At 39.9% G+C, this 72089-nt stretch overlaps 4 protein-coding genes across 6 annotated transcripts in view; 3 read left to right on the forward strand and 1 right to left on the reverse strand.

Annotated features, from left to right (window-relative positions):
- Positions 1-4088, forward strand: part of LOC131243829 (mannose-1-phosphate guanylyltransferase 1-like) — a 5176-nt gene extending 1088 nt beyond the window's left edge. Inside the window, exons 2-6 of one of the 2 annotated variants that reach the window (XM_058243422.1) lie at positions 158-250; positions 1727-1863; positions 2285-2347; positions 2450-2689; positions 3003-4088. In XM_058243422.1, coding sequence (XP_058099405.1) covers positions 1753-1863; positions 2285-2347; positions 2450-2689; positions 3003-3674 — 1086 coding nt within the window. In that variant the 5' untranslated portion in view covers positions 158-250; positions 1727-1752 and the 3' untranslated portion in view covers positions 3675-4088. The remainder of the gene's footprint in view (positions 1-157; positions 251-1726; positions 1864-2284; positions 2348-2449; positions 2690-3002) is intronic. The other variant, XM_058243423.1, reaches the window with a different exon arrangement.
- A 5905-nt stretch (positions 4089-9993) lies between these two features.
- On the forward strand, positions 9994-14536 carry LOC131243830 (uncharacterized protein At2g39795, mitochondrial-like). Its single transcript, XM_058243424.1, has 3 exons — positions 9994-10350; positions 12675-13015; positions 14310-14536. Exons 1-3 carry the CDS (start codon positions 10081-10083, stop codon positions 14467-14469), a joined length of 771 nt encoding a protein of 256 aa, XP_058099407.1. The 5' UTR covers positions 9994-10080; the 3' UTR covers positions 14470-14536.
- A 4439-nt stretch (positions 14537-18975) lies between these two features.
- On the forward strand, positions 18976-26763 carry LOC131243833 (NADPH-dependent aldo-keto reductase, chloroplastic-like). Of its 2 annotated transcripts, none has more exons than XM_058243429.1 (8): positions 18976-19301; positions 19636-19771; positions 22061-22111; positions 23983-24059; positions 24595-24682; positions 25099-25374; positions 25885-26130; positions 26424-26763. In XM_058243429.1, the coding sequence occupies exons 2-8, from the start codon at positions 19649-19651 to the stop codon at positions 26508-26510; spliced, it is 948 nt and encodes a 315-aa protein (XP_058099412.1). In that variant the 5' UTR covers positions 18976-19301; positions 19636-19648; the 3' UTR covers positions 26511-26763. The 2 variants fall into 2 exon arrangements, with proteins under 2 accessions (XP_058099412.1, XP_058099411.1); XM_058243428.1 differs by having other exon boundaries at positions 18977-19301; positions 19646-19771.
- A 122-nt stretch (positions 26764-26885) lies between these two features.
- On the reverse strand, positions 26886-51858 carry LOC131243831 (delta-1-pyrroline-5-carboxylate synthase-like). Its single transcript, XM_058243427.1, has 21 exons — positions 51847-51858; positions 51685-51791; positions 49192-49263; positions 48970-49073; positions 43323-43425; positions 42932-43093; positions 41372-41649; positions 40554-40704; positions 40156-40320; positions 39854-39931; positions 39294-39383; positions 35666-35752; positions 35490-35576; positions 35288-35384; positions 35049-35152; positions 34773-34848; positions 31506-31656; positions 31227-31295; positions 29447-29513; positions 29286-29356; positions 26886-27153 (listed from the first exon to the last, which is right to left on the reverse strand). The coding sequence occupies exons 2-21, from the start codon at positions 51733-51735 to the stop codon at positions 27072-27074; spliced, it is 2145 nt and encodes a 714-aa protein (XP_058099410.1). The 5' UTR covers positions 51736-51791; positions 51847-51858; the 3' UTR covers positions 26886-27071.
- Positions 51859-72089: the final 20231 nt, after the last annotated feature.

Below are 72089 nucleotides of genomic sequence, written 5' to 3' on the forward strand. Positions count from 1 at the left end.
GCTTCAAGCAATTTTTTTTTTTTGAAGTGATGCTGGGTCCATTTCATAAGATTCTTTGATTTTCTCCTTTGCTTGCATCACGAGATTTTGTACTTGTTTCGATTTAGTGGAATTCCTATGTTTCAAGTAGAAGAACTTTCTTGATGGTCTTCTGAAGATTTCTTTGCTGATGGTATCTGAAGAAATCGACTTTCTTAGCATTGCCTGGTCCATTTCAACACCCGCTGGATTCTTTCCAAGCTTCTTTAGGGTAAGAAATTCTAACTTTTGGTTTAATTCCAATCACATCTTCTTTCCGATTTTTAAAAATTAAATTCAATGGACCTGTAAAAATTCATGTTCATTTCTTCTCTCTGTTGAAAAACATCTGTACCTATACAATTCAATCTTTTTTCGGCTGTTTCTTTATCTGCATGAAAGTAAACCTACACATGTATAGGTACTGAAAGGAGTAACTGCTGTGTGGGTTTCCCTCCATTTTTCAAATGTGGCGATTCATCCACCATCCAAACCATGGGGCGCTATTGAGGATGGAGCGTGGCTCTAAAGTTGTACTGATCAGATATCTTAACTATATCCAATATCGGCTGTTGAATTTGGACCCTTAACATCTTCTGTTGAAATCAGACTGTTGGCCATTTTCTTTTCAACTGTCCATTTAATGGCCACCAATTGGATGGGTAACATTGTCTGATTAGTGTGGTCTTCAAGACATTCCGTTATCACAGGGTCCACATGGAATGTCCGCATCCCTTCCATCCCGCCATTTCTTTACTGCCCTTTCCAACCCCAGTTAAAAGATAAAAGCGATGTGCTATATTACTTTCCTAGATGGTAAATCAGGGCATATTCTCATTGTTTCTCACCAGATTCCTGATGTAATCTGCAATTTCCCTTTCTGGTCCTCACTTCCTGTTAAAGGTTTGAAGTGTGGTGGTGGCATTTGTCGTAAATGGACTTCCAATTTTAGGTTACAGGCAAAAGAACTACAACTGATAGTTATAACCATTTGTTTTATTCTAGTCTGTACACTAGTTGGCATTGTATCTTTGTTCTATCTATAGCATGCGGATGTACATTTTTTTTTTCTTTACAATTTAGGGTGCATATAGATGCCTGTTTGAAGTGGATTACACATTTAGATGCCTGCCTGAAATGAATTACAGTCCATCAATTTATCAGAGAGGAAATAACCAAAGTGGGGATGTGGACCATTCATCATAGAGGAAATGGCCAAACCCTGCTAGTGATTCCACACATTTCAGGTTGGACTTGGAATAATACTAAGAATTGTGATTTGGGGGTTTCTCCCCTCATTGTCGATGGATTATTGCGATTGAGTTGAACTATTGCAATTCATTTTGATTAATCATCAAAACACAGCCTTAATATTTTACACTCCTTTGAGGCTCCTAACTCACACCCAGCTTTAAATGTCCTTTGTTTGGTGGATTCTTACCACACTATGTGGTGTTCTCCCCATCCAGCAGCTGGTTGGATTTGAGTCCAGCATGCTTTGACACCCGTCTTTGACGTTGACAACGTTGCTCAGCTCCCTCATGAGCACGAGTTCGTTGTTATCATTTCACTTTACAGGCCTTAAAAAAGGGTTCCATAGATGAGTGTCTTCTCTCTTAGCTGAACGGCTATATATAGGTCCCCTCGCCTTGCATTATATGCTGCACTGCAATAACTTGCTTCTCGGTATTGATTGCTGGATCGGCAGGGTAATCAACCTTCCATTTCTCCACCATGAAGGCCCTCATTCTTGTTGGAGGATTCGGAACCCGCCTGCGGCCATTGACACTCAGTGTCCCAAAACCACTCGTTGAGTTTGCTAATAAGCCCATGATCTTGCATCAGGTGTGCTTCCTCACCCTGTCTCTGTGTTGAAATGGAAGAAGGTAATATGGTTGTAGGCATAGATCTGTTATTATCATTACCATAAATATTTTATCTGTTTTCATGGTTCCAATAGAGGAGTGGGTGGTAAATTACCATCCACCCCATCACACGTGTCACATGTATATTACATCTGAGCCGTGCAAAAGGCAGGTCACACCATGAAGATGACCTGGTGTGAAAATCAGGTGTGTCCACTCACCTAGTGGGCCACATGTCTTTGAACCATGCAGGCGGAAGTCTGATGTAAACCATCCGTCTTCTGTGTGAACTGAGATTTTTCTATATAAACATGGGCTGATCTCATGGTTTTTGGCTCTTTATTTTCCAACTCTTATATATTTTCGGCCTTGATTTTTTAACATCCCTCAATTTTTCTCAGATCGAAGCTCTGAAGGCTATTGGAGTAACTGAAGTCATTTTAGCCATCAACTACCAGCCACAGGTAAATGAAAGAACCGCCCAATTTCATCTTTACATGCCAGGATCCTTGTCTAGACCATCTTGTTTCTGAATTTTCTTTCTTTGGCTGATCCTGTTTTTGCAGGTGATGATCAACTTCTTGAAGGAATATGAGGCTAAGCTTGGGATCAAGATCAGCTGCTCCCAAGAGCCAGAGCCTCTCGGCACAGCAGGCCCCTTGGCACTGGCCAAAGGCAAGCTCAATGATGGATCTGGTGAGCCGTTCTTCGTCCTCAACAGTGATGTTATCTGTGAGTATCCGCTTAGAGAAATGATCGAATTCCACAAATCCCACGGTGGAGAGGCTTCGATAATGGTAACCAAGGTAATTTCAACCCTTTGATCTGTTTCTTGATCATTTGAGATGGCATCAGTGCCCGGCCCACCACAGGTATTGAACTTGAGTTTTTAAGTTCGCTCAGCTTCCCCTGCCCCATCAAGTGGTGATCAAGACCGTTTATCGCCAATCAGAGATCCTCTCTTTCCAAACAAAGTCGAGCTAGAAACACTTCCAGATCTTGACACAGGAACAGATGTGAGGATCTCTTTTGTGGACATCTAAAGTGTGACGTCCTAGATGGGCAGTTTGAATTCCCTCCCTGATATATGTTGTGAGAAAACCTTTACATGTGGGACAGGTTGATGAGCCATCGAAATACGGAGTGGTGGTGATGGATGAGGAATCTGGAAAGGTTGAGAGATTCGTCGAGAAGCCGAAAACATATGTTGGTAACAAGATCAATGCTGGCATCTACCTGATGAACCCGTCCGTTATCCAGCGGGTCCAGCTGAGGCCCACCTCGATTGAGAAGGAAGTCTTCCCTCAGATCGCGGCCGAGCAGAATCTCTACGCCATGGTCTCGAAGGGATTCTGGATGGACATCGGGCAGCCGAGCGACTACATAAAAGGCCTGAGGCTGTACCTGGACTCACTGAGGAAGCGGTCCTCACCCATGCTGGCCACTGGGCCCCACATTGTGGGGAACGTGCTAGTGCATGAGACGGCAGTCATTGGCGAGGGCTGCCTGATCGGGCCCGACGTTGCAATCGGGCCTTCGTGTGTGGTCGAGATAGGGGTGAGGCTCTCGCGGTGCACTGTGATGCGGGCTGTCCGGATCAAGAAGCACGCATGCATCTCCAGCAGCATCATCGGGGCACAGTCAACTATCGGGCAGTGGGCCCGCATTGACAACATGACCGTCCTCGGGGAGGATGTGCAGGTCAGCGACGAGATATACAGCAACGGCGGCGTCGTACTCCCCCACAAGGAGATCAAATCCAGCATCCTGAAGCCCGAAATCGTGATGTGAACCCACCACAGTATGAGGTGCTAGAGTTAGAGTCAGTGTAGAATTATACAGGTTAGATGAATGATACATAATAGTCTCCATGAAATGCTCACCAGCTGTACCTACGGTGCTTGCGTGCAGCAATCAGGACCATTGATTTGGTAGGCCATTGTTTACATGGGCCATCAGCATTCCCTGAAAATGGTGGCCCGCCCGATCAATATTTGTGATCTACAATGCGATCGCCATATGTACGGTGGGGGCAGCATTTCATACACGTTCATGTGCAGGTACGGAGGTATGTTTGTTAGTTAGGTATGCATGTATTGAAGGATGTGGTTATTTAAGTGTCACGTGGGCGTCGGTGTATGTGTATATAAAGTGACTATGATAGTGTTTTGGGCTGTTTGTAATGCATCTGGGATGGCTTTTATATGTTCTGATTTTAAGCATGAGTGGCACCTGCGTTGGCAATCCAGACCGTTGATCCGATGGCTGTATTTGTGGATGGGCGATGCGTAAAAGATCTCCCAAATTGGAAGAGCATGACTCTTTGATCAGCAGCAGGTAGATGGACGGTGAAGGAAAAACGCTAGAAAGGTCCGGGAAAACAGGCAGTGTTGGATCGCTAGAGCGTCCGATATGGATGATTGCTCCGTCCTTGGCTGGCCATAGCCATGGGCCACCCTTTTATGGATGGGGAGCATCAGCACTTAGGCCATAGTATTAGAGCCATTGGATCTGGCCTCATGTTTGGTAATCCAAACGGTTGATCTGAAGTGAGGCACTGCTTATGGTAGCAGCCTGAGAAAATATGAAGTTTGGATTTTAAACATGTTATCAATGGCCCACAAAACACCAATTAGGAGACGTGTATTCAAAGGAAAAGAGTTACTAACACCCTGATCCACCGCTCAAGTGGTAGACTGAGCGAAAGATACCTCGTTTCAGAGGTCTGGGTATCGATCCTTAGTGAGAGTGACTAACGGTGAAGTGTCAACTGACAGTAGGGTGTATTAACAAGCTAACAAAAAAAAGAAAAAGGAAAAGAGTTACATCAAAGGTTGAAATACTCAAGCCCGGGAGCTTATTCGGTGTCCCACATTGTGGTGCGGGCCGTGCGGCCTATCATATGGACGGTTTGGATTATTAAGACATGACACTCTGTCCAACGTATATAGCGGTGATGCACAACCTCTGCACCAAAACTCATTACATAGCAACACAGGGAAGCTGAATTCCTTTTGGGTGATGACTGAATATCTGATGTAGAATGACGAGAGGTGCAATCAAGTATTAATAGGTGGGCCTTTTGATTATGGTTTGTGGTTGAGTGTTTGATAGAGATTTGAATGTGGAGTTAAAGCAAACAACGCTAATGTAGCCTTGATGTCTTATTCATTTCCTATTGAATGCTTAGTTCAATGTGTGCAGCGTCTTTCAAGCAATCCAAAATCTTTCAGCATCTGATGCATTCAAAGCTACCTAACTCTCCCAGCATTTCCTATTCAGAGCCTGCATTCAAAGCTAACTAAATCTCTCAGCGTCTTCAGAGCATTTCATCCTGAGATTCCCTTTCTTCAACATCAATAGAGTAATCTAAATTTTTGGTTGACCGATCTAAACCGTCCCTTAAGTCTGGCACACATTTCATGGTCTACCACGTGAAAATTACATAGTGGTATATAATTCTAAATACCCCATCAATAGCCAACAAAAGGGATGGACCGGATTGTTTATATAAAAAAGGTCTAATATTGACCTGAATCATCTATGTTTCAGGGCCATCATGATTGGTTGTGGTTCACTTAATCCAACAATCCTAAGTCCGAGCCATCCCATCAACAAGTGGGCCACACTTGAACTTTGAATCATCTCAACAGCTATACATTGTCCTCCATATTGTGGCCCACTTGATGAATGGGCCCAACTGATTTTTGCACCCAATGGCACTTGTGGTGGGGTAACCTTTTGGATGGGGTGGATGTTAAACACATGACAGGTTGGTAAGTGACTGATGATTGGATGGTAACTTACTTTCCAAGTTCTGTATACAGGTGATCTTTTATCCTTATTTAAGTATTTGTATTTGAGAAAAGTTACAGTATTTCTAGTTACATGAGGGCTTGTTTGGTAGGTTACTTGATTGATAGTTCTAGTTGCAACAGAACAGTAGGTCGGCGTCTATTAATTGATCTGAACTGTCCATTACTTGCAAAACACAGCATTTCTACTTGCATTAGGAGACCTATTCAGCTTGTATGATCAATCCTGACCGTCCATTGGTTGCAAAATACGGGCAATCATGTAACAATTGCACCGGATGATCCCCATCAATAACTTATCATTATTATCATTATTATAACCATCCAGTTCCCAAGGCATGGACGTATGTTTAGCAAGCTAGCACGTAAAAGAACGGTTATTTCAATCTTAGGGTTCCTTTTCGGCTTACGCTATCCATGGTAAAGGCCCATCATATACACGGTTTGGATCATGGAGACATGACCCAGATCCGACAATATAGTCCCATGTTTAGGAATAAAAAATAAAAAAATCCCATCCACACCACTCTGAACATGGTAAAATCGCAGCCGTCCATCATAGGCAAGCAGAATTTTAGAAATCCATCTAGTGTTCTTTCAAATCTTTTAGTATAGAATCCAAAACAGACATACCATTTCATTTTACCCTACTGAGCACCGTTCCTGCAGTCGCATTGCAAGTGACATGCAACGAGACTATACCTACAAGAGAAGGATAAGAGAGACAGCGAAGCAAGCAAGGAGCAGCTGGCCCACCACGTGAGGAGTGGCCAGAAATGGCAGGTTCTTTATTGTACCAGCAACCTCCTTTCGGAATTCCAAGAGAGCCATCTCACTTCTCTGTCGGCAATGAGTAAGCCAAGGGTATATTGGTAAATGAATTTTCTTTAATATGAAAATTTTACTGTAACAAATAATGCCCTGATAGAAAATTGCAAAAACTCTCTTCTACATGGATTTAATTTGAAAAGTGGTAAAGTCGTGAATTGCGGGACCCATGCAGTATTCCTATGATATCCAATCCGTTGAACATTTGTACCCCGCCATGATGGTCATTTGAGCTAAAATTTTGGTGGATCTGATCATAAACTGGGCCACACCATAAAAAAATACACTAAAAAAAAAAATCCAAATTCACGTGTATCTAATCTGATGATTCAACCGGCCAGATTTTTAGTTCGTGTGATCATCTCAGTGGGTTGCATACGTGGGCCTCACAATTCTCGACTTCACTACTTTCTAAAAACAGAGTGGGAATTTGGCAAAATCCACCCTCATGAAGCAACATGAAGCATCATTTGGTAAAAATCTAAAATCCTTGGGATTTTTGCAGGAAATTCGCTTCTTTTATTTCCATGTGAGTAAGGCCTTTTAACCTTCATTGGCAATTGTAAAGCAATGGGAGAAATCAGAAGCAAATTATAATTAAAACTCTTAGGATTCACAACTTTAGCCAAAACCAGTAAGCTTGACCAAACTGTTCTCCAAATTATTTTAAGCTCTTTTCACACGAATCCAGGGTATTTCACAAATCCGGCTCCTGCAACCCAGTATAGCGGGGTTGGTTGGCTAAAGTAGCTTATTCTACCGTAAATCATATATTTTACACCCGATGACTCATTCTGGAACGTGTGATACGCCCGATGTAAGGTCCGATGGTTCGGATCACTTCTGTCATCAATTGGGCCTTTTCTGATCCATCTTGGCCATGAAACTGTCCGCGACCCGCTCTACATCAATTGGTAAGGTCGGTTCCACCTTGTGGATTCCATTGCCTAAAAAATCAGTAAGGATAGATGAGATCATTAGATGGGCCAGTGTAAGGAAAAAAAATAAATCTATGGCTAAAGGAAGCTTGTATCAACCGTCAATTTATCTTGTGGACTTCTGATCCACCTGATGAGAGCAGTAGACTGCTTTGGGAGGCTTGGACCGTCCAATCATCTGTACGGACTGTTTTCATGGTTTACAATCTGTAAATCAGACCTATTGGATGAACCGATCCATCCATATGCTTGCATTCATATGCTTCCATGCATCACCTAATGAATGGCTTGTATCTCTGAACAAAGTGCCGTCCGTCCACACGAGGGGGCTCTTTGTAACAAGAAAGACTTTGATACTCTGGCAGAGTGTGATAAATGATACGCTGCCACTTAGAGACTGCTAGTCATTCAAATCAAACGTTCCAATTATGGGTCCATTTTACATGTGTCAAGAACAAAAAAAGTGTACATAATCTAACCATCGGATTGGTGGGTCAGAGTCTAGTCGACGTTGGGAAGTTTTTGATGTTGGGGCATTCAGTTACTACTATTTCTTATAGTACGGTCCACCTGAGATGAACGGTGTGGATATAGAATACTTACATCAAGGTGGGCCCACCTAATCCGATCCCATCATCTAGGGTTGGCAATGGGCCATACCTGAGCCCAGAAAAATCAATATGTTGAGTAGGCCCCAAAATCTGCACCCCAACGAGGCCCAGACCGGCCCATTTAGAGCATGGCTCTCCTAGCAGGTGTGAAATTGGAAACTAGGGATTGAAAACGCGGAGAGTTGGATGCGATTCGACCGAGTCACCCCCACTTGGGCTAGTGAGTCTGATTTGTCCTTAGAGCTGGGCAGAATCCGACTCGATCTGGCGAATCTAACTCGATCTGGCGAATCCGACCTAATCCGGTGGATCTGACTCAATCCAAACCGAACGGAAGGCCTGGATTGGTGCAAATCGAGTAGAACCACTCAGATCCAATCGTACATCGGATCAAGTTCGGATCGTGGTCAATCCGGATCAATTCAATCTGAAATCCAAACGAACCCTAACCCCTCTTTCTCTACCCGAATGAAGTGCTGCACCCACCCATCTCTCCTCCTTTTTCTCCCTCTTTCTCTCCCGATTTTCCTCCTCTCCTTCCTTCTCTCCTCCTTTCTTTCCTTCTTTCTCTCCCCGTTTCCCACATTTCTTTCTCTCTCTCCCTCTCTCTCTCCCTCTCTCTTCCTAGACTCAACTCGATCCGGCTTGGTTCAGGTCAGGCTAGTAAGGATTCAGATTGAATCGAGTTAGCCCTGCTGGACTCGGTCTCCGATCGGATCAAGTTCGGGTTAGGTTCTTGAAAAATCGGATCGAGTTTGGCCCGACTCGACTCAATGCCCACCTCTACTTGTCGTTGACTTTGGCGAGCCGCAACTTGACTCGTCTATCGAGTCGGGTCAACTCACCAAGTCTAAATCCATGGCAGAAGCAGGCCCATCTCATGCTTTTTAAAAGCCCATATTTGTATGGACCCGGCCAAGTCAAAATCAGTTGAGGGTCTTTTCAGAGCCCAAATTGGTCATGGCCCATTTAGATTAGGGTTGAAAATGGGCGGGTTTTGGCCAGACCAGCTAAGCCCGGCCACTACGTCCATCAGTTGAGCCCGCACATGTTACGATGGGACCTCAAAAATTCAAGTGGGCCACACCACAAAAAAGTGGGGATTGAACGATCACCATTGAACCCTTCTTATGGCCCACAGAAGTTTTGGATTAGCTGATGTATTTTTTGAGCTTTATCCCATGGGAGACATTTTCAACCGGTTGAATGGCATGCAAACACCACGGTGGGCCCCGGGAAGGTTTCAAGGGTGGGAGTTCCCATCCCCACTGTATCGCGTGGTGCGGTCCACTTGAGTTTTAGATCTATCTCATTTTTTGAAGCGTAGCTTAACACGACCCGGCGAAACTGATGGATGGAGTGGATGTCACAGGACATTGATGTGTTGGTAGATCCCTAGCTGTGGGGCCATCGTGATGTATGTAGCTTACATCCACGCCGTCTATCTGTTGTGACGGCTCATTTTAGTGTATGTTTCCAAAAATGAAGCAGGTCCAAATCTTAAGAGGACTACACGACAGGAAACCGTGGTGATTGAATACCCACCATTAAAACTTCTTGGGAGCAATCGGAATGTTTATTTGTCAGTCGAATCCGTTGATAAGATCACAAAGACCTGGATGAAGGGACTACATAAATATCAGCTTGATCTGAAACTTTCGTTGCCCACAAGAAGGTTTTTAATGTTAAATCAATACTCTTTCCTATGGTGTGGTCCACATGAGATTTGGATATGCTTCTTTCCTGGGATCCTGCCCTTAAAATGATCTTTCAAAACGGATGGACGGCGTGGATGTAAGTCACATACATCATGGTGGGCCCGCAGTCAATGGATCCACCGACTTCAAGCCGCGCCTCTCGGAAAAGCCCGAACACGTGTGCCGAGTGTCATTTTAAACCCGTCGATGCGACACCCTCTCCTTTGACGCCTAAAACCCTAACCAAAACAGCAACCCCTCTCCAAAACCCTAAAACTCCACCCTTTTCTACAATTGCAGCAGCGGCCATGGCCTTCTCCAGCGTCGTTCGCAGGACGGCTTCCCGTGTAGCCCCTCTGGCAATCCGTGCCCTGGAAACTCATAGAAATTACCATCCTGCCATCTTCGCTCCACTCAAGAATAACAGCAGCAGCTTATATCAGGAGTTTTGCAGAAGGGCTGCTCTTTCGACCCTCCATTTCTCTTCGCTCGCCAAGAAGCCCAGCTCCGACGAGAAGCTCGTCCGAGTTATCGAATCCGAGATCAAATGCGCCGAGGAATCGGACGATCACGATCAGGTGAGGCCCCACCGTTCCCCTTTTTGTAATTTTTCTTTTGAAAATGACTTTTTGCTTCTGAGCTATTGCAAGGAACTGATTGAGGGAAATAAAGAAAAGCTTTCTAGTAATAAATAGAAGAGGTGCGCATCTACCGGGCTGTTGTGGGGCCCACGTCAACTGTGCATATGATCCACCCCGTCCATCGTGTTCTACCCCCCATACTCATCGTTGAGACAAAAAATCAGGCCGATTAGAAACTTAGGTGGCCCGCAAAGAAGGGAACAATGTAAAGTCATGCCTAAGACCTTTCAATTCACGTGTTATGGCCCACCTGGGTTTTGGAATGGCTTGATTTTTGGTGTCTCCTTTCATCCTGGTGGAGTGCGTCTGTTAAATGGATTGAGTGGCATATCGACAGCAGGTGGGCCCACAAACAGTGAAGAAGGTCTTATTGATTAGGTGTCCCCTTCCAACTGTTGCTTGTGGTGTGGCCCATCTGATTTTCTTTTCAGGCTGATTTTTGGACCCATGGACTAGCATCAAAGGGCGCATCTAATTGACAGAGTGGATCTGATTCAGACATGGGCCCCACAGCCTGGTGCCATCACAAGATGGTTCTTATTCACAGTTGATGTGGGCCCCACGCCTGATAGCACCACAAGTTGTGGTGGTGCCAGTGACACATGAACGCATCTTTAAATAGAAAGGGAAATGATATTCCCACCTTTAAAATTGATATTTCTACCCTCCTGCAGGGGTGGAGATGTCAGTTTTAGGAATGTCCATGTCGTTTGTGCAAAACAGGGGATGCAATGAATTTTTCCATGCTTGCTGCCTTTAAAAAAACATTCTGCCCATCTCAACTATACACGTAGCATGTGTCTCAGGGGATTAGGACCATCGATGGGCCATTCTAAAAAAAAAAAACTGTTATGGTTGGAGCTTACTAACTCTGCAGTTGGTGCAGTTTGGCTCCTATGGAATAGGACCACCGATCAATTTTCAATTCTCAGTCTAAAAGCACAGGGTTAGTGGTAGTAAGAAAAGAAGACTTGATGACTTACGGTTTTAAGTAACCGAAGGTATGACCCTTGATAGAGTGGAATGGCAAAACAGGATTCATGTAGCCGAACCCAATTAATTAGGATAAGGCTTAGATGATGGTGGTGGTGGTTTAGGGTTTAGGGTAGAGCCTACTTATCTATCCATATATATAGACCGTTTGATGCAATGGCTTAGATCGTTGGATTGGGGTGATTTTAGGCTGAAGGCCGATCTATATGTCAGCCCACTAGATTAGTTGATTCATGTGTCACGTGTATGGTAGAGATGGATGGTGGGGAGTGGAAGACCCAGGTGATTGCTTATGGTGCAAACCTTACTAACATACCTCTTTTTGCCGTAAATTTTATTTTATTTCTTGGGATAGTATTGCTTGCTGTTGGGATGTCAAAATTTTGGCTTTACGCATTGTTGGAAACCTTGAAAAGGTTGCATCTTGGCAGAAAATAGAATTGAAGTTGATCTCATTGGTAGTATTATTGTTTCTAGTTTGGAGACCAAATCCACTACAAAGCTTTGTACGTTAAGATTGAACCACAAGGAGACGTGTGGGGCCCACAGTGATGGGTGCTTTGCATCCAGTCCTTCCATTATGTGTGCCTCATGATCTCCTTTGCTACCAGAAAATCAGGCTGATTCGAAGCTCATGTGGTCACACAACATGGAACGATTGGGATGGGGACGCCCACCATTCAAAGCCTTCCAGATTGTGGGTTAGGCCTGCTGTGTTTTGCATATGCCATCCGATCCATTCAGAGGATGCGCCCCAGTAAATGATTGGAGATCCTGAAAATCAGGCCATTCCAAAAGTCAGGAGGGCCTCACCATGTGATTGTAGATTATTTTTTTTTCAATGATCTACAGGGTGTTTCCCGCCCCTTAGTTTTGGATTGGCCTGAAACCAGACGTAACTGCATAAATCTCAGCCTCCAGTCAGGATTGTATTATGCCCCAAAATTTTGCAAAAAAAATAAAATAAAATAAAAATTGAAGTGATTACCAATTCAACCATTGGGGTTTTCGGTGATTCTGACTTCCCTTTGAAATGCTTATGCAGCTTATTCCGTAATTTGTGAACTTCATTGCTTTTTGAGTTCTTTCATTGATTTACTTAAAGCTTGATGTTTGCTTGTAGCGTCAACTAATTGCGTCTTGAGTATTACCATTTTGTCTTTCGAGTTGCTCTTCTTCTGTCTGCTCTTATTGGGATTTCATAGGTTAGATCACTTTCTTGGGAAAGTCGAGAGCATTTTGATAATTTTCAATCCTTTTCTCTATAGGCAGAAGAGGCCCCAGATGGATTTCCTTTTGAAATCCAAGATAATTCTGGCGAGCAAACCATATCTCTCAAAAGAGAATATAATGGTGAGACTATCAAAGTTGAAGTTCATATGCCCGATCTTGTTACTGGTGAGGACAATGACGACGACAACGATGACGGTGATGATGAAAAGGACAGCCAATCTAGCATCCCTATGGTCATAAGCGTCTCTAAAGGAGACGGGCCTACTTTGGAGTTCAGCTGTACTGCTTACCCAGATGAAATTTCGATTGATGGCATGTCTGTTAGGGAACCCGAAGCTTCCGAAGATGAGATTGCCTATGGAGGACCTGACTTTTCGTAAGACCTCACGACTTTTCAGTGCTTGATATTTTATTTCTTTGTTTTGTTGGAGTTTGTCTAAAAAGCCCAAATCCACCCCTACATGGTAACATGGCATCTGTGGGACATCATCAGGCACGCCTCACTAAGTAGATGATCTGGCCTAAAAATGAGGCCAGTTCAATCGTCACAGGGCTGCATATGTACATTGAATCCGGAATGTGGGCACTGGGCAGTTTTTTCAAACTGTCCATCATACCAGTTTTTTCAGGAGAAAAACTTAATACTCTAGCAGTGTGATATGCAGGCACTTAGAAATAACTAGGAAATTGCATAAATGGCATAGAAAATCGAATTGAACTGTTCAAAAAATTATGGGTCCCAGATTTGATGTATCATGAATCAAAATTTACCACTTGATTATCTGACCATCGGATTGGTGGACATTTGTTGGATAGCTAAAAATAAAAAATATCCAATGCTCCTATTTCAACAAACAAGTGTCCGTGACTCAAAGGTTAGGATTGTTCAGTCAGATATGATTTTGGGTCTATGACTTAGCAACAGTGGGTTCCACAATTTAGCCGGTTTAATTTGCATTGAGGGATGCTACCTGTACAATTTCTGGGTGCCAGTGTATCAAGGCGCTTCCTGAGTATAATTTATAACTCCCCCTTTGTTAAACCACCCATTATACTATGAATGCTAAGGACCTGTTTAGACCTTGGGATTAGGCGGTATGGAATTGCGTTTGGTCCAGTATAAATTTCATCTGGCATTTGGAAACGACAAGAAGGATTGGATTAATCTAGGTAACATATCATCCCATCCCACCAAGAGATGCAGTGGGATTTCTAGTAGATTTCAAAATCCACTACATTCCTAGGCCTCATGTTGATGCATGTGTTTTATACGTGCCATCCATCCATATGCACTCTTTACACGTGACAATCGAGTTGCATATACATATAGGTTGACTGTCATCAGTTGTGAAATCTAGTCCGTTGATTACAATTCCATGGTCCACCAAATGCAGGTTTCACTTAATACAATGTTTTTCCTAAAGGAAGAATTTGATCTTAAGCATGGGATTGGACTGGATGGTCAAGATACCATGGTATTTCCAGACATACAATCATTGTGCAATAATGGTGTTAATTCCACTTAATGCAATTCCATACCATTTAATCCCACGTTCCAAAAAGGCCCTAAATTGGTACTTGCAGCCGCATGTAGAAGTGCATTTGAGGCTTTTATTCTCAGATTCCCATCTAACACTTTATCCTGTGGGTGCCTTTTTTTTTTGGTCAAGGGATTTGGATGAGAATTTGCAGAAAGCTTTCCACAAATACCTTGAAATCAGAGGCATCAATCCCAGCACTACCAATTTCTTGCACGAGTACATGATAAACAAGGATAGCCGAGAGTACTTGTTGTGGCTCAAGAACCTGAAGAAATTCATCGAGAAGTAAAAATCCACAGATTCCAAGCTTTTTCCGGTGAAGTGCATGATTGAATTCTCGTTTATCTTTATCCTTTTTATTTTTATTTTTATTTTTTTTCTTTTAAAAATATTGCTTAGAATGACTCCTTCAATATCATTTACATGCACCGGCATCATGTAGAATAAGACAGGTTTTTGATAATCATGACGAGGAACGAGCAACCTTGAATTGCTCGATAGTGAGCATTGCATGGATGTTGTATCCATAATCATTTTGAGTATTTGTAAGCGGCCTATGAACCCAATTTTGGTAATCTCATCGATATCTACACATGATATTGATTTATTGAAAATTTTGAAAATGGGAGTTGTGGTTGAACTGATAGTAATATCCTGATTTCAATCTGTATGAATCTAATGACCAGGTAGAGACTGTACATGTGGAGATATGGACTCCTTGGTGCCCACGTCACCTATCTGGACTGTTTGTTAGTTTCCGTTCACTCTTCATAGGCTGTCTTGAAGAAATCATGTACATTGGATGATTCAAACCATTCAATCAGCGGCATGTAAGAATGAAGGTACATGATCACTGCAATCCAGACGTCCAAATTGTGGGTCCCACTGGATGGAGCATCTCCCAAAGATTGTGCTGTTCGGAAAATTGTTACCCACCCACTTTGATGCTGTTGAATAATCGCGTGGTTAAAAGGAAAATGATGAGCGGTTCGATTCAATGGCTTATATCAGATGGTTGAAATTGTCCCAGATTAGTCATTATTGAGCATTTGCTCCATCCATAATGGGTCGTGTGATTTGGACAGTCTGGATTGATGTATGTGCATGTCCCACCTATCAATGCCAGGGGCGCTGAACCTATATTATTAGATATAAACACATAATATATGCATATGCTGTGGATCAACTGGATTTGCTTTTTATTTTTATTTTTTAAAAAAAAACATTTTAACTGATTGCTTTGCATATAAGGGGAGGGGAGCAGATTAGGTGCGTCGGACAGTGCAGCCCTTACCAAGGGGCCCACCTTGATGTATTTATTCTATATCCATGCATCCGTTTTGCTTGATTGTTTTAGGGCATGGCCCCAAAATTGAAACAGATCCAAATCTCAGATGGACCATAACATAGGAAATAGTGGTAATTGACCGTTAAAAACTTCTTGTGGGCCCACAAAAGCTTTGGATTAAGCTGATATTTGTTTTTCGCTTTCATCCAGGGTGTGTGTGTGTGTGTGTGTGTGTGTATTATTTTTATCTTATCAACAAGTTCGATGGCAAATACACATTAGGAAAACATTAGTGGGACCTAAGAAGTTTTTAATGGTGGGGCATTCAATCACCATTGTTTCCTATAGCATGGTCCACTTGAGATTGGGATCTTATTCATTTTTGGGTTCATGCCCTAAAATGATTGCAAAATGGATGGACGGCCTGGATGTAGGATACATACATCGAGGTGGCCTCACTGTCTTGGGTAAGGCCGGGCCGCATCTAATCTGCTCCCGCGTATGTACTCCAGGGGGTTGGTTTGATCATCCAGTTTCTTTCTATAGAAATGTAGTGCTCGGGTAGCATCATCCAGTTTCTTTCTATAGAAATGTAGTGCTCGGGTAGCATCGGCACACATACAGGTGGATCGATCAATCTAGACTGTTCATTAGGCCCAAAATGCATTTCGTGGGCTACCATGCAAAAATCTGACCCATCCGCTAATTATTACCATTTGATCATATTAGCCTATACTATGAATGGTGATACTTTATACACACACAGGATCTATCTATTTTTCGGCCATATCTCGGATTGCTTATGATTCTAGATAACTAGATCTTTCAGGCAATCCTAACCATCCATGTCTCAGAAAACAGATGGCTAGAAAAAATAACAAACTAAGGATGGTTAGATGGTCCTAACCATCCATGTGTTCTCTGATTCAATGGACGATTTAGATTGGTTGATCATACCATTGAAGTGTCCAGATGCAACTAGGAGTGCCATACATTCCTCTTTCTTATCCCCACCGTTCCGTTTAGCTGTCCGAGTGTTATATCAGTCCTTGTTGTATTCTTGCAAACATCAGGCCGTCCACGCCACTACAAAACTTTTGATGTTTTGTCCCACTCAGCGGCTGGATCAGCCTCATTCGCATACCATGTGATTCTCATCGTCTGCCTATCTTTTGCACGGATGGGATAACACATGTAGCATGAAAGAAAGAAATGGCTGTATTGGAAGTTGACATGCAGCTGCTGCATGTGTCTACAATCATCTGATTTTGCACGTTCGGGCGGCCCGCAGTCTTATTTTCTTCCATGATTATATGACAGCCGGAAATCGGGCCCACTTCACGAGAGGCTGGGCACACCTGGACAACAATCTGACCGCTCGTGTATGAGGCTCGATCGTGGATGGGCCCTGGAACCGTAAACCATGCCTATTAATGCGACAATGAAAAGCTTTATCCTTCTTGAGAACTGGCGTTTGTTCTGTTGATATGTTTCCATACAAACGATTAGTATTGTAATATGCATGGACGATGCATCCCTTGGGCATGGGACGTGTGATGCACGTGGAGAGGAAATGCTACAAGAAGAGCTGTGGACAGGACGGGCTGGCCTGCAATGGGCCTGTTTGGGCTAGAAGTGGATTGCATGGTGGACCGCACACCACCGACCTTGGTGGTGTGTTGACGTGGCGAAGCTCTGTGGGTCCTACCATAATGTATTTGTTATATCCACACTGTTCATCCATTTTATGAGGTTATTTTAGCGCATCGACCCAAAATGGAGGCAGATCCAATACTCAAGTGAACCACACCAGAGAAAGCAGTGGGGACAATGATGCCCGCGGTTGAAACCTTTCTAGGGCCCACCATGATGTTTATTTTCCATCCAACCTGTTCATAAGGTCACGCAGACCTGGATGAACGGCAAGCACAAATATTTATTTGATCCAAAACTTCTGTGGCCCCCAGTAAGCTTTGGCGTCGAATCCTCGCTGCTTTGTGGTGTGGCCCACTTGAGCTTTGGATCTGGTTCATTTTTGGGATCATGCCCTAAGATGATCTCGAAAAATGGATGGACGGTGTAGATATAACACATCATGGTGATGCTCATGGAACTTTGCCACGTCAACACACGGGCCTGGCCTGCATGGGGCAGGCAGCAGGCTTGGGCTGGACTACCATGGCCGCGGATTGTCTCATGCCCACAACTTCCTGCGGTCGGAAGCTAGGTGGGGCTCCCTGTGATGTTTGTGAGAAATCCACCCCGTCCATCCGTTTTGCCAGCTCACGTTAGAACATGAGCAGATCCGACGGCAAGAAACAATAGGGACAGCGGGTGAAATTAGGCTTTTGAAATTAACTACTGGAAGATTTTTGCCCCTGGATTCTCTCGTTACGTGTGGCGAAGACTAACGGAATTTAATATCATAACAAGATCCGGGCAAAATCAAATCCAACCACAATGGTTAGGATCATCGTATCCGCACGTTTTGGGCTCTAACGTATCATGGAGGGGCCAGACTGATGAACGGTCTGGATATTCAGTCGATTTATTTAGTTTCTGTTGGATCTTGCTTGCCCAATTTCATGCAATTCTTCGGATGGTTAGGATCATCAATTGGTGTGATTTTTGCACTTTGGCCTACCAATAGTGATACATGGAATGAATGGACGGGCCAGATCTGTTATTGGACGTCTCACATGTCAGCTTTTTAAAGTAAATTTGTAGTCTGTCAGCAGGGTATGAGTGAGGCTGTTCGGAACAATCAAGACGTCCATTTTTTCAACGGTTAGGATCACGTTGACTGAAAAAGGACCGTTATCCAGGGTGGGGCTTCCTTTCTGAATTGGGTCTTACTTCGTCCACCTGTCCAACGGCCGAATGGAAGCGGATCGGCAACTCACACTGCCACTAGCCAATATAGCTAGTGGCCGGTGCTCTGTGGGTCCCACCATGATGTGATTGTTTCATCCATGCCGTCCACCCATTCTTCCAGATCATTTTATGGTATGATCCCAAAAACGACGTTGATCCAAGTCTCAAGTGGACCGCACAGTGTTGATTGAACGCTCACCATTAAAAACTTCTTGGGGGCCACAAAAGTTTTGGATCAAGCTGATATATATTTTTTCCCTTCATCCAAGTCTGTATGACCTAATCAACAAGTTAGATGTCAAATAACCATTACAGTGGGCCCTCGGAAGTTTTTAATGGTGGATATTCAATCACAACTGTTTTCCCATGGTGTGGTCCAACTGAGATTTAGATCTACTGATTTTTGGGATCAAGCCCTAAAATTATCTTTCAAAGTATATGGACGGCTTGGATAAAACACATACATCATACTGGGGTTCACATAGCACCGATCACTAGCCAAACCGTCATCATACTGGGGTTCACATAGCACCGATCACTAGCCAAACCGGGTCCCAATGATTATAGATTTCCTTTCAGTAGTTCGCGGAGTATCTTTTCAACACTGGCATGGCTTTTTAGGGTTTCTGTTTTCTTGGAATTGGTGGAATTTCGTAATTTTCTGTCAACCGGAGGGCAATTTGGTTGACTTCCGACAAAGGGCGGTCTTCCGATCTTTTCGAAATTTCTAGGCGTGGCTTTGAAGATCCGCGGCTCATATTATTCACTCGCCGCGGCGGACTTCTCGCGGGAAATTGTCAAAAACTCGGCGAGGAACAGGTCATACGCCGATTTCGAAGCTAAAAAAAGGGTCCCTGCTTGGAGGATTTTCCACATCATAACATCCATTCTCTCTTTCTCTCTCACATGAACGAAGCAATTCTCACGACTCAGGAGAGCCCCAGACACAATAACTTTCGGTAATTTGCTAATCTTCACCACCTTTTTCATTGATCCAAGCCGTCCATTAGGATGGCCACCTCTTCGATATGACATTGCCCAAAACCCAAATCGGAACGTCCACCTCTTAGTACTCTACATAGTCTATTAAACAGATTACATGGTTTGGACGGTCCGATGAATCTTGATTCTTTCCAGTGGTCCATCCAAGAAGTGGCGGCCTGGATCATTGAGCACATTCTCCGATGAGTGCCGACTGATAGATTGAAAGGCAATTTTAAGCAAAGAGGGTTATTTTAGTTATAGTTTTAGCTTTTTAATTATTGTATAAGATTATTTGTTGAGTGGTGCCAGTTTTGTTTAGGCTATGATGGATTTTGGGCCGCATTATTTTGAACTAAACACGGGTGCGAAGATGCCGTCCATCGGATTGGGGACTTGGAAAGCCCCACCGGGTGTGGTTGGTGATGCCGTCATTGCCGCCGTTAAGGTAATTGCATGATTTTGTTTCAATCCATCTAGGGCTCTTTTGGGAGCTTGTAAATGGAGGTAAATGGGAAATGGAATTGGAAGTAAATGAATTGGGAGCAATTGCTTACTCAATTGTGTTTGGATGAGAGTAAATGGAATGCATTTGAAATCCAAATACTCTGTTTAGATGGGAGCAAATAGAAGATTTGGATTTTTCCAATATATTCACAGGAACATATGTGATATCTCGAATCAGCTTTAATATTTTAGTGTATGTATTTGATATTTAAAGGGATGATTGTCATAAGCCCATTGAAATATATACTTTGGCCAAAAAAGAGAAAATTTCGAGCCTCTGGTGGTCCACAAACGCAAGGATCACAAACAAGCAACTGGCCAACATTTTTTAACCATCCATTTAGATGAACAACCTTTGGACAGCTTAGATAATTCTATTAGTGTGATTATAGTTATGTAGCCAATAATTGGATTGTTTCAGAGTATCATTAGCATGCAACGTATATGGTGGACAAATGCATAGTGGCACCTTTGTTTACTGGTGCAACTCTCCAAGGGAGCTAGAAAAGGCATTTCACTCAATTTACTTGTAAATCCTCTCTTTGAGAGAGAGGATTTCATTTATAGGCCCATTTACTCACATTTCATTTCATTTTCATACATTTTACTCCCATTCAAATACTCTTCAAATGCCACATACCTCCATTCACTCCCAATTCCCCCCATTTACCTCCATTTACTCCGATCGAAATGTCCCTTTATGTTTTGCAAATAATGATTAGTTTGATAATAACTGAAATACGGTGTCTATTCAAATTGCATTTTGGTACACCTATTTCCATCCAATTCAATTAGTTTGTTAGTACACCCGGCACACCTTTATTAGATTTGGACTATCCATTTATTTGGGCCTATGTGGATGGGCCATACACCCAAAAAAATATATTTGATGGTCATATGAGCCTAACAAAGTTCACAATTCTTCTTGATTTTCAGAGTAGAACAGGGTGAACAATCCAATGTGGTGCAGGACAATTAACCACTTGCTCTAAAAGCTCGAACCGATAGAGCATGACGAATTAATCCATTTATCTCATAGCCCAGCCCCACATCGCATGGGTTAGGACCTTGGCCGAACCCCCCCCCCCGTGGGCCCCAAATCACATGTGTACCGCCTCACTCGGGCCGCCCACCCTGAGTGTACCCTTGCATCCCACAGGCAACCCCACTCAGAGCTCAATGTGAAAATGCCCTAGCATTAACTATTCACACATTAAGTTTCTACAAATTACTAGGCATACCTTAAGAAATTTCCATGTGCTCCCAATACTTAAGGGCCAATAAAAAGGGGTCATGTGCATATTTAACCCCCACTTATATCAAATAACCAACTCAATATTAACCTCAACTCTAAACAGATCTCTCCTCTATTTCTACCCCCAAAAAGGCCCTTAGGTCCTTTTCCCAAGTTCCCACATTCCCTTCTTCTCTAGACCATAGCTATACCATTCCTTATGAAAAGGACCAAGAATAGGTGGAGATCTACGAACACTGTCAACTTTTCTTATTAGAGTGTAAGTTCCTTCTTCTCTTGCTCATATCTCTAATCAAGGCCCTTCATCGAATCTATAATCTTTCATATGGTAGAGTTGAAGATTTGAGAGATTCGATCTTCTCTATCATAGAGGTGTGTTGAAGTTCTTCCATCTACATCAACAGTTGATCCCACAACATATATTACCATTGCATTGTTATATTTTCCCTTTTATACATCCATGCTTTGGATTTTTATTTTATTACCCTCTCACACAACTCCTACTTGGCGTTTTTAGTTTATTCCTTCATATTTGGTCTTGTATTTTACATTTTCTTTCTATATATTCCTTTCCTTAGTGTTTATTTATTTATTTATCTTGAACTACAATCTATAATCAAGAGCTAACATTTTCATTACACTAAATCCCGTAAAGTAGAGACCGTACACGTGTATGGGTGGAGAAGCATATCTAACACCTCCCGTTTCTGTGTATTGATGCCCTTGCTTGGAATGTGTGGATGTAGACCAGATGAAATTATTCAATCTAAACCATTTATCTTGACCCTTGTAAAGTCATTGTGGTTCTATAGTTTCTACCATGCCGTAGATTCCAAGATTTTGGCTAGTGAAGACTCCAGAATTTGTTCATCTTCTACAGAAATTTGTTGGCAAAAATGTCAGTCTAGTCCATGATGGTGTTATTATTCTATTAAAATTTTGGTAATTTTTCTCAGTGGTTGGATGATTGTGCAGGCTGGTTATAGACACATAGATTGTGCCAGAGTGTATGACAATGAAAAAGAGGTAAAACCTAGTTTTTCTTTTCTTTTTTAATCCATATCTTTACAATTATATAATACTTGGTTGAGCATAGTGGATCATGCTCTAGCACACATTGGCCACACGTTGCATAATATGCAGTAAATCCAGATCATCGAAATTGTGGGCCCTACTATGAATGTGACCCAACCCAAAATCACATACCAACTGGATGAGTATGACCATCACGTCAATAGGCAAATCCCTTCAGTTTTTTTTTTCTTCTTCTTCTTTTAGAACACTGAGTAACATTTTATTTAAAAAGAAAGGCTGCTGCCATAATATACAAATTTACAAGAGCAAATAGAAAAACTACTATAGCTCAAGCCAATTACTGCAAAAATGATCAATAAGCTTCAATGTGATTGACCATTCTTTCACATGCAGCTTTGCCCTGCTGAAGGCCTCTACAACTCGCCTCGCCTGATTCCTAAAACACTAGTTATTTCTTTCCCGCCATAAAAAGCAAATCCCTGCAAGAAGACTTAGGAGTGAAAGTTTGGACCCTGACTTACTTGAGACGCCTCCATGCCACATCCTGAAGATTGATCAATGGAGTTTGGCTGTATCCACATTACTCCAAACAGATTGAAGAAGTTTTCCTGCAGTTGCCGTGCAAATGCACAATGAATGATGAGTGACCACCGTTTCCTCGTTTTGGAAGCACATTACATGTACATTTTTGTAGAATCACATTCCTTTTGCGAAGGTTATCACTTATCAACTGTAAGCACTTTTTTACATCCCACAAACCATGCTAAAGCAGCCACCTTTGGGGTTGCTCCATAGCATCAAACAAAAGTGGACAGACTAACCCCAACACTAGCCCCTTCACCACAGAGCGTCTTGAAAAAAGATTTAACCGAAAAATTTCCCCACTTCTCTTTTAACCACACCATCGAGTCCAATTCTGATAACACTGGCCTCACCTTGGAAAATAACTTCAACACTTCATCATCTAAGTTCCTTTTACAAGGTGGGACCCGAATAACCTCCTTACCTTGTAAAATAAAACAACTTGCAACCAATATTTCCGCACTCATCAACAACCTTGCTAACCTTGGGAAAACTTCACCTAATTTCTGCTCCCCTACCCATATATCATCCTAAAATCTAATCTTTAGTCCATTATCTAGAGAAAAACTAACCCCTTCCCACACCTTGCTTCTTACTTACTGAAGCTACCGATTTCCAAAGCCAAGAAGACCAATACAACAACGAGGATCAAGTCCACCCCCTTCAATACCATACTTCCTACCCACCACCTCCCCCCATAAATTATCCTCTTCCACTCCAAACCATTTTCCCAATGAGACTACATTTACTACTTTCGAACTTCTCAGCCTGGCCCCTTCTTGATCCCATGGCTAACAAACATCCTCCTACTTCATAAGATGAAACTTTACTTTTTCCTCTGCTCCCTTCAAAAGTGAATCATGCCTAATTCTTTCCAATCAGACCAAAACCGAGTCTAGACATTTGAATAATGACATGAAGTAAATCAGTAGATTCGACATTTCTAACTTGAGTAGGGTTAACCTCTCCTCTAATCATAAATGTCTACTCTTTCATTGAGATAAGTTCCTTTCAAATCTCTCAATTACTTTATCCTATAAATGTTTAGCTGCCTAGTCTATACATAGAGAAAAGCCGAGATAAGTAGATGGAAAAACGCCTTCCCTACATCTGAATAGACTAACCTTAATCTTTACTAGTGGGGCCTACAAGTTGGACGGTTGATCTGGCTTACCATTATGCCATTTGTAATGCAGATGCCATGCCATGTTCATAGACTATATGGTCTACTGTAGAGAATTTTCTTGAGGGAAGAAGTTACTGTTTTGGCATTGTTGCAGGTTGGGGCAGCTTTGAAGCAGCTATTTTCTAATGGTGTAGTTAAACGGAGTGAAATGTGGATTACATCCAAGCTGTGGTACCTTTTCTTCTTTCTTTCTTCTTTTAATGAATGAGACAGACAGATGGTGCATGGACCGTCTCATCTCATTCATTTGTTGTCATACATGGGGACTACCTCTTATTATGGTGGTGGGCCATTCTTCATTGGTAAAGCTAATCCTCACGCCTAATTACTGATGATTTTCAGATAGTTAAGAGGGAATGCCCACCCTTTATTCCACCAGAGTCCACCTGAGTTACAATATGGCCTGATTTTTCACTACACCCTTCATCCATCCTAGAATAAGTGGTTGAGTGGCCCAGATTCTGTACACACAGCATGTTGGGCCCCACACAAACCAAGATCAGGCGTCCCCCACCAAACAGTTCCCATTGATGTGGCCCACTTTTGAGACTTGGGGCTAGTGTGATGGGATGCATCTGATGGACAGCTTGGATATCATCCGTATCGATACTGGGCCGCATCGATGGACAGCTTGGATATCATCCGTACAATACTGTACTTGGTAGACCAATTTAAAAAAACCTTGATTGAAATCTTTAAATTGCAGGTGTAGTGACCACTCACCAGAGGATGTCTCAAAGGCACTTAGCAAGACATTAGAAGACTTGCAACTTGACCATGTTGATTTGTATCTAGTGCGTATGCTTTTATTCCACTCCTAGCTAGGGGTGCGTACTGCGCACCATTCATAGTATGATGGTTTCTCTACAGCTGCCCTCTGAAATTCTACAAGTGGCAACTCAATCTAAACCATCCAAATACTGGGACCCACCATAGATAGCTCATAATGACTGGTCGACACCGGTCGATTAAACCGTGCAGTAGATGTATACCAATCAGCCTGTTGAGACATCAGTTCAGCTCAACCTTTGATTTATGACCCATCTAAATCGGGGCCCACAACTTGGACGGGTTGATTTTAGTTACATCTATTCCACGTTCACAGCATCTGAGTGCATGTGTATGAACCATCACACTGTGCTAGAGTATCAAAGTTTATATTCCAAACACATGATATGATACTATGGGAACCATCTCACATGTGGCGCAGATCCATTGGCCATTCAGGTCGAAACCCGGCTCACGAGGGTGGGATCCAGAATCGATGCTCCCCCTATGTCTTCCGGACACGTGGACAGCGATGGAGGGCTTGTTTGCATCGGGACAGGCACGTGCGATCGGTGTGAGCAATTTCTCAACGAAGAAGCTACAGGACATGTTGACATATGCTAAGGTGCCGCCAGCTGTCAATCAGGTGGAATGCCACCCTGGATGGCAGCAACCTGGCCTCCACAACTTTTGCCAATCCACGAACGTCCATCTAACCGTATGTTTACTGCACTCGTCGCCCACTCTCCCTACTTTCTCGAATTTACCAATATGTCCTTCACCTGAAATTGCAAATCTGTAAGACCGTAACATTTTTTTTGTAGTACTTAGCTGTATTTTCCATCAGGTGGGCCACACTATCTGATCTTTCTAGTCTAAAATCGTGCCAATCTAATATAAGGTGGCCCAAGACCGTAGCCTGAAAATTTGTCTTTAACCATCGATTATACAGTGGCCTACCCAGAAGATCCAAGCATTGTTTCCAACCAGATGGAAAGCTCAGATCTGGCACACGAATCCCGTATTGATGTATGGTTAGGGTTCCCCACACGTGTGCTTAGCAAGCCTTTTTATAATAACCCAAAAAATCCAACATAAATTCCTAAAATGCTTCCTACTACTATCTTCCTATGAATTTCTAGAATGAGCATGGTGTTGTTTGTTTTAGTAGAGTATAGAAAGAAAGTAGTCTGTTTACAGTCTCCCACTATTACAAATCATTGGGCAGGCATATTCACCGTTAGGATCTCCAGGATCTTGGATCAAAGGTGAGACATTGAAGGACCCAACCCTAATTGCCGTTGCGAACAAGCTCAACAAGTCACCTGCTCAAGTCGCTCTCCGTTGGGGAATCCAGAGTGGGCACAGCGTCCTCCCGAAGAGCACGACGGAATCTAGAATCAATGAAAACATCAATCTGTTCGACTGGTGCATCCCTCAGGATCTCTTCTCAAGCCTCTCCTCGATACCACAGGTAAAACACCAGCTGATGGATGGACCTTCTCACATGAATGCATGCATACGTAAAGCTAGTCTGTAAACACAGACATGGATGAAATGGGTCTAATCTAGGAGATTCTTGGGACATTCATAATCCCTGATTGTGCCATGAGATTAATGATCTAGATTTTTTCAGACCATGGGACCCACCTGTATGGAATGGGTCCATCAAGACACTTGATGCATGGGGCTACATACTTAGTTACTTAGCATGTATGCTTAGGGGGTAGGAAAAAGCTTTTATCAAAATATTGTTTTGACGTGCAGGCAAGGCTCCTCCGTGGAGAGTTCGCAACCCATGAAACACGTAGTCCTTACAAAAGCCTTGAAGAACTTTGGGACGGTGAGATATGATATGCTACTTCTTCCTCCCTCTCCCTCTCCCTCTCCCTCTCAAAAGGTGATACGGAGTATAATGAAGGTGGATTTGGATTTGTAACAAGTGATTTGTTTTGTTATCCTCCATATAGACAATTCTTTGAAATTAAGAATTTCTCAAGAAACTATTGATCTCTGCCTGCTGGCCTATGTATGTTTTGTTGAATAAATCACACCAAATCAATTATACTAATCATGATTATCATATATTGAGTAGGAAGGTTTGTTACTTGGTCTGTTCAGCCTCTATGATGTGGACTATATTCCAGAAATTTCTGACTGGATGGATAACCCTAGCCAATGGATCAATCCACGTAACCCAACCAAAGCAGTTGCAGACCACACACTTGATGCATGCCATCATAACAATCTTCTTCATTCAAAATCAGTGGTTTTGAGCAGCGTTCATACCACAATCTCTTTCAAGTTATAAATATGCGTGTAACTTAAATAAAAAGGTAATTGAGATTGTTACAGAAATAGATATGAGAAACTAAAAATGGAAGACAACAACATTGGATAGAAATAGAGAAACTCTTATAACTGGAGAGGAATGCTCTTATGGGTGTAGACTACTCCTTTGTCACCATCTACCACTTGCCCGCTCCCTCTCAGAATCCTTTCATATTTTGCAGAGGCATTTGTAAATGATAGTTGCAAAGCTTTCAATATCATCAAGAGAAACTCCACTGCTCACAGAGCACTATCCTATGTGCATCCATCTTACTCGAAAAGTCCAACCGATTCATCAATCTGAACTGTCTATTAAGTTCAGACACATTTCATGGACTAGCGTGCAAAAATCACACTGATCAGATGATCTTATCCATTCTTGATTTCGCTTTATTATCTTAACCATCCTTTTTCAAAGCTCTGAATGGGATGGCTACAATTGTCTAACAAATATGATTCTTTTGAATCATAAGACTGCAACCAATAGATGGATCAAATTCTTTTATTGGACCTATTTTGTGTGAACAGTCTCAACTGTCATATCAAAGACCATTGGTCAGTGGTTAACATTTGTTGGATTGGTATGATGTGTTTGCACAGTAACACATGAAATGTGTGTTGGACATAATGAACAGTCTGGATCAATGACTGGGACTATTACAACTTATAGTGCTCTGAGATAAATTTCTGGAGTATCTCTCTAACATCAACGCAGAAAAATACACAAAGCATTGAAATTGTGTGAGATTGGAAGCTAAATTAGACGTATTGCAATAGGATATGTCAGGACTTCTATACCCAGATTGAGATATTTCAACCTTTTGATTATTCAAAAGTTCAGAAAACCACCCATTATTCAAATGAAAAGAATTAAGTGATCCCCTGGTTAAGATATTCCAATATAGAAGTTTTTGTTGGAATATTTGGTTGAATCAAATAGACTACTAAAACCGAAAACCAAAAAGAAAATTAAAAAAAAAGAGATAAAGGACTTGTAAAATTGAGTCGAGGCGTGTCGTGAGGCACTAGGCTTGAAATCGAATTTGCTTCCCTTGGGTAGGGTCCCAAGTGCAATAGGTTTCCAGAGCAATCAACCTCCGGGATACGACTATAACCCGGTCCCTACGGTGCACTCATCGTACATGGGCTTGAACCACTTGCATTTTAACCAAGAAGTGCTAAGTTGACTCAGCGACGAACTCTGTAACCAAAAACCTTCTTAAAACAGAAATTTTTCTGAGGGAAGAAATGGATTAGATGATTTGCAAAACGGAAAGGGAAGTCTTCATATAGACTACAAAATGGTGCCTTAAGCACCCTTTTGAAAGGGTTTGGTCAATTGGGTTTAAACCCAATAGGTGTGACCAACCGACTAGACATCTCTGTTTCAAAAGGAAAAGACGCAAGTGCGAGTATACTGTCGCACAAAAATAAAGTTCCCGCGAGTACACCTACACCCACAGCTCCGTCCTGTCCCAGCGCGCACGCGGACACAGACTCCACTCGGCTCGACGCGCACGTGTGAGGCTAATGGCATAGATCCCTCCAACCAACTTCACATGCCCCCTAAATGGGGCTCAAGCCCCAAGGCAAAAAGCCTATCTTATATGGAGGAAAAGTTTCTTGGGCAAATCCGATGTGGACTAAACCCACAATACAAAAGCAAATCAAATTTTAAAATTTGGAGGGAAACCAAAATATTTGAAAATTTTATTTTATTTTGAAACAAAATACAACAATTTTTATGTTTACTTACACCTCCATCCAAGCTGTGACCACCATATAACCAGTTTAAATCATTGCAAAATGACTCGGGTCCAAAGGCTAAAGTCCTGATGTATCCTGTTGCAATCAATAGATTGGGATGTATTCTAGCAAACCTCTATGACTAGAGGGTGCATTACAAAGAGAGCACATGCATCACCATAGGGTCCATAGAGAGTTGCACCAAGCTGCTGATCTGATGGCCCCAATATGTATGTGGTAATACTCCAAGGATCTCTTAGATTGGATGATTCAAACCTTTTAATCAGTTGCTCTATTTCTCAACTGTCTTTTCATACGCCACTCTTGGAAGGGTTTGGATCTTCCACTTGGGAGACTTCAGAGGTACTCCCATCATGGTAGGGCCCATCAAACCAACAATCTGGATCACTGAGCGATGTGCCCCACATTTATGGGATCCTGTGCTGCAGCAAACTATGCATATCATGGTCCCACGTTTCCAGAATCCATGGCCATTTGATATAAGGCTCAATCAAGCATATAAACCAATCCACCATTTAGTTTGCAACATACCATCGAGTTGTTAGAAGTCCTTCAACACCCACTGGACCTCGTGCATGAATCCTACTTGTACTTATCCCAACCTGTTAAACCATTGAACAGACCCATAATTCCGTAAGGGCTAGCTATTTGACAATTTTCACATTCAACAGCAGAAATCAAACAAATCATACCTCTGCACCAAGTCCAAAACGGGCGCCATCACAAAATCGTGTGCTTGCATTGTGAAAGACAGCAGCGCTGCCATAATTAAAATAGCAAGCAACAACATAGAGTTATCTTTATATCCAGACAAGCCAATATTTGAGAACCCACTCACAAGATAAGGGGCATGTCACACAGTGCTGGCATAAGGCTGCTATAAGAAACTGAATCACCAACATTCAATTCTATGAAGAGAAAATGATGAAGATGAATGACGTCCCCTGGTATTCATAAGAGGTAAGTAGCGCCAAAATTGCATCAAAAAGACCTACCGAATAGGCAATTGCAATTCGGAGCCTAGTCCCTCGATAAGAATGCCAAGCAGCAAATAACAATTTGATAATTTTCCCTCCTAACTAATAATTGCAATTCAATTCGATGCTATATATAACCCCCCCACAAACAAAAAAAAAAAAAAAAGATGCCAAAACAAAGCTATTCTCCAACTTGAGAACTCAGAGGCTCCACAAAAGGAGGAATACACTGAATTTCTCCCAGAAACCGGCAAGCATATCTAAATTGCAACATATAAAGTGACCATAAACCTGAAACTCCGACCATTCACTTTCCACTAGATACAACATACAATTGACCATATAACTCAATAACTTGATTTACAACCCATGGTGGTTTATCTAAAAATGACACCTCTGACTAGATATTCAAGTGCCCCTTTTCTTCTTCATTTTTTTTTTGGAAAGGTTTTCACTTTTCTTTTGTTTTCTTTTTCTTTTTTGGGAAGGTTCTCGCTGTTCTTCTTCTTTATATCTTTTTTTCTGGTATGCAATTTTAAACTTCTAGATGACTTCATCAAGATCAATAAGAATAAAAGAATCAAAATAAGCAAAAGGTAAAAAAGAGGGTGATCATGAATGAGATAAGAGGGCTAGGAAGAAGAGGTTTCAAGAAAATCAGCAACTTTGGGTGTTCCAAACAAAGTGATGCAACTGGATGCATTGGGAATCAAATCCAGAATTTTGGGATTAGATTCCACTGTTTGGAACTTTGAAACCCTTTTGAATTAAAGTCAAATTCCAGATTCGATAGTAGCCTTCAATGATTCAACAATAAAAGAAACCAATGAATAGATGACAGTAAAAGATCTAGCAACACATGCTAACATCAACCCTAATGCAACTGGATATGAAGGGGAAAATGCCCTTGAAAACTATCGCCTTTGGTTTTAAGTGGTATTTGTCCCTTCCATTTTATCTTAAAACAATAATCACAAACGGATGACTAATATTAGTAGCTTCCCGTGTGTAGATACATGTGAGGAACACGTGTGTACCACATCGGGGCCACTCATGTTCCCACATCCACACGTGTGCTCAAGTGAGGTCCCACATGTAGGGCAGGAGATTTGCTTGCACCACAAATTTAAAAAGAATATTGTCATAAATATAGGGTATTATTGTGATGTTATTTTCGGAGATATTCAAGAATATCTGGATATTGTGGTGAATATATTTTTTATGAAAATTCAGGAAATATTGCTATATTTTCAAAATACCAGAAATATTCATAACTATGCTAATGCTAGCATACTACCCAGAGTTGTGAAGATCTGATCCAGAGGTGAATCATAGACGAATATAGCTATACATTTTCATACATGATCCTGCTTGATGGAGAATAAAATGGGAAGAAAAGCATGCTGGAGAAAAGGGTCAGCTGTAATGTAAATAGAACAAGTACTCGTACTCAATAAATAACAAACATGAAGTGCTTGCAGAAACACATGCCTACCTGTCAACCTGACGAAGGAAGATTTCTGCAACTTCACGATCTTCCGCAATTATGCAATCAGTGTGTGCACTGAAAAATCATCAAGGGTAGAACAATTACAAATTTTCATTTGTTTAAATGCTGTAAACCAAGATATGAAACTTTCTCACATTAATAGCACATTATCAAACACGAGACACTTTGTCTAAAATAGCAGCACAACTTGATGGAAATATTACATTGTCCAACTAATATCACAATCAGAAATCTATAGGTGTTACAGGAGATGTTAGAGCATGCCTTCCATGACGATGTATATGGTCAATGGCAGCAAGCACGTCGTCCACAATTTCTACCGTGCAAGCCATCGAGTTGTACTCATGATGGAATGAATGTACCGCCGGAATATCTAATATAGCACTTGCTCTTGGCCCACCATATAAAGAAACACCTACATTGGATGCACATGAGTTAGTAACTATTAACTATATTTCTTCAATGATTTGGCAATCTAATTACAATAGCGATTTACTAGCAAAACACATTCATGCCTAAACTATAGAATCACTCACCAAAAGCTACAAAAGATTATATGCAGAAAATATTTTTGCCTTGCAGCAAGGAACTCAATTCTAGTTGAAGTAACCACAATTAGGTAACCTGGATGTAGCTATGCATGGAGCCATGGATCATGTCTCTTTTCCTCTCTCTTTTGTTTAAGTTCTGTTTATTATAGGGATTCTAGACCTTAGCCTGATATAGTGATTGGATTATAGAACAACGAAACCAGTGATCAATGAGTTGATCATCTCCAATGAGTTGCTGCTTGAAATGAGATTTTGTGCCCAATAATGGTATATGTGGATTGTGCACAATGATACCTAAAGCTAGTTACAATTTGAATGAAGGTTTAGAACATTTGTATCGTTGTGGACATTCTTTTTTTTTTTTTTGAAAAACTGATGTACATTGCCAATATGGACAATATGTAGGTCCTTTTGGCCTTATTGGTTTTTCGTAAAACCAAAACAATGTGTATTGGCAGAGATGTTTTCAACCATGTTCTTTCTGTTCAAACTCCAACCTAAAATTGGATTAAACCAATGAACCAAGGGATGCTGTTATTTTATACCTAGGAAACCAATACCAACAAAGGGCACAGTAGTTTGAGAATGGAGAGGGAGTAGAAAAGATGAGGAGACTTGAGGGGAAATACATAGTACCATACTAGAATTAGCTTTCTCTTCATTCAGTTGGACAAAAAGACTTTCCCAATTTCGAGTGGAGAATAAACGTTTTTGGGAAATTGATGTCCTAGAGACTCCTGTGGTTTTGGGAAAATCTCATTAACACAAAGGGAAGGGTGATTCACCCATTAGTCAAAAGCATCTGACCTCATTAGCCTCTACCAATGTGGTAAGCAAAATGCAGCCTGGAGGCCAATTCATGGATTTCGAAAAGATCAAAGGTGTTCTAAGGAATGGATTGATGGCTAACAACCCAGATTGCATTCATAGCCCCCTCTAAAACCAATGGACCTGAGAATTTATTAGAGAAGATTCTCAAGCGTTCTCAAAGAGCAGGTATCTCTGCTTATGCCAAGTTGCCTTTTCTGGACCTGAAAAGTCATCAAAGTGATGCCTTTGTCAACCTAATCACTTAAACAATACCACATTGCGCAGGGTTTCCAGGAGAAAACCCGTTTAACTTATACTTGCACCCACCACCACGAGGCCTCCATCTTTGACTATGACGTGAATTCCACACCTTTCAAATTAATCACTTCAGCCCAATGGAAAAGGATCTGAAACAGAACACCCCAGTATTCAGGTCTAATTGAGGCCCATTTGACAATGCTATAGTGACCTTATCAGTGACCATACATATGGAAGATTCAATATTATAAAATCCTTTCCTTCCAAATTTCCTGTCAAAAGGCAAGAGGAAGAATCCGTCATAAGATCCCTCTAATGCTGATATTGGCAATGGTGAACTAACCACATAAATGACACCAACTAGGAACTCATGACGCATCCAAGAAAAACTTGGTTTTCCAAGAAAAGTTGATATATCCAAAGACTCCAGCACTCTGCCAAAACCACAGACTTAGACTACTCTCCTTTTCCCATATTATTAATTATTTTTCTTTAGACAATTAACGAAACTTTCATTGAATTAAAAAAAAAAAAAAAAAACTTTTTTATTGGTAAAATAAGACCACTCATATATTCATCCTAGAGTCCTAGTCATATTGACCAAGTCACGGGTGACAGCTTAGATGCATGTAACTAGGTTTTATAAAACACAACATCGGAGCTTCTTTTTCATTCTTCTTCCAAGGTATTGGGAGTTTCGAGTGGGAGACAAGATGGTTTCCACTTTGGTTTTGAATAGAGAGTGGGGAACTCGAGCAAATATAAGGCCTCAACAATTCAATCTGTAGATGGGACAGCACGTACCATTTTTATTTTTATTTTACTTTCAAACTATCATTAAAACTCAGGTGTCTTTTTCACAATAATGCATGTATTTATGCTATTTATGATTAGAAGTATGTCTGCATGCGCATTTTGTGTACGTGGATTGGTCTTTTATATTATTTCTTGAATAGTGGATTTTTTTTCTGTGAGCATGCATGTTTTTAGCCTGTTCATGATAGAACATGTACCAGGTGTTAAAAATTTTAATCAACATATGTAATTGAGTATTACTAGGTGCCCGTGGGAGTTTTGTGCTCTCATTGCCACTCAGATGAAGGAGAATTGTATCAGGTTGGCAGCCAAGGTGAAACTTTTGCCACAACTTTCACCATGAATCCTGACAAGGAATTGAGCAACAGGATTTGTGTAGCCAACCACAATTAGTTGGGATAAGGCTCAGATGATGCTGAATGTGTTTAGGTGTTGGATACAGTTATTACTTGCTGATTGTCCTGTTTGTGCAGTTTTTCTGTTCTGATTTTGTAAATTTGATATGGTCTAACTGAAGTTATGGCCCTTGATAGAGTGGAATGGTGGAAAAGGATTCATGTAGCCGACCCCAATTAGTTGGGATAAGGCTTAGATGATGATAATAATGATGATGATGATAATTTTGTAAATTTGAATGTGCATAGCCTATTTAAGGCAAAAATGTGCATGCATGATGTAATACTTAATTTCATAGATACTGGAGTGTACATATTTATTTATTTTTTTATTACGATTATTACTTAGTAATGAGTATATTTCATTTGCAGTCAAATTTCTGCCCCTTCGTCGTATTCAATTTTGCAATAATTGGCGCTGCACCCAACCTCTTTGTTACCCTTATGACCCAGATACAGGGTGCAAAATGGGTTACTGATTGGAAGAAATGAACCCATCTTAGAGTGATGCTTGCCATGGGACCACGAATAGATATGTGACTTGACACAAATAACATTTGGAAAGAAAACGATGGGGCATGAAGAGTTGACACTGTCAGCAAATGAAATCCAATAAGAAACTTCACTACTTGAGGTTATGGAGGGGACATAACATTAATCCAAAGCCTGTCAAGTCTAATCTTCAGAAAAGAAAGGCATACCTTCAGTTTTGAGCTCTACAATGAGTTCATTAAGCCCACCAGTCTTCAACAGATGCTCATGCACAAGAAGTGTTTCCTAAGAATCACAAGGAGAATCATATTCAACACCTATGGTATCTCAACAATGGTAAGGTAAGATAACAATCCATGTGTGCATGCATGTGAGCGCCCATGTACATGATTAAAAAAAGTTAGATTTGTAATAATGTAAATCTAACTGAATACAGTATAACTAAGCATGGACGGTCAACCTTAAAGAATGCAATCAGGAATTACCATAGCATTACAGGCTGCCGGATAATCTATCTTCGCATCCGAAACAATGTGCTTTGCCATATCCATATTGGCCGATTTATCCACATAAACATGACAGATTCCATCTGGGCAGCAGAGACTGCAATATTAATGCCAAACTCCCAATTTCATATTCTCGTACAGAAATGTATTATTCCATAGGATTACAGGTCCATGTTATGCAGATATAAAATAAATGTGGCATGATTAATTCATCTTACCAGCATGACCAAGAACAGGAATTTTTGTTGACTCCTTAATTTGAGTAACAAGCTTATTACTGCCCCTTGGAATTACCAGATCTATCACATCATCAAGCTGGAGCAGAGTGATGGTTTAGCACCAACATGTTAGAAAAAGTCAGCACCAACATGTTAGTAAAAGTCAGCATAGTTTCTAGCACCCTCCAACTTCACTACTCACCTTCAGCAGATCAGGAATCTCATCTCTTGAAGTCACGAGTCCAATAAGCTTTTCACCCACGGACTTGGGGATGGCTGAAGTGATAATCTACAGAACAGAAGTTGAAATTGTGGGAGAAAAATGCTAAAATTAAAATCCACACATACAAATTAGAAGCATGGTTCTAACAAATATACCTTATGCAAGATGGCATTAGATCGAGTGGCTTCTTTCCCTCCTTTCAGGAGAAGGCCATTCCCACTTCGGACAGCTAATGAAGCTATCTGTTCCATCATATCAAATACTAAAAGTTACTAAGAGAAGGAAGCATTAAATGTAATACCGGACAAATTATAACAAAAACAATGACAGAATTATATTTCAGCACTTCTTTTACATAGGTTTCTTTCCAATTTCAACGCCTAAAATTACAATCTAAATAGCAAGTTCGAGCTAAAAACCAGTGTAAACTCCCAAATTCAACAAAATTGATCTCTTTCAAGTGATTTACAGTGTGAAGAGAAGTGTCAGTATATTCAGGTGCAACAGGGAAGTGTCTGCTTCAAAATTTTAGTAAACGTAAATGGCTGGGAAGTGGGAGTGGGAGTGGGAGCATGATTCTGAAGTGGCAACTGCATAGAAGGTTCACGTGACTAAAGTCTTACTCCAGTTGATTAGAAGAGGCAGCAGCAACTGCATAGAAGGTGCATGTGACTAAAGTCCTACTCCAGTTGAACACAGAATAAAAACCAAACTGAAGATGAGATCAACCTTGAATTTCAAGCATTGGTTTTCATCTATGCATATCAATAATAGAATGGTGTTCAAGCATAGAAATTGGCATGGAGATGAGATGATATGGGATCTAAAGTGAACAGACACATGTAAAGGGCATAGAAGAATATCATACATGGTTGTTACAAGTAATAAAATTCAACCATCTGCAAAAAAAAGAAAAAAATACCTTCCAGGCCCATGATAAAATAAGGTTGAATCTGCTAATCGCAAAGCCAAAAATTATAGTATGTAATGAGTAATTAATGTATGGCAGGAAAGCCATAGCCACCCATTCCAGATCACATACCACATGTTTGGCATTACCTTGAAGAACTCAATCGCGAAGCATGCCTCAGATAATTTTACCTTGAAACAGTTCCTTAAGTATCAGTATGGATGCATGTATCACACCCTTGGGATACAGAAACATATCAGTATCACATGTATGGGGGAATGTAAAATGATGGAATTTTTCAATGAAACTTTAGGAGATGTTAAAAGGGGCATGGTTACACACTTAGAACCCTCAAAACATTACAAAACCAAGCACGGACAACAAGTTTCCATTGTATAGGGGCCTAAATGATGCAGTTATATATCCAAAATGAGTTCATATCGTTCGAGTATCCTACAATATTAGTAAAAGAATACAAATAATACAACAAGAAAAAAAATGAAAGAGTGTGGCCAAACCGTAGATCAGTGTATACTCATCAAAATATAATTTTTCCAGACACTTTGCATTTTAAAAGGTTGAAAACAGAAAAATTTTGGATTTCCCCAATTTCTTCCATTTTCCACGTTCAAATTCAAAATGTCTTGCCTCAAATCCATGTTAATGAATGAAAGTCATGCATAGATGTAGCTTTGCAACTATTTGCTTCCTAATCCTTACAAAAGAAATGGATTTAAATACATTTCACCGAGTGGGTTCTAGCCAGTTCCCACTCTCGGATGACAATTTCTCCACTAAAATCTTGTTTCAATATAAAACATCTCAAGTTGATATGTCAAAACATACCAACACATTACCCCAAAATTTTGAAGGAAAAAAAAAATATTTATTTTAACAACTTTTACAAATTTCTCTGAACATCACAGGATTTTCGGATATGTATCATCAATACATGCAATACTATCGCATGTATAAATGATAGAGTGCATTTTTATAAAGGGTTTTGAGTGATATATCGTGATATCGATACATATTGCAATATATCAACCAATACATTCAGTATTTATTACAATCATGGGGAATTTTTCAATTGCCCCATTTCTTATATTGCTGACCTGTGATAACGATAGTATCAGCCAATACTATCAATATTCAAAACGCTGCTTTGAAAGGTGAGCCCAATGATCAGCTCTGAGGGCTGCAGCCATAGTGCTCAAAACTGAGAGGAGAAAATTGGGTTTTGGAATTGAGAGTTCAACTGATATCTGCTCTCAATTCTACCAGAGGGAAGGCTTTTCTTCTTCCAATTGAACTCCGCCTGTGGAAACTGAGATCTATATGGATGCCATCAATATGGCACATATTCATCAGAAGCAAACAAAAAATAAAAAAATAAAAAATCACATGAAACATTCTTGAACATAGTGGATAACCTGCAGTGGAAATTTTAACAAATCGGCATGAGTCTTTATTTGTACTGCATGTTTGGTCAATATCATGATGAACCTGATCAATGCACATAGTACTGCCTGAATCTATGCCATTGATATGGCAAATATTCATCAGAAAGAAACCAAAAATAAAAAATAAAAAATCATGTGACACATTCTTGAACATAGTTGATATGCTGCAGTGGAAATTTCGACAGTTCAGAATGAGTCTTTGTTCATACTGCATGGGTTCGGTCAATATTATGATGAACCTGATCAATGCACATAGTACTGCCTGAATCTCCACGCCATTAAGAACATAGGCAGAAGTGATTTTCTGATATAATCAGTGTTTTAAATATCGACGATATCAGCCGATATATCCCACGATATATCTTGTATCCCACCTATGTGATACAAAACACAGTAGTGGGATATATCCCACATGTTTGATCCGTGCACCTTTTTTTTATTTCCGATCATTTTTTTTCTTCTATAAATCATGTTAAATCAGTGTGAAATTGTTACAAATCAATGATTTTTCAGGTTTTGCATGAAAAATCTTGGTTTGGGAGCTTCGATTTCGAGATTTGGATGAAAATGACCGAGTTATGGAAAATTGAAAAAAAATCAAAAATTTTCCAATTTCTCGCAAATCGGTTGCAATCTTTATGTCCAAACATAAAATCAAACATGTATGTAACCTGATCTAGTGATTCTTCTTTTGCTTTTGAATGTATTGCTTGTGTTTCCACACGTCTTCTTACATTTATAAATTATATGAGTAAACTTTGAATATACTTGCATCAATTCAGTTAGACAACGCATAGATTAGGACCCCATACAAAGAAAACCTATTATGTGCACTTGTTTTTTTGTAATGTTTTGATTTCTAAGTGTATATTGATGTCTTTTTTAACAATCACTGAAATTTCGTTGAAAAATTCCACAATTTCCAATGTTTCCCCATGTTTCCAACAACAGCGACACATTACACAATACAACCGATATATCCCATGCGATAACCGATACGTATCTGTATCCCAAGGGTGCAATACGTAACACAATACCGATATTTCGAACACTGGATATAATACGTAGTCAAGATCCAGGACCATAATTTAACTACTGCATACATATATGCTCTAATCCACCTGACCAGTTATTCATCTTATATAAGACAGATCGTCATGACAAAAAGCTCAACTAAAGACAAAATGATCAGCAGGGTCCCTTTTACTTGCTGCATAAATAATCATCCAACTAATATTATTTCAATATAATTAACAGAGATTGGATAACTAATGAATTCTCCTCAATATAGTACTAGAAGCAGCATCCAGTGACCTTCATATGTAATGTTTACAGAAACTAACTAGAAAAGCTGACCAGCTACTTGTTATGTTTAAAAATTGAATACAAGTGAGAACTGCAATAATGTACCTGAACTAGTGCATCTGGCCGGGACTCAAAAACAATCAGGAGAACACCCAAGGGACATGATGTCTTTTCTAAGATAAGCCCATCTGCAAGCTGGATGCCAACTTTACTTCAGAATTCAAACTTCAAGAATAGAGATCAATGCAAAAGGATGTGATGCTAATCCAAATGATTTCATTCCACATGTCCATACAAACACACATGTTGGTGCACGAGATCAATGCAAAAGGGATGCGATGCTAATCTAACTGTTTCATTTTGCACGTGGACACACACACACGCGATCAATGCAAAAGGATGTGATGCTAAAAGAAACACACACACACAAACATTTATCTAAGAGTTTGTAATCATAGAAATTATAAAATAAAGCCCAACATCATTACGGTTACATATACATTGACTTGCTTCTTCCAAAGGTGTAAGGTTGCTTCTTCTTCTTACTTTTTCTTTTTTCCTCTCTTCTTCTTCTTCTTTTTCTTTTTCTTTTTTCGAATGATTCAGAAGTGCAAAAGGTTAACAGTTTAAATAAAGGAAATTCCTTGACAGTTCACTCCCCTTACCTCCGTTCTCTTCAAAACATGACCAATCGGATCATCCATGTCAGCAAGCACACGAATGGATTTTGAAAGACTTGAGATCTGCCAACAATACAGATGTGTTCAAAAAATCAGATGGGATGGAAATACTTTTCATGAAACAAGGAGAATACTACATCCAAGATGGCATCTACCGCATGAACATGACAAATTTTGGAAACAATCTTTTTCAATGCATAGAAAAAGCCAAAGAAGTTACAAAGATCCAAAGCAGGTAATGCAAGTTATCCATCAGAAGCAAATTTCAGTTACTTGTGATGCCTTGCCTTTCCTGGCTTCAAAGTCAGTCGAGATATCAATGACTTTTCATATCCATCCATTTGTGCAGCAACGATGTCAGCATCATTCTCAACTTTGATCAAGTTCTCATTTGCTTCCAGAGCATCAGCAATATCCAGTAAAATTTTCCTTCGATCCTGTGAAGATAGGGTCTGCAATGAAAACCATTCAATACTGTATGGTCAAACAATCAGAATCACTAGTCTTCTGAGGAGAACCAAGAGTGTTTCATCCACTCTTCAAGGAGATTGCACAGAATGGGTACATTAAAACTTCAGTCTCATAAAACTAATCACTGCCGAAAATACACAGCAAAGAAACAAACAAACTACCGCAATACAGAATAATGCAAGCTTTTCCATCACAAGAAGTGATCACTTAGTACCTGAAGTCGCCTAGAACATTCCCTTGCTGCAACAGCCATTTCGCGGGCACCAACTTCTTTGGATGAGACCCATAAATATGCATCCTGATGAAAGAGAGTACCAACACGTACTCCTTGAAGTACTTTTATGATGTTATCAGTTGCAAAACCACTTCAATACAGATGGAAAGTGAGTTAGAGTTCAATTAGATAGATAGCCAGCTAGATCAATCTGTACATGAGAACTTAGCATGCCACCTAGTGTAAGGAAATGATTTACTTTGCGCAACTGCAACTCTATGGAACCAATTCAATATTTTCCACTTGACACTAATCTTTTGCTGATTGCTAGGGAATGAAATGCATTTTTTTTTTTTCAATTTTGGAAGGACTTCCCTACATGCTCAAAGAAGCAAAGGGATGATTGATTCTGATAGATTAAAATTTTTAAACATTTACCTTTAAAATGGCACAGTAAATATCCCAAGTTCCCCAATATCATCCCAAATTTCTTACTTTAGAGTTTAGGCCAAGCAACTAATGTCCTATGTATGACTCAATTAGGAAAAGCTTTTTCATCACTATTGTTGTAGTTGCCATATGTAAGCCTTATCACCCAACTAATTGGGGTTGGCTACATGAATCCTGTTCCCCATTCCACTCTGTCAAGGGCCATAACTTCAGTTAGACCACAGTTTAGCAGCTCCGGGCTCATTTATAGTAGGAATATAGTCAAATAAATAGAATATGACAAATCAAAAGTTGAAATGTGCATCCAAAGTCCCCAAAAGTGACGAGTATATTAAACTTTAACATGAAGCATAAGGTCAGAAAAGTACCTGGTAATAACAACAGGGATACCTGCATAAGCTGCATAAACAGCAGCTTTTACTTTAGCAGTCATACCCCCTCTTCCCACCCTGGATTTGTCTCCAAATGTGATCCCTCCCTGATGCTTTTCTTTTATATATGTATGGATAAGCTTCGAATGTGGTTCTCCAGGTGGGCCACTATACAAGCCATCCACATCACTCAAAAGAATAAGAAGATCAGCTTTCAACTCCAAAGCCAATAAAGCTGCTAAACTGTCATTATCCCAGAAGATACCAGATGAATCCTGTGCATGATGCTCACTATTAGAGAAATTAATTTGAATTAAATAGACAAGCAAATCAGCAAGGATGGAAGTACTCGAAGCTATTCCAGGCATGAACATGAGATATATCGATAAGAACATGACATAAACTGGGTTAAGTAATCACACCATAAAGGGTCCATCACTAACTTGCTGGGATTACCCACCCAAATTATTGAACTCCAATGGACACACTGACGAATTGCCTGTTAAGTATCACATAGTCAATGAACTACCTCAATATTAAGCCTCTTCTGAGTCTTGATAGATCACAAATTTATTTCAAAAAAAAATAAAAATACAACCAATCAAGAGGTCGAGATAGTCCAACACAGAATGGGCAGAACTGCTGCTTTTGCGAAACCATTGGTCACAAATTCCATCTCACAGAAACATGGGGAGATCCTAGCTAAGCAGTACCTATTTTTGTGAGTAATTAGGATTGAATCTAAACCCTCATGGGTGAGACCCCTACCTCAAATCTCAAATGTGCTAAAGAGATCTCTTATTCATCCATTATGTAGCATGTGTGGCCCTGGACCCAAACCATTACAACTATCTCTGAACTGCTTGAAGAAGTGCCAGGTTAGTGCAAGTAGTCTGGGAAAAGAAAACTCATGTTATGATAGGGCAACGCATTTCATCCTCCAATGAAACCAAGTTGTTGATTAAGTTTAATCCTAAGTTCCTAACATCCCAACCACTATTCCCGAGCCCATTCTTACTCGTGATCACTTTTCTTTGCAAATCTCTATCCATTCCATAAGATGATGATTATGTCCCACCAATCTTTATTGACAAGAAGTCTTTAAAATTTCCTTATGTTGAACACAATTGACCTAGGATTTTATAAACATGACATTACAGAATATTACAAGATTATGCCTGTGTTCTTCTTCTTGTTGTTGTTCTTCTTCTTCTACACATGAGTGCCTTACTAATACTCCAAATCTAACACGACATCCCTCTTTGCTTTGCAACTCTCTATCCCTTCCATAAGATGATTATATCCCATCAATCGTACTGCCAAGAAATCTTTAAAATCTCTTTATCTTGAACACCAATGACCTAGGATTCTTCCTCTTCACAAATTTTATTAAAAAATGGAAGGACAAGGTAGAGGGACGGCGGCAGTACAACAAGCAAAAGGCAAAAGCCTTGCCATGAGACAGCTTTTCCTTTTAAATAAAATGTACCCAAATGATAAAGGAACTGAAGTATTCGCATAGTTCAAGCAAAAGGAAAACATGAAAGAGGAACAAACCTCATACGGTGCTCGCCTGGTACTGATTGCATCATTTTCATTAAAAACGGGAATAACCCTGAGAGCTAACAACGAATTCACAGTTTCAGAAAGTTGCATCCTGAACTCTTGATCATGAAATTCACTATCAGTCACAAGAAGCTGGGAAGATGTCACATCCAACTGCATACAAACATAGACACTTATAATATTGGATGAACTCATGAACGTCATTGGAAAATAAGATGAAAATATGAATGAACTGAAAACAGCAACCTGCTACTGCAGCTAAAACAGGTGTTAGACGCAAACAAAAGAAGGAGAACACTTTTTTTTTGGTAATTTCATCACAAGTTCCAGTCCAATTACAAAGATTGAATAGAAAAGGAAGTGGTTTTCTTTTTTTCCTCACCTGACTAAACAAGGCATCATAGAGAGCCATGAGGCCACTCTGTCCAGCAGCTGCACAAGCCTTTCCATCAAGTTCAACTTGTGGTTTCTGGAGATCAGCAAAGCTGCAGAGCAAAAATATAAGGGGACACATTCAAGAAAGAATCACTCCCATTGCATAAGGTGATCCGTAATAAATAACATTGTGTCTTGAAACAAAATCATGTTATGAGAAAAAGTGTGTAAATTATTCTCAAAAGCATGCAACACTACAGAGAAATACTGAGTATTTAGAAAATGAAAAGAAAACAGATTGTTCCATATTTTTTCTTCTTTTTGGTAGGCAAGCAAGTTGATCAAGAGATTAGACCATGAGTTGCTATTACAGACAACTAGAAAACTAATGTCGCATCATTAAGCTTCATTTTTTGTTGAGGTGAAAGAAGTAAAAGAAGCTTTGAGAAAGATGAAGACAGTAGAGGCCCGGCCATATGGTACATCAGTAGAGGTTTGGAAGTGCATAAGAGATATTTGCTTATTTTGCTTGACAAAGTTGTCCAACAAAAATTGTAAGATCGAAGATAATGCTATACGAATGTAAGAACCCATTACAAGAATAAACGAGAGACAGAGGGCTAACTATCATGAATTAAATTTAAGCTTTGGGAGAGTGATTGAGAAAAGATTGAGGCCTGAGACAAATGCATCAGAAAATCAATTTGGATTCATGCCATGAAGGTCAACCATTGAGGCTATTTCCCTACTCAGACAACTGACAGAAAAATATACGGAGAGGAGGAAGGATCTCTTGGTGTTGGGAAAGAAAGGAATCTCCAAAGGATATATTGACATGATTTAGGATATGTATAAAGGAGCAGTAAAAAATGTGAGGACCTTTAGTGGAGAAACAAGTGAGTTTCCAATTACTATAGGATCGGCATTGACCAGTATCTTCTTGCATTGGTTATGGACGAGTTAAGGAGGCAGTTACAGGAATAGATTATGTGGTGTATGTTGTCTACAAAGACAATCAGACGGTTTTGATTGCAGAGATGAGGGAAGGGGTAAACGCAAAGCTAGAAACACTGAGGGATGCTTAAAAGCTGAAGCTTTTAAATCAGTCGAACTAAACATAGTATATGGAATGCAATTCTAGTAACAATAGGAGTGAAAACAAGGTATTAGTTAAGATTGTGGACCAAGGAGTACCGCAGAGGACTTGGGTTGATAATCATATGAGTGGAGAGATAGAGAAAGGTGTTGCTCATAGAATTAAAGCTAAGTGGAGAGGTGCCTCTGGTGTTTATTTGATTTTCACCCACCAATCGTATTGAAGAGGAGATTTCAAATGATGACTCTACGACTAGTCATGTCCAATGTTGGGTAGTCAAGGAACAACATGTTATTAGGATGTGTAGTTGAAAGAAGGATGTTGAGATGGATGAGTGGCAAGAGAAAAGATGGGTAGAGCTGAGGTTGCAGTATTTTTTCGCCATGCATGTTCATGTGTGCAGCACAACATGGCTAGCCGGTGTCGTGTCATGCTATGCATAGATTGATATTGGAAAATGCCAGGTTGGCAGCTCTGTAGACAATGATAAGTGAATCCAGTACTACTGTGAGGGTTGCAAGGGAGGAGAATATGGGAAGCCTAAGCCAAACGCACCATATCTCAACCTCACAACCATGGTATCCTCAACAAAATGTGGGATGCATCCATGGGGAACACATCACAACACACCTCATCCTTATACTTAGATCCAGTAAAGAAGGAAAGTTAACAAGAACTTGTCCCCCTTTCATGAACCAAGGAATTTGGGTATTCTTTAAGTTCTTATTTATTCAATATTTCTTGAGAGACGGTGTCCTCATTACTCCCACATTTATAAGGATCATGGTATTTCCTAATAGTGACGGTGGCCGTAACAGCTACCACCGTTACCTTTACGATATGGGTTGTAACGGCCATTACCCCTTCCGTAACAACCTCTTTTTTTATTGAAAAAAACAAAAACCGGAAAACCAATATTTGCCCCATAACCGACAGTTACGGGGCCATTATGGTCTTTATAGGGGGCATAATGGGTCGCTACAGGGGCCGTAATGGCAATTATGGGTCGTTTTTTCCTTACCTTTACATAACAGCCTTTATGGCCCTATAACAGTCGTTATGGCACACCATGATCAGGATTGTACATATTTTCCCAACAAAATTGCAAGTGGTATGGAAGATGTTAAGTCACAGCCATCGCCCCTTATCAATCACCTAAGATGTCAATACTATAGTCCATTGGATAACTAATAACTCGCCCTATTACCGTACACACATATACCTCCTCTTCCACGGTTCTTAATATCAATATCGGGGGCCATATCAACTCGACCAAAAAAGGATACGATATGGGCATCGTGTATCGATATCGGTCCGTATCAGACCATATTGGCCCGTTTCAGTCAGAAAATTAAGCCAAAGAATTATGGAAAATAGAGAGAGAGAGAGAGAGAGAGAGAGAGAGAGAGAGAGAGAGAGAGATTACATTACAATACAACAAAAAGAAGATTTTAAAAAAAAAAATTAAGAAAAAAAAGTGAAGGCTTACCGCTAACCCTTCTTTCCGATTTTTCCCATAAGATCCACTTCGCTTTAATTTGTCGAATCTCATTCAAATCATTTGTTTTGATCCTAAAATCATGGTGTGTCATAAAGAGAGTTATGGGACAGTAAAGGTTGTTACGTAAAGATAACGGTGGCAACCGTTACACATTATAGGATCGTAAAGGTTGTAACGGCCGTTACGGGAAAAAATGACCCATATAGGCCGTTACGACCCCCATAACGGCCCATAACAATTTGTTAGAAGCCGATACAGGTTTTTCGATTTTTTCCAATAATTAAAAAAGAAACCATAATGGCCATTATGGCGCATGTAACGGCTGTTACACCCCGTATTGTAAAGGTAACGGTGTTGGTTGTTACGGCCACACCATTACAATTACGGAATACCTTGCCCAAAATAGGTCTAAATCTAGCTTAAAATGAGTTTTTAAGCTTCCTTCATGGTTTAAATGAAAAAAAAAAAGGGCTTTTATCATGCTACCCCATTGTTAAGGACAATCCCATTAGGGCACCAAATCATATACATCTTTGAATGCCAATTCATTTCTTATGTCCAGGGGAAGACAATTAAGATATCTTGAAATCTTTTTAGTCTTCATACTCATAAAACCTTACCCGTGGGCTGCAATGTCAATTTATGGAACTTCTTAGTGTATTCATTTACCGATTAACATCTTTGATAAAGCTCACAAGCATAACTCTTGAGTAGGAACTTCCATTTTAACTTCTTTTTCATCTTTTTCAAAGAATTTATTTCTCCTTACCTTGATTGATTCATTCGGCTTGAATATTGTCCACTATGTCAATTGATTGTAGCCAATCAATGTCTCGTATGTCAAACACATGACACGTGCTATCATTACCCATACCATGCATCCTGTGCATTTTCCATTGATTGGCTACTTGCGAAAAATTCCCACATGGGCTATCCTAACAATTTAATAGATGAACTTCTACTCACAAATTTTGAGTTATTTCCGACTTTTTTATTTCAAAGTCATTGATTTTTACATTAGGTGTTGTTCATGGTGGGGACAACCTTGTGGACAGTTTGGAGTCCTACACACATCACACATGGCACATGCTATGATGATCCAAACCATGAATCCAGTGTGTTTGCCACTGATTGCCCACTTGCAAAAAAAAAAACAAAAAAGCCCTCATGGACCATCCTATCTATCTCACAAATGAACTTCTTCTCACCAATTTTGAGTTGTTACTTGACTTTCTTCTATTAGTGTCAACTTGAATGCAAGGTATTAAGTAACAATATCAGCTGGCGCATCGGCCTGGGCAACACAATATGAGACATATTAGCCCTGTAATGGCTTTATAAAATAAAATAATAATAATAATAATAATCTAAAAAATTATTGGTAAAATTTTAGAAAATGTAATGATCCCAAATACGCCATCGTCATCATCTTCTAAACCTTATCCAATTAATTAGGGTCAGCCGAGGATCCCAAACATGTATTCTTTTTTTATTTTCAACATGTATTGATGGTGTAATGGGCCATTATTTGGTAAGAATGTGGTCTGTCAGACAATATCAACTTGACTTGCTGAAAACTCAACCAAAAATATGCCCTAATTGAGCAGAAATTAAGAACGCTTTGGTAGACTAGGGCTCATTACATACAAATACAAAACAGGATGGAAAATGAAAAAAAAAAAAAGAAAAAAGAAAAAAGAAAGTGAAAGTATATCTCTTTCTTACAATATCTCCCAAAATGGTCCATTGCGGTTTGGTTCATCAAATTTCACTCAAATTTTGTGTTTTGATCCTCAAAAGCAGCCTAGATCTAGTTTAAAATTAGTTTCTAGGCTCCCTTCATGGTTAAAATGAATAAAGAAGTGAAAAAATGACAGAAGAAAAAATAAAACTTTCATAATCGTCCTTTATATGGTTGTATCGACCTCTAACAACCATATCAGCCCCAAAATGGTGCCAATACGGGACATATCGGCATGTATCAGCCTGATACGGCCCACTGTTTTTGTAATGGACTGAATCGTGGTGTGCCGTAAAGGCCATTACGTAAAGGTAACGGTGACAACCGTTACACGTAATGGGGTCGTAACGGCCGTAGCAACCATTATGGAAAAAAAAAAAAAGACTCATAATTGCCATTAACGGCACGTTACGTCCTCTATAAAGGCCATAATAGCCCCTTAATGGTCTATTACAGGACAGATACAGGTTTTTCATACTTTTTAATCAACATTACGGGGAAGATACAGGTTTTTCGGGGGTTTTTTCAATAAATAAAAAAATAAAAAAGAGAGACCGTAATAGCCGTTACGGGGCCGTAACAGCCGTTATGCCCCGTATCGTAAAGGTAACGGTGGTGGCTGTTACAGCCGCCATTACCGTTACGGAACACCTTAGGACCGATTCACCGCTGTATTACATAAAACAAACATACCGTTTTTAGTACCATGTTTGTATGGCACAGAAAAAGGGTTAAGATCATGCAAAAAGTGTCATTTTTTGGACAATGGCTCATTCATTATTGGACCTACTGAATGGACAGTTCCTCTCTTCCATGTATGCAACATGTGCAGCAATGACACAGGCATCTACCTTCCATGCTTTTTTAGTACCATGTTTGTATGGCGCAGTAAAAGGGTTAGGATCATGCAAACAGTGTCATTTTTTGGACAATGGCCCATTCATTATGGGACCTACTGAACGAACAGTTCCTCTCTCTTCCATGTATGCAACATGTGCAACAATGACACAGAGGCAATGTACCTCCCATGCTTCTAGAAGCACTGGATCAGCTCTCACAGAATTGTGAAAGGATGTTCTTCCACATGAAATTACATTTGGTGTTTCAGGTTGTGCAGCATCACCATACCTGACACCTCAGCCCAATGTCAGAGACTAATTTGTGGACAGTTATCATACATATCTATGTTAAATTAAGCTTTAGGGAGGCTGCCAAGAAGGAATTGGGAATGGTTTCCCTAGTATGCAAGATCTAAATTACCACTTCAGCACGAGAAAAAAATTAAAACATGGAACAACAAAGAAAGCTATATAAACCTGCTGTTTACTAATCTCCGGTATCTTAGTCGTTGACGGCCAACACCAACAGCACCTGAAGTAACCAAAATAACCTCAAAGCCTTGAGTATTCAATTCTTTAACCTGTACATGTTCCATAGAAGAAAAAAAAACAATATAGACTCCAAAATATGCAGCTGTGATTAGCCAAAGGGAAGGGAAATTTGGTCATGAATAAGCTGGTGTGCCATGTCTAGCATACCTGCTCGCAAAGAGCTCCAAGTCGGCCTAATGCTAATCTTCCATCAGCTCGGGTCACGACAGCAGTTCCAACCTTCATAACCAAGAATTGGCATCAGCACCAGGTTGAAAAAAAGTTAAAGAGTTTTGAGAGGAACTTATGAACTTTCATACAAAAAATAAGTGAATCCAATGGCTTTTTTATGAACAGTGTGACAAAACACTATTCTTCTGGATGGTTGGATGTTCACTAGATATGGAAACCCAATTCCAGAATTTTGTAAAACTGTTGTAGTAATTCCAATAACCAAGATGGTTAAGAAGTCAATGTAGTTTCATACAACAGGGGCAACATTCAGTTAGCTCCTGTCACTAACATAATAGGGGAAATATCAAGAACTGAAGTGAAAAATGAATATGCCTGATAGATGCAAAAGAAACCCTTGAAGGGATTGATAACATGACAATGAACACAGAGTACAGCTAGAAAGATAAAAACAGCAACAACAAAAACAAAAACAAAATAAACAAAATAAAAAACTCTATAGACACCTACTAAAAAACTTAATAAAATAGAAACATTCCCTCCCGAGTGCATCTACAGTGCGGGCTTTGCACATTTTTGGGTCAACAGCATTAGTTCTGAACATGCATATTGATTACTAACAGCATTCTGTTTATAAATCAAAGGGGCATATAAGGGAAATGATATCATACAGGAACGGTATGTGAACTTTCTTATACGGCCTTGACTTTCCCACCAACGCATCCCTTGTTTACGAAAATCGAACGTGTAGATCATCTGGGCAGACAATCAAGCTGGTCCACTCATCCTGGACTCCTGAGTGTCTGAATCAATGTACAAGCTGGCCCATCTAATGAGTGGATTGGCCTGATTTCCGTGGGAGATCTTCATCGTGCAGCCCATCTTTTTGATGGCTCAGATGCACTAGAGAAGTGACATGCAGGTGAGAGAGATGGGGCTGCATGTGAAATTTCGCATACAGTGCCTGTATGTGATTGTTTCTCACTATACAAAGATCTTATACAACTAGTTGTATCATAGGCCTATGTTAAAACTGTTTGCAACGGAAACATGGACAACCCAATCAATGATCTGGACCATGCATTGATTCCAGTTTACCCTTTTCAGGCCATTGGGCAAAGATTACACAATCAGATGGCCTTGACCATCGAACATCGGCCAATTTTCTTATAACCATTTACTTTCCTGGCCAAAGATCCAATGGTAACCATCATTTTACTAAAGTGATTATTAGGAATCATAAGCTAATCCAAGGTGGGTCCACTAAATGGATAATCCAAGCTGATGATGGCACCTATTTTTCTTTACATACTCCCCAATCCATTTTGTATTGTATTGAAGGGATGATTAGAAACATCTGATCTGCCTTTTTTATTCTTTTTTGCAAGATGGTCCTCTGTGTGTGGACATTCCAACGTTGCACGCAAAAAGAAACCAGCAACTGAAGTAACACTAACTAAGCAAAACCCATCTGCAATCAACACAAAAATTGCACTCCTGACAAATTCAAAATCCAAATCCACCAAAAACAAATTCCAAAACTTCTGAAATCTACTGTTACATTTTATAAAACAGCTGCAGCTCCCGTGTGAATTTCCTACACCATACATTAGCTTTAGCAACACATCCACATTGTAAGGTTCCATTGCACACAAATGCTTCAAATCCAAACTGCCCCAATCATGGAACCCATTCTCAACCCCGGATAGTGTAAAACAGTACCATTCGAACTCTGAACTTGGAATGTTGATTATTTTACTTTCTGATCTCCCGTAGGATATCCACAATTTTGACAGATCTGGAAAGACACATATCCACGCTCCATGTGTGACATGTATCTGTTGCTAATACTTCCTTACAAAGTTGCGAACTCATAGCATAATCTATCCCCTAACAAGCATACTAACAACAGAAACATCGAATTTCTGCTGCTTGAATGACTGCATTGCAAGAAACAGGAGGGTTCAAGCATTGTACTACTTCAATTGAAAGTAAGAAACTCGAATCTCGCTGTTTACGCAAGAAAAACAGGAATTTGAATTCTTTCATTGCAAGAGACAGGGTTTGTGAAATCGAAGCCGAAAGCTTCAAATCAAAGTTCAAGAAGAGATCTGCAGGCGAAGAATTGGAGATGGAACAATGGGAAGGCTAACCCATGTGTATGAGATCTAGGCCATCCAGCAGTCAGGCCACTGCCATTCCGTGTATTTGCCCTGGCCTTTAGGCAGGTCAGCTCATCAGGAGTGCCGCACTTTTACTTGGTACCGGACCATTAGTCGTTCTTTTTCTAACAGTCCGTTTAGACGCCTGGCCCACCTGATGAATGGGCCAGAATGACTTCTGGAACCAGGTCACGTACACGATGGGATCCGCTCCGGATCTCTCACAGGTGCATCATGCTGGCACAAGCGTAGGACTCGGGTGCTCGCTCAAGGAGCTCTGTAGGGCTCGTGGAAGAAGCTATCTTACCTTGATGATTACGCGCTTTACGTCTTTGATGAAAGCTCGAGTCGAATCCATGGCGGAGAGCGAAGCTCTCTCACACGATAAATGAGGGAGGTCGAGAGAGAGAGAGCGGCTGCGAACGTTTCTGTTTTTGGCTATCGAGAGGGGGGGAGGGGGGGTTGCGCTGGCTGCTGCGACTTTCGACTTTCGAGCCTTTTTTGGGTATTTATATAAGCGCGGTAGGAGTGGGAATGGTTCGTTATGGTATATCCGAGTCATGCTCCCCTGCGCACCTACGCACGTCTTCATCTTTTCACACGTGACATAAGTGTCTAATCTGAACGGTCCATGTGATGAGGAATCCCATAAAACCTAATGTGAAAAAATTTCACCCTGATATAATATTCTGGTGGGCCATAGAACAGATAAATGCAAATCAAGGGAGGAAATTTTTTTCATTTTTCATGGACCATCAGAGTTTTAGATCAAAGTAAAACTTGGTCCCGGGAGGGTGTCAGGAGGTTCCACTTCACATGAACGGTTCTGATTTTGGATCCACATCACGTATGACGGGTTCTCAAAAAAGTTCGTACGTTGTACGTACGAACTGGTTCGCAGGTGAGCGTTTCCGGGTATATCCCTCGGGCTGGCCTAGCTTTGTAGGCCTACCGTCATGTATGTCTTTTATTCACGCCGTCCATCCGTTTTTCCAGGTCATTTTAGTGTATCATCCCAAACATCATTTAGATCCGCATCTCATGTGGATCACACCATAGAAAATAATGGAGATTGAACGGCCACAATTGAAACTTCCTAAGGCCACCGTAATGTTTTATTTACAATCTAACATGTTCATGATCTTAATCCAAAACTTCTACGCCCCGAGAAGTTTTCAACGATGGCGTACAAAACCCACTTTTTTCTGTGATGCGGTCCACTGGTTCTTTATATCTGCATCATTTTTTGGATCTTACCCTAAAATTATCTGGAAAAACATATGGATGGCGTGGATAAAATAAATACATCACAGTGGACCCCACGTAGCTTAGGTCACGTCGGCACAGGCAATCCGCTTCCTTCGCAAGTTATATGATACTCTGGCTGCGTTTGATACGCCGGCACAAAAAATTGGAAATCTGAAAATAGGTACGTAAATTAAAACAGCAAAGCTCTGGAGACGGACGTGGATTGCGACTGTCTAAGTTACGTGCTAGAATCAGACTGGTTGAACGCTTCTGACTCTGATTTGTGACACGACCGTCCAATAAATGCTTATAAATCTAATATTTAGATAAATCAACTAAGAGTAAATTTTGGTTCATCGAACATCTTAATTGGTTCCATAATTTTGGATGGTTTATTTTTAATTAATTGAATGGAATGTACGCAATTTCTCGGTAATTTGTAACTGCCTGCGTATCATCCATCACACCCTCAAGAGTATCAAAGCATTTCTCCATTGCGATGCAGTGAGACGTGGCATTTCCAAGCCGGGAATTCCTGACTCAACGGTGGCATCATGTGAACAAGAGAAGTACGTGTCAGGCATTTGGCTCGCAACACGTGTTAGAGATCTAGGCCACTCGTCAGGCAAGTAACATGTGAACAGGACATATATTAAAAATCAGGAAACCTGGTTCCTTTGTAACGTTTCTAAAATAGGCTCTTTCTACAATTACCAACGTGGGATCCACCGTAATGTAGGGCCCACATCCACTCCGTCCATACGTCACGCCCCTTAATTGCATGTAGTATCCCAAAAATCAGGGCGATCCCAAACATAGATAGGTCACACCACAAGGAACGGCTGCGATGGAACGCCCACCGTTAAATACTTCCAAATTGACAATGGGCCCACCGTGCTCTATACATGCCATCCAACCCATTCATAAGATGGGCCCAATCAGGACGAATCGATGGACTAAAAATCAGATCGATTCAAAAGCTGGGTGGGCTAAACCGCTTGATTTTAGAGATGTTTTCCATGATTTTACATGGTGTGACTCACCTGGGCGCGGATGAGGGGGTAACAGCTTGGTGGGTGTTACCCTTACCATAGGCCCCACCCTGATGCTATGATGTATATCCACTCCGTCCTTCCATTTTTTTCATCCCATTTTAGTGCATGATCCCAAACATTAAATATATTAAAATCTCAAGTGGACCACACTACAAAAAAAAAAGTGACGACTGAATGCTAACCATTCAAAACTTCTCAGGCTCACTATAAGGAGATCCGTAGTTTTTATTTACCATGCAATCCGTTGATAAGGTCAAATAGATCTGAATGAAGTTAAAACAAAAAGATTACCTTGATCCAAAGCTTTTGTAGCGTACAAAATCTTTTAATGGTTATTCAAACCTTTCCCACTGGTATGGTCCACCATAGACTTGGATCTACTTAATTTTTGAGATAACATACTTAAATGAACTGAAAAAACTGGATGAACGGTATAGATATGAACAATATTCATCAAGATAGTCCTCACATGGTAAGGTTAACACCAACTAAGTTGTTGCCTGGTTACAGCTAATCTGGCCACCGCTCACCGAGGTCTTAGATTGCTCTCATCGAGGATATCTTTTTTACTTTTTATTTTTCTTTCAATTCCCATGTTTCTCGGTGGAATAATCACATGACTCGTTTGCAGACTGCTACGATTTTTGTCATCTTCACTTTCAACCTTTTTCGATGAAAGGAAGCGGATTTCCTGTGACCATGGGTACAGGAACAATCCCGTGCCTGGGGCTGTGAGGGTCCACCGAGATGGGAAGCGGATTCCGTGGTAACTCACTATGTTGTAATGAGTAAACTCTGTGCGGTCCAGCATGATTTACGTATTTAATTGACTTGGTATAGCAATTTTACTAGCTAAGTTTAGTGCTTAATCTAAAAATTTAAGCATAACTTATTGACGTCAAAATCTGGATCACCCAATGCGGTGAACCTTCGACGAACCCTGGTCCTGCACAAGGGGTGAGCACAGGAGACCCCGGCTAAGCGGGAGACCCTCCGATGCCTAAGTCAGGCCAAGGGAATCTGGGTCTAAGTCGAATGTATAGAGAGAATGTGCGAGATGTTGCGTACCTGTAGCAATGAGATCCCCTTGTATTTATACCTACTTATCAAACGGTCTGAGTCCGTTAATCTCGGCACGATTCACTCAATTAGTGGGATACTATGATCGTGGAGATATTGTCCGTAATCCAGAGATTATGTAGCATATCGTGCCTTAGAAGGGCGTATCTGTGGGCGAGATATTCGGTAGTATTTGCTTAAGGCAGTTTCTTAGTTTAGCGCATGGAATGTTCACATCCGGCCTCAGCCTCAGCTTGGGATCTCGGACTAAAGAGGCCCTGACTTCGAGCTTTGGATCTCAACTAGTATACACATGAACTTCTTCCATTGAGTTATTAAGCGAGGACTACGTCCAGAGTCCGAGACGAGCTCCTATCTGGACTCATGGTGGACTCAGTCTTACTTGTCTGTTGTATACCTTTGAGCTTTCCCCTCCGAGCTCCGAGGCGGGTAGCAGGCTTAACTCGTTAAGTTTCCCCGTAATGGGCAACACGCAGATGTGGGTGGTTGAACGATTCGTCTCTGATCGAGTAGTAGTGGGGCGGCCCGAGATCTCGCAAGTAGGCTTCAGTTTGAGCTTCACACTGACTGCCCCGGCCTTAGATTACTCCGAACCGACTGCCTCGGAGCAGGAGCGCGACTGTGGCCGAGCCGAGAATCTTCCTTCCCTTCAGTTGTTTTCACCATTCCAGATAACCTCTTGCGTATCCGATCAGATTAAGATGGCGTCGGACCTCGAAATTGAAGGGACCCGGATCTTCCCATAACATAACCAATATTCAAACATGCCGTATGGGAAACAGTTGAATTGAATTTTCACCTTTGAAAATTTCTTAAGGGCCATAGAAGTTTTGAATCAAAATTTTTGTGTTTTCCTTTCATCCATTTTTAGATAATCTTATAAATAGGTACGACGAGTAAATATCATTGTGGTTTCAACTATAGAAATCATAATCCCCATTGTTTCTAATGGTACAATCTACTTAATTTTTTACCATGCTTCAATTTTTGGCTCAATGCCTTAATTTAGATGCAAAATTGGATAAATGTATAGGATAGACTATATATATTCAAGGTGGACCTAACTGATTTTACTCAATACGATGAGAGCCTTCTGAGTAACTCAGTATACTTTCCAATTTCACGGAGATTTGAGTGACTAAGTCATTATATTCATATGTGCTCTAAAACTTAGGTGGGCCACATCAAAAGAATCAGTGGGAATAAAAATGTTAACTATGATATTTATATGCCATCCAAACCGTTAATAGGGTTATTGTCACTTAGATAAATTGTAAGCACAAATATCATCCTGATGCAAAACTTCTGTGGCCACATTCAATCACCATTTTTTCGCGTGGTATGCCAACGTGAGTTTTGGATCAGCCAGATTTTTAGACTCTTGTATTAATGTGGTCTTGCAAAACAGATGGACTACGTAGATTTTTCACCGACATTTCTTTGGCCCCACACCGCCCCGGTAACAGGAATATGTTTATACCCGGGTTCATGGGCTATTCGCTTCCCCGATGAATGGCCAGGATCTCTGACACGTGTGACGTCTAGTCATATCACTTACGCGTGTTACTGCTTTCATGTGATGGTTTTCCCGTGGAATAACGACTTTTTCCAAAGCGAGTGGATTGAGAGCGTGAATGCGAGCGCGAATTGCCTGTGCTCCTCGAAGAGATGAAGTTATGGAAGCCACGTGGGGCACAGTGAAATGTCCTCGTGAGATCCAGTCCGTCCATCAGATTTTCCAGCTCATGTTAAGCCACGGTTTAAAAAATGAGGCAGATCAAAAACCCAAGTGGGGCATGCCACAAAAAATGGTAGGGATTGACCACACACAGTTGAACTTAGTATCAGGATAGTATTTATCTTTTCAGTTCGTCCCAGTGGAATAATCTTATCAACGGTCCAGATTGCATGTAAACATTAAGGTGGTTAGTAAGGTGTAGGCATTTCTATTCTCATTGTTTCTTGCCCTGTAACATGAGTTTTGGATCTGCCTACTTTTTAACTCATGCCTAATGTAACCAATTGATGGACGGAGTGGATTTCCTGTGGACATCGTGGTGGACCCCACATAGATTCGGCCTTCTAGAATGGGGGCATGGGATGGTGTGTCCGGTGAGTGCAGCGGATTAGATATTAACAGGTTGAGTAGCAAGACTGGCACCTAGTTCTGTGGGTCCCATTATGATATATGTTTTGTATCCACGCCAACCATCCATTCCAAGAGATCATTTAAAGGCATGAGCCAAAGAATAAGTCATATCCAGAGCTCAAGTGAACTCCACCACAGAAAATGTAATGCCCACCATTAAAATCTTTTAAGGGCCACAAAAGTTTTCGATCAAGCTGATACTTGTGTTTTCCCTTATTTAATGTCTTAGTCAACTTATGAACATGTAACGCCCCGAAAATCAGCACTCGAGTACATAAACTCCGGTCCCGAGTTTTCAAGAGTTAACTTAATAAAATGCACATGTGTCCTTATTCATATTCAATTTTATTTCACGCACAGATAATTAGAATTGCACAATTTAACTTAACAGAACCAAAATGAGGCGGAAATAACAAAAATCAATAAATATAAGATTAAGAGTCAAAATACAGTTCCGATAATGATGGTCACCCAAAATGGGGATTATACAAGCCACAATGAACATATAATAAAACTTACACATAAAGCACGACTTTAACATATACATGCACAAAATTAAGTAAACGAAAGGACTTCCAGCTTCGTCCGATGCTCCCAAGGCATCACGACGAAAGTGTAAGCTGATCCAAGCCTATCCGCTGGAGGCCTTGCTAGTATCTGCATCAATAATATTGTATAGTTGGTGTTTTAAAACACCGTCCTAGGTGGGAGTGAGTAGCTAACTCAGTAGTTCCATTAGTACTAAGCTACACATGTTATCGACTCAATCAGTGAAGTTAATGATAAACAAGACATCAAACATTTCCTATATATTCTTGTTAAATGTATGAATGAGATTATGAAATGATGCATGGACCTTTCAATCCAACACTCCCTCACGCGCGACTTTAACGCTTATCTCACAAATGCCAACACTCCCTCATCACGCGACTCCAACGCCAAGTCGCCACATCTTATCTAATATAATGCGATTGATGCGTATGTTAGCCGAGTAATTATTAAGTTACATTCATTCAACATATTGGCGAAGCTAGGATACCGACATTATATCACGAGTCCTTATCCGAATCACGTGGCTTGTTGCCGTATGTAGCGACTCCTTACCAGTGTCCATTGATCCAACTTTAGGTATCACCCGTTTATCTCATCAATCAACAATTTCAAAAGTACAGCATGATACCCAAAGGTATGAGGATCAACCCGGTATAGGTAGTCACCCAAACACCGAGTATGATCACTAGTTCTAAGGTACGGGCTTGTCACATAAAACCAAACCACCACAAAGGAAATGACTCGTCACCCAATTCCATTCATACCCAGGTCGTTCGAACAATACTCTGGTACGGAACAATCGGCCGGATAATTTAACGAGGGTCATTCGAACAACAGTCTTTCACCTTCATTACTGCTCACTGGTCACTGAGGAGAAGCTCGTCACCCCAGCGTAGGCTGACAGCTCATATACGGTGTCTCATACCATCATGCCCGACTCATGAGTCTTAAAGAAATCGTATCGCAGTAACGGTTATGAATAAACTCATCCATTGGGAACGGGATATCCTAGATTCTATTTAGTCGTATCATACATTGTAAACATATATTATCAGTAAGCTAGTGGACTAATTTGATTGACCTGCGAGAACCACGATACAACCGGCATTGGGTGCAAGCATCTCGTGTAGTCCATTTACTGTCGGTCATCCGTGTTCAACCCGGGTCGATCGAACAAGCCTAGGGTGGCCGCCCCAATTTGGGCCACTCCTTTAATTCTGGCGGTTAGCCAACTAAATTATAATTAACCTAAGCATCACTACAAACTTAGCAATTTGTCATGCCATCAATATAGATTTAACTACATAACCACATAGGTATTTTATCAAACATGTGAGCCTCAATAGAGTAATACATTCACTAGAACATTTAATCAAACATGTGAACATCAACAAATCAACACATTCAATCTAGCATTCAATCAAACATGTGAGCATCATTATATTAACACTTTTAATCACATGGATGTTTTATCAAACATATAGGCGTCCATAAACAACAAATGACACATACTGCAATTAAACATGAAATATGAGCATGCTAGCTAGTACAACCCATTCAATATAAGACATCATTAACTGAGACCCTCAAGGGTCGACAAATGAAAACCTAGGCATAATGGTCCACACATTTAAGAAGAAATCTTCGATTTTGAACTCCTAGGGTTAAGAATTTGGGGAAAAATAATTCCTACACTAATTTCAAAGCAACTACAAGAGATTTATGCAATTTAATGTAGACAAGCCTAGGTTGGAAAGTAGGGTTTGTTTCTTACCTCCCGATCGTTAGTAGGATGGATTCGATGTAGAAGAATTATCGAAGTTAGGGCTTGATCGAGGAAAATCCATTAAGAACACCCCAAGATCTCCCTTCTTCTCTCTTTCTCTCTTTATTTCTTTCCTTCTTACACAAAATTCGTATGGAGAGATGGGGTACCCAAATGGAGGCCTTATATAGTTACAGAAGTTATGCAAATGGCCCTAAGGGCTAGGTTTTCATTATACTAACCACATGGGAGGATTTTTCTAACTTCTAGGGCCCACTATGGGGTTGTACATATCGATATACACCATAGGATAGTCAGCCATAATAATGATCTATGTATGGATATGATCAACCCGCCATTTGGATGCGCCGATCGACAGATATAATTAGAAGTTTGTTCAGCGATCACCGATAGTCGATCAGGGCCACGACTATACGGATACGTTTGAGAAAATATCTTTAGGCGATACCCCAACTTTGGTCGTGAATTGACGATCTGAAAGTTACAACTTTGTGAAAGAACAAATAGACTTATTTCACTTAAGTTCCATATTTTCATATAAAATATTCACACAACCCAAGCACTTGACTTGCGAGTACAAGTTAAACAATTCAAAAAATGTAATATCAGCTCGATGTCCCGCGATGGACGTCAAGCCCACTAAGAGAAACATATTTCTATAGCCTCGGGTTTAGTGGCCCACTAATAAGTGGTCTAGAGCTTGTTTGGATAATCAGGGTATTTTTGAAATGAATTAAGTAGCGAGATTTCTCGTGCACAATCATAAGGGTTTGGATTAACTAAGTTCATAGTATGGCCTATTCGCAACTAGCAAAAATAACAATTCGATTATAATCACCATAAACCATCAGTTCTTAGGCTAAAAGGATATAGGATCAGTTTGGTTTGTTAATTAAGATTTAACCACTAGTTATCTCGAATTTTATTAGGTCTTTATTTAGTTGTAATTGTCTTGACTAATTAACGATAGGTCGACTAGATTTAGGCCTTGTGTGAGTAAATCGCCTGGCTAAACTCGGTGTTTAAGTGATCGGCCGGATTCGTTGGCTTCCTATGGTTGATTAATCAGATTTGTGCGGTTCTTTACTAGTACTACCCGTGTATAAACTAGCATTGAGTGTTAATGGTCAGTAAGTGATAATATAAGTTTTTTTTATATATATATATATATATATATATATATATATATATATATAAATTTCAAGGGTTTTTGGAAATTCAAAACAGTGAAAATTCAGAACGTTACAATCTACTCCTATTAAAAACAATTTCATCAGTAAAATTGTCTAATGTTAATAAGTAAAGATATTATAATTTGTACACTTAAGTTTTACTAATTTCGTGTCCATATGTGTGTCAGGGAGTAGGCTAAATACACTAGCATAACTTATTGTAGTCTACCCCCCTTAAAAGTTTTCTCCTTCAGTTTACTTCAAGTTTTCAAAAGAATTATATTTGTGACGACTATTCCCCTCTATCTAAAGTAAAATTTTCAGTTTTTGGTGTTCGGCCAACACGGAGAGACGATTGTAGTGGGTTTGAAACCGATACGTCGATCATCTATCCGACTAGGGTAGAAAGCTCGTTGTATCCCTTCCTAATCCTAGTGGACCCTGGTCTTCTTCTCGGTCAAAGCAGTAAGTCTATTGGTAGTCACCCAGGATTGAGAATTGGGTCAAGCTGCGAATACTTCGCAGGTATATGGTCCCGTGATTTCGTAGTCCGATCAACCTAAATATTTAGAAAAAATCATACATCATTGAAAAGTTAAAATCTCATATTTATAAGGTCATCATTCGGGTCTTGTACAAAGAGAGTTCTCGTCTTAATTAATGTCCAAATTAGTGATGAATAAATCTTTCACTATACATATGATCAAACAACTATCCTAAAAATAATAATTTAAGAGCCTAAAATTGTATCTTTATGTTATCGTCTCGATCCTATGGCTAGTGAGTTATGAGCAAACTATGTTTGGGTTTCGTTAATTTCGAGAGAAAATAAAGAACCGAATGTTCTAAGATATTTCAGAGGTTTGAACGAACGGTGACGCAAGAAAGAGCGCGGAAAAAGATGAGAGGAAGAACATTGTCTCATCAACGTGGCATGAACTTTGAATCCATAAGAGAATAAGAAACTCATAATATTTTAATGAATCCCACCTCGAATACAAACTTATAAAGTCCTAAACAATTAAACTCAACCCTATTCAAGAGTCGTAGTTCAATCATACTAGAAACTACTTGAAATATAAAAATATACTAAAAATAATCTAATTTAATCATATAAGACAATTTCTAACATGGTTAGAAGCAATTCCTAAAAAGAAACAAAATACTAAAACTCCAATATGAAAAAGATACACTTGGTTCATCGGCAACTCGAGGTTGCAGAAATTTTGGGTTTCACATGTCTATTGCTCTTAACATCCTTGCCATTGTTAGAAACTAAATTATTTTTTATAATTTTTTTTGCTAATTCATTACTAGGTCAAATTTTTATATCGTACAAAATTTCATTCTATTTTAATCTTTATAAAAATGTATATTAAAAAAGAAATTCTATAAGTACCAGTCATCCAATACCAATGATTTTTTGTTTGTTTCTAAAATACCTCTATTGCTTATAACGTCTTTCATACTTATAGTAACTAAATTAGTTTTTAAATTTTTATAGTAAGTTATCGGTAAGTTTACTCACATATTACAAAATTTCATCACATTTTGAGTTGTATAAGAATTATTAAAATTCTAGAAGTGATATTTATTTGAAACTAACGATTTTTTTGTATGATTACAAAATGTCTCTATTTCTTGTATTTTTGGTAACTGAATTATTTTTTAAAACTTTATAATGTTTTATCCTTAAGTTTAAAGTCATCCTACAAAATTTCATCTCATTTGGAGTTGTAGATAAATTATTAAAATTCTAAGAGTAACAATTATTCAAAATTAATAATTTTTATATAGTTGACAAAACATCATAAAATTAACTATATTATAATTTTTATTTTTATTTTTACTTTTTATATATATATAATTAGACTCATCAATCTTCAATCTGGCTTTTGAATTACCCCAATCGGAGTTATAATGAAGGAGATATGAATTTTTTAATTCGACCCAAAAAAGTAGAAAATTCCGGTAGTGGCGCGCCGATTTCGCGGTGGCGCCGCCGGATTTTTTATCTAGAATCGGCAGTGGCACACCGCTACTATGGTGGCCACGCGGCCTGCTAGCCAAAATCAGTAAGGTCGCGCCCTTTTGGCAGTGGCTCTGCCACTCTTTATTGGAAATCGCAGTATCTTACAAACCAGAATGAGTTATTTGACGTGTCATATATAATTTTGAGGTAGGAGGAGCCACTTTAGCCAAAAAAACTTGGTTATTTTGTGAGATTTCATCAGGTCAATGGTAAAAAAAAATATTTTATTTACATTTTTACTATTTATAATAAGTTTTAATTTAATTATAGCTCTTCTTCCTTTGAGCTTTAGGAGTTGTGTCTAACATGAAAAGTACTTAGAAAAATTAGTAGAATAACGTGGTTAAGCCAGATAGGACACTATAAATAGCAAATTTACTATATATATATATATACGAATTTTAGGGAGTTTGAGTTGGAATTTGATTCTGAAACTTGTTATAGGGTTTGGTATCACTATTTAAAGGATTGTAAATTCGTTTTTATTATCTACCAATGGAATTTCAAATTTTCTAGAATTTATTTCTATTTTTCTTTTTCTTTTTTCCTCGTGGATTCGAGGTATCTCTCAGAGGAGTCCAGAGAAGCTCTGTGGATTCAGAGTAGTTATCCCCTTGAGAAAGACAGCGATTAAACTCATCACGCCCATTCATTTTCTTTGTTTCTTAGGCCTCCCATTTTTTTAAAGGCTCATTTGAGAGCATGGATTTGGAACCCTCTGGACTTGGAATCCCATGGATTTGAAATCCTCTCATTGTGTATGACACTATAGATTTGGAGTCAACTTTAATCCAAAAGTAGTTATACATGGTACATTTACAAGGGTTTGAATTTAATTACTAAATCAACTTTAATATCTCTAATTAGTGAACGTGTGTAATGTTTGACATAATAGTTGCAATAAGCCCATTAAAACATATACTTTGCTCGAAAATGATGAAATTCCAAGTATCAGATGGGCCACAAGCACAAGATCATGTCCGAGTGACTAACAAACAAATTTTTTTAAACCATTAATTTACATGGACAATGTTTGGATGGCACTGATCATTATATTAAAGTAATTATAGTGATGCAATTGAAAATCTAGTTGTTTTAGGATATCATTAGTGGGTCATGTGCCCAATGGTTTAATAGTCTAGTGACACACATATTACACACGCAACTCTTGGAAGCAATTTAGATGTAATCCAATCTCTCACCGAGGATTTCAAACCTCCTCTTTGAGGGGATTTGAAACTCTCAGTTACCTTATGGTGCCAAACAACCAGGGCGGTCCTAAGTTTCTAATTTCTAAGTTAAAGTTCGAAAACATTACAAAATCGAGAATTTGATCCTATTATTCATCATTTCTAAGTTCAAATTCAAAGTAATCAACAAAATAGGAATCTAATCCTAGACTCCAATTTCTGAGTTTTGAATTTCAAACCATAGCAAACTAGGGAGTTTAGTACCAAGGTTCATACTAAGGTTCATCATCTCTAATTTATTAGATTTTCTACACTAACAAATACTCCTAAAATCAGGAAGATCCCCCATAGGACTAACCTCTAATCCTAAGTGTCTCAACCTTAGTTATCGTGGTTTTTACAATCCGCATTCCCAAGGTCCTGGTTATCTCAATACTTCGCTTTGATACTAACTTGTAACGCCCCGAAAATCGGCACCCAAGTACATAAACTCCGTCCCCGAGTTCACATGAGCTAACTAAATAAAATAGACGTGTGTTCTCGTCGAAATTCAAATTTATTTCACACACAGATAATCAGAGTTACACAATTTAACTTACCAGAACCAAAGCAAGGCGGAGATAACAAAAATCAATAAATATAGGGTTAAGAGTCAAAACACAGTTTCGTTAGTGATGGTCACCCAAAATGAAGATTATACAAGCCACAATGAATATACAATAAAACTTACACATAAAACACGACTTTAACATATACATGCACAAAATTAAGTAAACGAAAAGACTTCCAGTTTCGTCCGATGCTCCTAAGGCATCACGACGAAAGTGTAAGCCGATCCAAGCCTATCCGCTAAAGGCCTTGCTAGTATCTGCATCAATAATATTGTCTAGTTGGTATTTTAAAACACCGTCCTAGGTGGGAGTGAGTAATTAACCCAGTGGTTCCATCAGTACTAAGCTACACATGTTATCGACTCAATCAGTGAAGTTAATGATAAACAAAATATCAAGCATTTCCTAAATATTCTTGTTAAATATATGAATGAGATTATGAAATTATGCATGGACCTTTCAATCCAACACTCCCTCACGTGTGACTTCAACGCCTATTTCGCAAATGCCAACACTCCCTCATCACGTGACTTCAACGCCAAACTGCCACATCCTATGTAATGTAATGCGATTGATGCGTATGTTAGCTGAGTAATTATTAAGTTCCATTCATCCAGCATATTGGCGAAGCTAGGATACTGACGTTATATCACAAGTCCTTATCCGAATCACGTGGCTCGTTGCCGCATATAGCGACTCCTTGCCAGTATCCCTTTATCTAACTTTAGGTATCACTAGTTTATCTCACCAATCAACCATTTTAAAAGTACGGCATGATATCCAAAGGTACGAAGATCAACCCAGTATGGGTCGTCACCTAAACACCGAGGATAATCACTCAATTTTGAGGTGCAGACTTGTCACATAAAACCAAACTGCCACAAAAGAAATGACTCGTCACTCAATTTCATTTATGCCCAGGTCGTTCGAACAATACTTTGGCATGGAACAATCTGCTGGATAATTTGACGAGGATCATTCGAACAACAATCTTTCACCTTCATTACTACTCATTGGTCACTACGGGGAGGCTCGTCATCCCAACGTAAGTCGACAGCTCGGGCACGGTGTTCCATACTACCATGTCCGGCTCATGAGTCTCAGGAAAATCGTATCACAGTAACGGTTATGAATCGACTTATCCATTGGGAATGGGGTATCTTAGATTCTATTTAGTCGTATCATATATTATGAACATATATTATCAGTCGGTTAGTAAACTAATTTGATTGACCCGTGAGAACCACAATACAACTGGCATTTGGTGCAAGCATCCAGTGTAGTCCATCTACTGTCGGTCGTCCGTGTTCAACACGGGTCGATTGGACAAGCCTAGGGTGGCCACCCCAATTCGGACCACTCCTTTAATTCTGGTGGTTAGCCAACTGACCTAACATTATAAGTAATCTAAGCAACACTTCAAACTTAGCAATTCGTCATGCCATCAATATAAATTCAACTACACAACCACATAGGCATTTTATCAAACATGTGAAACTCAATAAAGTAATATATTCACTAGAACATTTAATCAAACATGTTAACATCAACAAATCAACACATTCAATCGAACATTTAATAAAACATATGAGCATCATTAGATTAATACTTTTAATCACATAGGCATTTTATCAAACATATAGGCATCCATAAACAACCAATGACACATAATACAATCAAACATAAAATATGAACATGCTAGCTATTATAATTTATTCAACATAAGACATCATTAACTAAAACCCTTAAAGGTCGATAAATGAAAACCTAGGCATAATGGTCCGCACCTTTAAAAAAGAAAACTCCGATTTTGAGCTCCTAGAGTTAGGAGTTTGGGGAAAAAAATTCATACACCAATTTCAAAACAACTAAGTGAGATTTATGCAATTCAATGTAGACAAGCCTAGGTTAAGAAATAAGGTTTGTTTCTTACCTCTCGATCGTTAGTGGGATGAATTCGATGTAGAAGAACGATCGAAGCTAGGGCTTGATTGAAAAGGAATCCATCAAGAACACCCTAATATCTCCCTTCTTCTCTCTTTCTCTCTCTCTTTCTTTCCTTCTTGGGTAAAATTCGTATGGAGAGATGGGGTGCCCAAATGGAGGCCTTATATAGTTACAGAAGTTATGCAAATGGCCCTAAGGGCTACGTTTTCATTATACTAGCCATATATGAGGGTTTTTCTAACCTTTAGAGCCCACTATGGGATGTACATATCAATATACACCGTAGTATAATTATCATTAATAATGATCTACGTATGGATATGATGGACCCGCCATTTGGATGCGTCGATTGACAAATATGATTAGAAGTCTGTTCAATGGTCACCGATAGTCGATCGGGGCCACGGCTATACGGATATGTTTGGGGAAATATCTTTAGTTGGTACCCCAACTTTGGTCGTGAATTGACGGTTCGAAAGTTACAACTTTATGAAAAAAACAAATAAACTTATTTCACTTAAGTTTCAAATTTTCGTATGAGGTATTTACACAACCCAAGCACTCAATTACAAGTCCAAGTTGAATGATTCGAGATGCAATTGCAGCTTGATATCCAGCGATGACGTCAAGCCCACTAAGACGAACATATTTTTATAGTTTCGGGTTTAGTGGCCCACTTACAAGTGGTCTAGAGCTTGTTTGGATAATCAGAGCATTTCTGGAATGAATTGAGTAGCGAGATTTCCCGTGCACAATCATAAGGGTTTGAATTAGCTAAGTTCATAGTGTGGCCTATTCGTAACTAGCGAAAATAAATATTCAATTATATTCACCATAAACCGTCGGTTCTTAGGCTAAAAGGATACGAGATCAGTTTGGTTTATTAATTGAGATCTGATCACTAATTATCTCGAATTTTAGTAGATCTTTATTTAGTTGTAATTGTCTTAACTAATTAACGATAGGTCGGCTAAATTTAGGATCTGTGTGAGTAAATCATGTGGCTAAACTCGGTGTTTAAGTGATCGGCCGGATTCGTTGGCTTCATATGGTTAATTAATCGGATTTGTGCGGTTCTTTACTGGTACCACCCGTGTATAAACTAACATTGAGTGTTAATGGTCAGTAAGTGATAATATAAATTAATTATATATATATATATATATATATTTCAAGGGTTTTTGGAAATATAAGGCAATGAAAATTCAGGACGTTACAGAACTGGTTGGATCTCAAATAAATATCACGGTGGACCTTAGGAAGGTTTCAACGGTGAACATCACTCTCCCCACTATTTTCCGTGGTGGGGTCCATTCCAACTTTGGATCTACCTCATTCTTTGGATGATGCACTCAAATGATCTCTCCAAATGGATGGACGGTGTGGATACAAAACATACATCATGGTGGGGCCACATAACTCGATGACGTCACTTCAGCAGCGAGTCTTGTTGCCCAACCTGTCAGGGCTTGTGTGGACAGTGGTATTAAGTTGTATTAAATGGGATTGCATTACTAATCCTACTTTGAAATTCGAAATGGTATGTTTGGAAGGAGCGTGAGATGGGATTAAAAATAACTTTATAGGCTTTGGAAAATGAGCCTTATGTTGGAAAGCTTGAGATGAGATTACTAATCCCATGGTTGATGGATTTTTGTTTCATCCAAGTTCAATCCATATGCAATTTGAAAGTAAATATTGAGATTTATTTTTTAATACATATATTCCAAATATAGTATTAGAAAACATGGATACACCCAGGGACAATACCTTACCCATGCATTTATTGTAACTTTTACAATTCCCAACTAATGCATTTGGCCAAACAATCCCTTAGCAGCTAATCCGTGTCCAAGTGCAGTGTCACATACCTGTGGACTCAGAAGAGAGCAGATTAGGTGGTGACCCCAGGCAGTGGGGCCCATCATGATGTATGTATTATATATATATTGTCCATTCTTTTTTTCATATATTTTTAGGGCATGAATACAAAAATGAAGCAGACTAGATGCTCAAGGGGATTATACTACAGTTTAAAAAAAAAGAAGTGGTAATTAAAAAACTACTGTTAAAAACTTTTTGAGAGCCATAAAAGTTTTAGATAAAGCTAATACTTTTGTTTTCCCTATATCATGATCTGTATCACCTTATCAACAACTTGGATGGTAAATAAATATCACCGTGGGCCTTAAAAAGGTTTCAACGGTGGGTGTTAATATCCCCACTATTTCCTTTAAGGGCCCGATTGGCCGGATGGATTGGAAGGGATTGAATGGTACTAGGGTGGATGGCAAGGATTTCTAGGTAACGATGGTGTTGTCAGTGGATTGTCTTGAGATCCATGGAATTGCTCTATCCCTGGATTGCTATATCCGGTCTGTTTGGCACGTCCGGCCAATCCGGGTATTAAACCTTCCCATCCCTTCCAATCCCTCGTACCAAACACGACTCAGGCAAATTTGAACAGATTAGGTTGAATTGGATGGGATTTAAAGGTAATGATGGTGTTGTCAATGGATTGTCTTAAGATCCATGGGATTGGGATCAGTTCACCGGATCTGTTTGGCACGCCCAGCCAATCCCGAGATTTAACTTCCAATACCATCCAATCCCTTCCAATCCGACCGGCCAAACGGGCCCTAAGTGTGGTCTACTTGAGCATCAGATTTACTTTGTTTTTGTTATAAATCCTTAAAATGAGCTGACAAAACGGATGGACTGAGTGGATATTAAATACATACATCACGGTTGGCCCCACAATGCTTAACACTACCTAACTGGGTGGTGTTGGGGTCACCACCCAATCTGCCTCCGACGCGGAATATGGTGGAACGGGGATTCCCTGCGAAAGCCTTTGGCGGGAACTAGCTGGGACGGAAAGTTAGGTGGGATCCACCGTGATGTTTATGGAAAATCCACCACGTCCATCAGTTTTGCAAGCTCATTGTAGGTGGTAGGCCCAAAAATGATCTAAATCTAAAATTCAAGTGATCCATACAGTAAACGTGTGTAGGTAAATTCCTACCATTGAAACCTTCCTCGGTCCACTATGTTTTTTTTATATACCATCCATACCATTAATAAAGTAATTCCTACAAGGATGAACCGAAAAAATAAAAACTATTCTGATTTAAATCTTCTGTGGCCCCACGCGTGTTTAAACGGTGAACATTCGATCATCTGTTGTGTGGCCCATATGAGATTTTGATTTCCTTCATTTATGAGCCCATTTCCTAACATGATCTTGCAAAACTAATGGCCGTGTTGGATTTCTCATAAACACCACGGTGGGTCCCACGTAAGTTCGTGTGAAAGCCGTCGCAGGCAATCCGCGTCCACGGTGGAACCACGTTTCACCGTACATGTGAAAGTGAGACGTGTCAAACACGTTTGTCCATTAGCTGAAAATAACGTAGATTGAAAATATTAAAAAATAACACGGATCTGAAGACAGTGAGCAAGCAGGATCAAAGAGACGTGAGAAAATAAAACTGATTGTGGGATTATTTAATCTTGAAAAATCAACTGTCCACTGGATAGATAATCCTGATTGGTGCATCTCAATAGCATATCTATATATGCAAATGCAAAAAGTGCATGTCATATATTTCTAGGCATAGAAATTTTTCAAAATTTTTTGAGGTTTTCCTTAAGATGTTATTGGGAAAATCTGCTGAAAATTAGAATATTTATTTAAATATTAAGAAATTTAAATTTTAAATATATATTTAGATAACAAACTCCTTAAAATGCTATGCAGCAGTCCCAGAAGCATCAAGGGGTTTCTTTCTGTAATGTAAATGGTATGGCTCACTAGTTTTGGAAAACTGATTTTTCAATATTTTGAGACACATTATATGAATGGTTTGGACGTTATATGAACACCATGGTAGGCCTACAGAAAATCAACGGTGGCATTTATCCAGATTTTTCAATTTTCTGCTTTGCTGCCTCTTTAATAGTCCGTCATCATTGATGCTTCCGGGACTGCTGCATTAAATGCAGTATGTGATGATGTGGGACGTGGAAGAAGTTCCCTGGGTGGAGTCTACCTTGATGTTTGTAATAAATCCATTTTCCAAACTCATTTTAGGACATTCTACATAAAATGATGTGGATTCAAAACTCAAGTGGGCCGTACTAGAGGAAAAACTGGGGAAAGAGTTTTCTACAGCTGAAACCTTCTTAGGCTCCATCTTGATATTTATATGCCATTCAAACGGTTTACAAGGCCATTCCCACTGGGATGAAGTGAAAAAACAAAAAAATTAGCATGATAAGTAATTTTTATGGCCTTAAAAATGTTTCAACGATGGTGACTAAATCACAACTATTTCATCTGATGCAGTCCACTTGAGTTCCCTATCCATGTAATTTTCCTTAGGATGTCTTAAAATGACCTCAGAAAACATATGAATGAGGTGGATTTATGACAAACATCAAGGTGAGCCTCACTTAGCTTCCCAGCATAAGAAATTCATGTGAAAGACTTTCGACATGAAATCCCCGTCCGATGATGTGGCAGACTCCAGCGAATAAAAATTTTCAGTTTCTGACGAGCAAAAGATCTGTATTGAACTACCTAAACCATATATGGTCATAATTTTGCTATATAGCTAATGGACAGGCTAGAACTCATGAAAGTTTCACCTATGTGGCTCTTTATTCGCTGGGTGTCTAGCGTGGCTCCTTTTTCCCATGGTCTTTATTGGCAACTCACATGGAACGGTTCAGATCACTTGCGGAAATGGCCCAACCAGCTGATCAGGAATTTACTTCAGTAGTCCGCGAACTACAAGATGGCAGTGGCAGTCAACATCACCATGGTTTATGGTAAAAGGATGGACGGTGTGGATAAGACATATATCATGCGGCCCATGGTTTAACATTTTTCCCTCAGCGATAGCTGAAAGGTGGCTGTCAACAAATCCAACTAGGAATACGTGAGGAGTGTTATAGCTGAAAGGTGGCTGCCTCGGAAATCTAACTAGAAATAGACTAGTAAATAACTATTACCTATTTACATTAGATTACCTAGGTAGTTAAAAAATCAAACAGGCCTATTTAGATAAAATCACGGGTCATCCTCGAGAAATTCGGTCTAAATGCAGTGAACATAATCCCGTAGATGCGATTTCTATGGTACACACTGCCTCCTCGGGCCGCAGCACAAGATTCAGATGATCGAAGATTGAAACCATCCAATCAGTCACTTTGAAATTGGATGGTTAAAACCAAATAAAGGAACGACCGACTTTACTGAGGGCCCCACGTTACCCTTTGCCACAATCGGACGATTGAGATGGTCGACTAGCGACCGTCTTGCACGTGGCGTACACATGAGTGATCGATGCTGATTATTGGTTATCTGCTGAAGCACTATTCAGATGGACCATAGTCCGATAATTGTTGTGATTCGATGATCAATTGAATGTGGACCGTTCTTTCTTTTAAAAAAATGCAAAGACAGAGTATGACGGATACACGTGCTTGGTGCAAATGGTAGGGTGAATTATCAATAGTGTCCACCTATCTATTGAGCCTAATAAGAATGGATGCCGCGTCAAAGCTATTGTCCACCCAACAACAGGCCAGCAAGCTGGTGTCAAAGCTATGTGGGCTCTACTATCATGTATGTTTAATCCACACCGTCTATCCATTTTTACAGCTCATTTTAGGACATTACCTCAAAAAATGAGGCAGATCCAAAGATTGATAGAACCACCCCACAAGAAATAATGGGATAAAATGCTTACCGTTGAAAACTTCTTGAGGCCTACTGTAATGTTTACTTGCCATCCAAACCGTTCATAAAGTCATATAGTCATTGGCGACTGAAGGGAAAAATACAATTGTAACGTCTTGGATTTTTACTGTTTTGGATTTCTAA

The sequence above is a fragment of the Magnolia sinica genome, chromosome 4 (genome assembly GCF_029962835.1).
Source record: "Magnolia sinica isolate HGM2019 chromosome 4, MsV1, whole genome shotgun sequence".
Classification (NCBI taxonomy): Eukaryota; Viridiplantae; Streptophyta; class Magnoliopsida; order Magnoliales; family Magnoliaceae; genus Magnolia; species Magnolia sinica.

What these genes read in the sequence shown, in the direction of transcription:
- LOC131243830 (XM_058243424.1), top strand. Translation starts at nt 10,081, where the DNA reads ATGGCCTTCTCCAGCGTCGTTCGCAGGACGGCTTCCCGTGTAGCCCCT. An exon ending in AATCGGACGATCACGATCAG is followed by an intron (nt 10,351 to 12,674) that starts GTGAGGCCCCAC and finishes TTTTCTCTATAG; the next exon opens with GCAGAAGAGGCCCCAGATGG. An exon ending in TATGGAGGACCTGACTTTTC is followed by an intron (nt 13,016 to 14,309) that starts GTAAGACCTCAC and finishes TTTTTGGTCAAG; the next exon opens with GGATTTGGATGAGAATTTGC.
- LOC131243833 (XM_058243429.1), top strand. Translation starts at nt 19,649, where the DNA reads ATGATGGATTTTGGGCCGCATTATTTTGAACTAAACACGGGTGCGAAG. An exon ending in CCGTCATTGCCGCCGTTAAG is followed by an intron (nt 19,772 to 22,060) that starts GTAATTGCATGA and finishes ATGATTGTGCAG; the next exon opens with GCTGGTTATAGACACATAGA. An exon ending in GCCTCTCCTCGATACCACAG is followed by an intron (nt 26,131 to 26,423) that starts GTAAAACACCAG and finishes TTTGACGTGCAG; the next exon opens with GCAAGGCTCCTCCGTGGAGA.
- LOC131243831 (XM_058243427.1), bottom strand. Translation starts at nt 51,735, where the DNA reads ATGGATTCGACTCGAGCTTTCATCAAAGACGTAAAGCGCGTAATCATC. An exon ending in TGACTTTGAAGCCAGGAAAG is followed by an intron (nt 39,932 to 40,155) that starts GCAAGGCATCAC and finishes TATTGTTGGCAG; the next exon opens with ATCTCAAGTCTTTCAAAATC. An exon ending in CTAATGCCATCTTGCATAAG is followed by an intron (nt 35,577 to 35,665) that starts GTATATTTGTTA and finishes TCTGTTCTGTAG; the next exon opens with ATTATCACTTCAGCCATCCC.